Raw genomic sequence first — 72,089 nt, 5'->3', positions numbered from 1 at the left:
ATGCACAGGCTGATGCAACCATATGGAGAATTTATCCTTTTCCAAGGGAACTGTGAGTGATGCTGCTACTATCTTGTGACAGTAAAAAAACAAAGCCTCATGTTATTTAGGCTTTTTACTTGTTGACCTAGCAACTGCATCCATGAAAACATATCAAGATCTGTTTGTTTGTTTGTTTGTTTCTTTTTATGGGAATTTCTCACCTTAAAGGTACTGATGAAACCCGGAAGCAGTGCAAAGGTAAGAAAGAATCAGAATGCAAAGAGGTCCAAAACTTATTATGTATAAATATTTTAATTTTTATGCCAATCCTCTGACTCTGAGGTTCTCATTTTTGAATGCGCTGGATTACCAAGAAGGATTATTCCTCTCTGTTTAACTTTAATAACTGGAGAATATTAAAATGTTATTACAGCTCAGTTTCCAACAATATATTTGATTGAAAGTACTAGCTGCAGTGCTGAAGCTGGAATCATGTGGGAGTGGAAGCTTTCTCTGTGCTCAATGGCATGCTTCCCTTCCTATCGCTGAAATCACAAAGTGGCTTGGATAAACGTGCTGTGCCTTGTGGTGCAGCTGCTCAGCCTCTCATGCCAATTACAGGGTCCACATCAGCAAGCAGAACAAGAGGAAGGAGGATGACAACCAGCACCCTCTCTTGTATAGCCAGACTCAGTATTAATTGTATGTCCAAATATTGGACTGAAAGCAATATCAGCAATAGAGCTGATAATATGAATTTTGGAAGTTTCAAATTCACTTGGAAAGCTAGTGGGATATAGACATGCAAAACTATTTGGGCACATAAAGACCCACAGAAGTGTCCATTTTGGATACAGAATTGGTTACATTTCAAAACCCGCAGAAAGCAAAGTGAAGAAGGTACTCATTCATTTCTGAAATACTTAAGTGCTTCCTCAAGGCTATTATTATTGTTTTCTATAGCACCTTTGAGAACTAACTAAATGCATATCCCTACGCCAAGAAAACATTCCACCTAAATCAACAAAGAATAATTAATTAATTGTGGGTTATTACATGTATTGCATATCACAGTGTAGTTGAACATGTTTCTGGTTTACATCAGATGGCAGAAGATAAAACATAAATAAGTTTAAATTACTGGCAGTTTTTTCCCCCAGTCATTATGCTATTATACTTCCAGTCTTTCAAAAACAGCTTACCTTTTATCAGCTCCTATTAGCTAGCAACCTACATCAAATGGCCATGCAAATATGAGAAGACAGCTGTTTGACTCACAAAAGATAAACATCTCCTGAAACAGCTATTGTTTTCAGTTCCTGAGTCTACTAAATAGTTTCAATGCAAATAAATGACGTAACCCAAAGTGAATCCAACAATACATTGGCAAAGTGACTTGTATGGTTTTCACAGGAGAATATTCAATCTGTGCAAACAGATTGCCATCTGTAAACAGCAACATAAGTGAGGAGTATATATATGACGGGCCTGCCCACCAGGTCTGATCTTTCAGGGTGCTGCATACCCTGATTTTTTGATAGCCCTGTAGGAGGACATTTTCAAAACATCTGCAGTTTCACAATAAGACAGTGGCTTAGGATCATTTCCAAATGGGACATGGCTTTAAGTTAACCTAGATGTTTTTTTAAGGAGAATTAAGCCCCAGAACTCACAAGAAAAAACAAAACAAAAACAAAAACAAAAAAACCCATAAAACAATAAAATAAACCAAGTTACTTGTATGCTGCCAAATGCAGAGAACAGTCAAAAGCAAATGAATCCATGTTCAGAGTTAAAAATAACACTGCTCTTTGACTGAGCAGAACATTTCTTTAAAGGAAAAATCTTAAACAAATGCTATCACTTTAAACTTGCATGAATTAAAAATAAATAAATAATAAAAAAACCCTTGTCAAAATTCTTTTGGTGCAGAAGAAGCTAGAATTACATAAAACCGATAAAAAATAGATTAAAAATTAAACATTTATGACCTAAGGAACTGCTGAGCAGACTTTGCTCTGAAGAACATCTGTAACAATAAAACCCAGACCCTTGAAATTTGAATTTGCCTGTTGTGCTTTCTTAATTACTGTACACAACGACTTTTTAGACTCTGGTAGTGTAATGCTGCAGTTGTAGAAAATATTATTCCCTGAGGGACTTCCTATATAATTTCTAGAGGGGAACATTCTCCTTTTGATATACGCACATGACTGCTGCTACCATTAGTGGAAGTTATGTATTCCTTTCAAAGGGAGAGTACACCCCTGAGTATGTAACTAAATCAACAAAAAACCTGTATTACAGTAATGCAGGACTTAATCTACTGGAGCATAATATTCAGAGGTAAAGAGTGAGCACAATTTCAGCCTTATCATATGTATTAATGGTGATATTATCTTCTGTCAAGGGACTCGGACTACTTTTTATAAATCTAAGTTATAGCACTAAAGCACAGCAGAGTGAACTGGTGGTGCAACTGAGTGTATTAGCACTGTTTCAGTTTTACCTTGTCTTTGATCAGAATCACAACAAAATAATATTAGTGAAATTTTCATCCAGTTTCTAATTTACAGTTTGCTCTGTAGAATTGATTTTACAACCTCTATCAAGCCATTTTAACACTGCTGGAGTAACAAAGTGATATTGAGAATTTGGCTACCTTAGCAACAAGTTTTGCCCGCAGATGCACTGAACTTGAGTATCTGAAAACTTAAATGGAAACATTTAATCTTCTGTATTTTTTAAGAACCACAAATTCAAATCAGGATATGGTCCCTTTCCTAATATTAATTTCAGATATTCTTTTACAATACCACAATTAATTTTTACTTTATAACATAAATCCTGATTTAATGAATTGCTCCTAAATTGGCTTTTAATCCTTTTATTTGAATTAACAGCTCTTATTAAGTCATTACCTTCACTCTTCTGAGATGTGCACAGTTAGTGCATAGAGATGTTTTACATAAAGCTAGAAATCCCTATCTGATGCACTGCTCAGGAGATATTAAATAGCTCCAGTATTTTTTTTCTGCATTGTTTCCTTAAGCTAAGACTAACGAGGATATCTTTCCCCTCCACTGGAAGAAGCATATTTAAAACATTTCCTTCTGAAAGCTGGCAGTGGAGGAAACAAAGGGGAGCCTATATGACAAAAATGCTTATCTTATTCAAGAGTACCGAAGACCAAGAAAATCAGTCTGTAAGCTTCCAGTATTGCACTCCTTGCTAGTACTGAACAGAACATAGACTAAATGTGTTTCTGTTCTATGGCTGAGTATCCTTATACTGGGGAAACTAGTTGTTTTGCTGTAGTTTCCAAATCACGTTCAAAGTTGGATTAAGCAGAAACAGCAGAAGAATATTGGATTAGTTGAACTTTTACTGTCATATCTTCTTGTTCTTGTCTATTGCAGAAGTTTCTGATAGATGTGTCTGAAAAATATATATTGATCGTTACTCTACCTGCGTGATTGCCCTGTGCAGACATCCATTTAGGTAAGTTAAAAGTACCACTGGTAAACAACAAATGATTTTCTGTTTCAGTGTCTCCAGTTTTACTCATCAGTATCATAACAGAGATGTGGCTTAATGTGTCCAAGGACATTGGTGATTCTAGTATTGCCCTCTGAGTTTCAGAATGTGGCAACTGCAGCGAGATACATACATATACAAGACAAACTTAAAAAAATAAAAATAAAACAAACAAACAAACAAACAAAAAAACACAAAAAAACCCTAACAAAACATCTCTGACTTGCAAATACAAGCATACCATAAATTTATGTGAAGCATGCATTCGAGTTTGTTACACACATCTTGTTAGTAGACTAGAAGCTACCATTTTAAGCAATATTTGTAGCAGTGGGCAGTTGAAAGAATATGTGATTTTGAAAACTTCCCAGGAAACTGACATATTCATAAGATATTAGGTAAACATTTTCTAAGTCACTGTTGTCAGAGTAATATATCCTAATAAAATCCTGAATGAGGCACAAATGAAAAGTCATGAAATACGTCTATATGAACAATACTTCTGCATTAAGCCATAGTTAATAAGGTTACAAAGATAACAGTCCTTTTTGTATTTAGTATGGATTTCCTAATTACAAAACACCTTATGATTTATTAGAAAGGCTATGATTAGATTAGGCCAAACAAATCAATATGCCTTTAATTAGTGGCATAGGTGCTGCTTTCCCGATGTTCTATACTAACACCAAAGAGTTTAAGATCCTAGTATTCTTTAACTTTAAAAATTAAACATTATTTCAAATAAAGAAGAGACCACTTTATCAAGAAAATAATAATAATAATAATGAGAACTGTTTCTATGAAATGCATGAGCTGCTGTGTATGTTGAAAGTAAAAGTAATAATCTTTTATGTCCTATCCAATAGCTATGGACCCGCAATCATATTTCAGTAAAGTATTAGCCTGTAGTACAACACTCTGGATAATATTTCAAATTAATTAGTATTGCAGCCTTCTAGCCTTTTTCTGAAGATACCATTATATGAGTGGATACCACGGAGTACCCAATCAATGAAACAAAAATTACTAACAAAGAACAATTAACGGCGACTAATCAGTCATGTTAAATTAGAAAAACAAAATGGTCTCAGTTAAATCTGCTTGTCCAATCATCTACAAATCAACAGGAAGATTATGAACAACTACTTTTCTAGATTATAACTAATCATCACAATATTAAATGCGTTAAAAATTTCATTTTTGCCTACTTAAAATTTTGATATTAAGGAATTCTTGAATAATGGAAAATTTTGATACTAAAATTCCATGCAAATAATAGTAAACAGTGTGTTTGTGTATATTTCTACAAAAAATACCCTTTAAAAATACTTGGCAATTTAAAACTAAGCATGGTAATAGGAAGTTACAGGGAGCCTAGAGGTTGGACTAGGTGATTTTTAATGGTCCCTTCCATCCTCAGCCATTCTATAATTCTTCACATTCATGAGCTCTGGGTTTACTTCAGTGCAGAGGTTCCCCAGAAAGAAATGTGGTGGTTACTTGGCCATTTTTCCTTTAGATTTTCAGAGCATATTTATTTGTTTACTAACAGATAAGAGTCAATCTCTGCTACAGAGATATTCACTATTTCATCCAATAACTATAAAAGTATTTGTTTTTTATTTCCTTCTCTGTGATCTGGAATAGACAGATGATTCTTCTATAAAAAAAAAAAAAATAATCATGAGATTAAAACCAGGCTCAAACCACAGCCATAAAGAACAGTGCCAATGTTTTTAGACGGATGCTTTAAAGAGACAAATAGAGCAGGAATAAGAACTCAGAGAATATTTGGGATCAGCAAACTTTTTTCCTGATATTTTACTCCCCATTCAGGTCAATTCTTCCTCTGCTTTATATCAATTAAAAGAGCATAGAACTCCATTATAATGTAAAAATTGTGGCAATAAGTAGTAGAAACTCATCCTGTAGCTTTTTGCTTATCCTGAGGGATTAAGAGAATTTAAAAATGGCCATAAACCATAACTACAAAAAAATGTTTTCAAAACATTCAAAGTTTTGCTAAATTGTAAGCAATTTGCAGTTTATTTGCTCTTTGGCTACTGCCCAGTTCCTTCTCTGAGGTATCTTTGGCTAGGCTATGAAAAATTATATACCCCTTCCTACCAGGATCTGAATTTGCTGTCTAAAATTACTGGCAGACTCTTTTAAATGCCCTTGCATAAGTTTTTATCTGTCTTCTGCATGTCTTTAGGTTTTCACATTAGATCCAGGAAATTAATTTTTAAAAATAGCTTATAAAGTCTAAATAATGCCTAAATTGTTGCAGCTTGCACGTTTTAGGTCAAATAAGATGTGTTTTTCATAAAATAATCCACAATACAATTTGACCAGTATTAAATGAGCTCTTTTAGCTTTACAGAAACTAGATAAAACTCAAAGCCCTCAAAATCTCATGGAACAAAGTTCAAAATTCTTTTTAAAGCCATCTAATAACTTCCTTATTGTGTGTATCATTTCAAAAAGGAAATTGTTGTGGAGACTGTTGTGGGGACTACTGAAATGTCTTCATTAAAAAAATGTCTATTTTAAAATGATATTTTACTACCATAGAATTTTTATTTTAAATAAATTTATTCTAAATAAAGTTTCTAAATGAAAAGTTTTACAGTTTTCTACTTTGTCTTGATGTCAAAAAATATCAGTCTCTCACATTACCAGTGTCCTCCACTATGAGGACAGGATGAGAGAGTTGGGGCTCTTCAGCCTGGAGAAGAGAAGGCTCCAGGGGGACCTTATATTTGCTTTCCAGTACCTAAAGGGAGCCTACAGGAAAGCTGAGGAGGGACTTTTCATAAGGGCATGTAGCAACAGGACAAGGGAAAATGTTTTTAAACTGAAAGATGCTAGACTTAGACTGGAAATTTGGAAGAAATTCTTTACAGTCAGGGTGATGATACACTGGAGCGGGTTTTCCAGTGAGCTTGTGGGCGCCCCCTCCCTGGAAGCATTCAAAGCCAGGCTGGATGGGGCTTTGAGTAACCTGGTCCAGAAGGAAGTATCCCTGCCTATAGCAGGGGCATTGGAACTAAATGGTCTTCCAACCCAAACCCTTCTATGATATATTGTACTGGTCACAGTATATTAACTACATGGTGTTAATGCATTCTCTCTTCATCTTTATGCTTATATGCATGCATATATGAAGGTTGCTCTGAAAGTAATGTCTCCTATCTTATTATATTGACCAACGATGCCAGAGGCAGATGTTGGTGGTATGGCAGTAGAGGCTGAACTTTCCCACCAATATTCCATTACATTTTGTTGCCATGTGACATATAGTAGCAAAGCGGTGGTCTGACAGAATTGTATCTGAGATGGAAGTGAGTGTGCAGTAAAGGTGTGGAACTGAACTCCTCCATGTGGAAAAGTGGCATCTATTGACATTCATCAATACTCACAGAATGTTTGTGAAGAATAAAGAGTGGATGTGAGCACAGGAAAGGGGTGATGCCTTTCAGCAGTGGCAACAGCAGCATGAAAGACAAGACACATTCCACACAGAGGCATTACTTTCAAAGTGACCTACATTTATGGGTGAGAAAACCAAACAGAAAGCCATGATAATATTTCTCACTTGGTTTGAACACAAAGCTATCTCTTTTGTAGCTAGACCCATTCCAACTTGGGAACATTCCAAGCTATTTATCTTCATTTCCAGACCACAGTATGCTGCATCAATAATGGAAATCAGCAGTGTGTATGGCTCTTATTCAGATAGTATATGCATATATCTAGTTATAATCTCTGAATTAAAAATTTTCAACACTTCCCCCCCCCCCCCCCCCCCAGGTGTGGTGCTTCTGTCTAAGGAGGTTTTGTGTTGGTATCATATAGGCTGTTCCACTTTTCAGGCATTTAGATAACAGAGAGCCACCAGAAAAAATCCAGGAGCCCACCTAAAATCTGATGCAGATCAACATGACAGGTGATTCAATGGAAATATTGTTCACATGATCATAATGGTATTATTTAAGATACTATAGCCAGAGGTAGCATCCTTGGAATATTTTTCTGCAGTGTAGTTACCTTAAATGATCTGCAAGCAAACAGAGGTTTTTTACATACAAATTAGGAAACTACTTGAGCTGGAGAGATCTGTACAATTTCTCTGTTTACAAATTAACTTTACAAGTAACAATTTAACTTACATGCTAACCTATTATTACTAGAGACTCATATGTTCCAGCTCAGAGAAACTCTCCAGCCAGCAGTACTAAAATTACTTTAGAATAGCTTTACCACAATTACTAGGAGAACTCCTTTGGCCTTAAATAATAGCACATGAATAGCAGTAGCCTATGAGGTTTTAAAGGCAACACACTCACGTATTTCTTTCTTCATTGGATGTTTCCATGAGAAAAGGTTTCTGCTTGGATCAAGTGTGAGTTTTTGAAGTAAGCCTTCCTCTTATCCCTAATTTGTATGCTCTGGTTCTGAATGCTGAGCTTTCAGAGCACAATTGGATGTTAAAATGAAACTAAAACATTTCTCTTCTAGGAAGTTGTGCAGTTGAGTAAACACATGGAGTATACATTAGATGCCGAGGTCCTGATGTTAAGACTGTCAAGATCTTTGCTGTGCCTTGTCTCTGCTCCACAGGTTGAATAACCATGAGCAGGTGTTACCAAATGTAATGTAACCAAATGTAATGTAATTCTTTCTTTTTTTTTTTTTTCTTTTTTTCTTTTTTTTCTTTTTTCCTATGAGTTTTCTAAAAGAATCACATTTTAAAATCCCTGAATTCCTTGGAAAGGTTAAATTTGATCACAGGTTTGATATTTTTCCTGTCTTTTTATACCTCATAAAATCATGTACCTTGTTTGCCAGGGAGATGACACGACAAATTACAAATGAAGTGATATTCTTCACAGGACAATGTTTTCCTAAAATGTAAAATGAGAAATTATAAGATTCTTCTTTTTCCCCAGAAAAACCACACTTATGCTGTTGACCAGATAGTTTTAGTTTTCAGCATTAGCTGACAGTTCTCCAAGCATGCTATAAACTGTTTTCCATGGTTCTAGTAGATGCTCATAGCTCAGTGAAGAAAAGGAAAATGTGAAAAGGAATTGCATTCACTCTCAGCAGCTAAAAGCCCTAAATATCAAACCCCACAGGTATTGTCTGTGCTAGTGTTGCTTTATTTAACTTTAGTGTCCTGCTATGTGTTGATAGCTGAGGTTGGCACCTGTACTAACCACAGAAAGTGGCTCAGACTGTGTTTACAGAGATAACACTATTTAGGCACTATCAAAATGGTTCACATTCAAAACAAAATAAAAAAACCTGTAGTTTTTGATTTAAACCTAGATCCTCTGAGAACATTGGGCTTACAGTCAAGGCCAGTGTCCTGACATTCTGTGGCTGCTAGAAGAAATCTAACACTAACTGTAAGTACTTCTCTTGATCATGCTAAATTAGTGCAAAAGCCAGATGAACAAATGCTGCTGCTCCTCTGTTTCTCACAGGCAGAGTTCTGGTGCTTCCAAACAGTACTGCCCACTACCTCCACCCTCTCTGCCATCCAGAACAACAGAAGCAGTGAGTAAAAGGAGTTAAAAAATGTATATATGTAATATTTCTTCCTTGAAAGTGCATTGAGAAGACTGTCAGAATTTTAGTGGGGAGAGAGAAATCAGGGAAGGTGGCTAAGAGGCATTTAGGCTTTCACCTGTGGTCTGATGCACGCAAGGTCTGGGAATGTAATTGTAGCACTGACCCCACATCCAGGCTGTGTTTATGCTTAAGAACATATGTTTGAGTGAGATAACAAATCCCCAAAGCAGCAATTCTTGTCACCCACCAGTATACAGTCAACTGCAACACACACAGCTCCCCATGACTCCTATTCTGTTTGGCTCATGGTTTGACCTTTCTCAGTAGAAAAATCCTAGTATTAGTTAGATTCCAGTTCCTCAGCTCTCAGGTAGTCATTGCACACATCTTCATTTCTTAGCAACTACTCTTACATTACAGAAAACCAGCCTTTGTTCTTTCAAAGTCTTTTTTAAAAAAGTTTGTCCTTCATTTGAAGTTTCAGCTTCATAAAGTGTTTTTGATCATAGTTTATAGACACACTTCTAAGAGAATCTGGGATTTCCTCTTCAATGAAACCTCCATGGCCCAACAATCCTGAAACCTTGTTGTTACTTCAATCCTATTAGAAAACAATACACTATTTCTGCCAGGTTCTGCCAATCCTCATGCATAAGCAAACCTGTGGAATTCTTTTGAGTCTCTTGTACAAGCTGGGTTGTTTACATGCAGAGTAAGAAAATTTTACATAGTAATTCTATTAAAGACATTTAGATTCTTCCATCTATTCACAAGATATATTAGTAATGTCAGTTTTATCCAAACCAAACCAAAACAAAAAAAAATACTACTACAAAATTTTGAAGGTGACATTCTATCATATTTTATGAAATTACTAAAGGCTGTGGAAAGAGTTAAAAAAAATTGCTAGGGCAACACATGCAAATGCATTTCATTACATCAGCTGAGAAATATTTCTGCCTTGCAAGCAGAACAGTAGGAACATGAGCTATTCTGTTTCCTAAAACAAAGCCATTTCCTGCTACCCCCATTCACAACTGTCCCTGAGACCACGTGGCTCTGCACCACTCTTGGTACCTTGTCAACCGCTGTGGGGCACAAGGCTGCCATGGTGCAGGGTAGCTGTCTGTGTGCAGCACAGGCAGAGCCCCCAGACTGCTTACACATGGCACATTTGTACTGTGGTGGACCTAAATCCCACCAAGTCGTAAATATTGACTCAGCAGTGTGGCTGCTGCTTTTGCTTCTTCACTAAACAATGCTATTGGAGATAATTAGGCTTAGCAGCTGATTTTTGCTTGTAGGATGGATCAGTGCTCATTGACAACAGAGTCACTTTTTATATGCTTGTTTTAGTCAACAAACTATTGTGGCATGGCAACCGTAGCTAGTCAGCTGTGCTGTAAATAGATTTTCCTTCCTCATACAAAGAGAATTTTCCTTCCTTTTTGTACTCTATGGGTTACAGTTATTAATTCTAAAATGTAGTTCACATACTTAGTGACACTGGGAAGTGACAGAAGAAAAAGAAATGTTTCCAGTAAAACTTCCTTCCTTGGTATTATTCTATAGCATTTACTTCAGATGCAGTTTTACTCAGAAGTTCCAGATAAGACAGCACTGCAGTGCTTCCTGTTATGGGGATTTAATGAAAGCAAGTGGCCTCCTCTCATCCTTGCTGGAGTTTTCAGTCTAGTCCTAGGCAAACATTTACGAACAGTATTATCTCTCTTGTCCAATGAATAGATTATATTGTTGTAGTGTTTTTGTGCCCACTTTAAAGGATTCAGTTCTTCCTTGGAGCAAGCTGAAATGTTAAGGTATTAGAGTAATCATTAAAAAAAAATAAATAAAAAAAAATAAAAAATCTCCCTTAAAAGCAATATGAAGTGAATAAACATTTTTTTTTTAAAAGCAATATGAAGTGAATAAACATTTGTTTATTTGTTTGTTTGTTTGTTTGTTTGTTTTTCCTTTGCAAAGGAGATATTCTCTAGGAATATACAGGCAGACTTCATGTGTCCTGTTACACATGCCTAAGAAACATCTGAATCGCCAGTCATAGCTGGTCAAAGCTCAGTTTTTGTCAGAAAATATACACAAAAGAAAAAAAAAGTTATTACAAACTGAAAATCAAAGATTTTTATTGTAAGACAAATAAATGTTTTTTTGAGGGAAATACTTGGACTTTTTGATGTTTTACCATGTATTCTCTTGCATAAAAATTTAAACCCTGTTTAGCAGGAAAGAAGTGTAAAAGAAAATTTGACTGATGGTTGCAAAGGGTACTTCAGCATTATTTCTTCTAAAATTATAGATCAAGAAATAATTGCAGCATTTTTTTGATGACTAATTTCCAATAGGCTAATATGTCCATGAAAGCATCATTGACAATTCATTAAAGCTGCAAGAAGAAAAATGAGTTGAATAAATGATTGGCTTTTTATGACTTATTTGCTCAGCCTTGGTTATTAGAGTTAAACGATGTAACCATTAGATATAATAAATATTCAGGCATGAAAGAAAAAAGAATATTCATCACAACTCCATGTGAAAATAATTAAAAACAAAGATGTAGCCACTAATAGCAAGAACTACAGTTTCTATTTAAGGAGCTTCTGTATTACAATTATTAAAAATAAAACAAAAATTTTCAGAATAGAGACACAACACAGAAGTAACTAAATTAAGTGATATCTCGATGCAAATAATCTATATAAAGTAACTTCTGATTGTTTGCAGTCAATTAGTTTAGCCATTAACCTGCTGTTTTCTAATATGGAGGTCAGTTTCCCCATTTCTCATAAAAATAATATAATCACTTCTTTAATGAAGCTAGAAAAATAACTCAAGTATTCTGCAGTGTTTTCGTCCCCCTTAAATTCTTCTGAGATACACACATAAAATGAGCTGCATGAAGACTTCTAATATTGGGAAAGACTACTCTGTTTTTACAGTAACTACTTTTCTGGCTCCTGTATTTTCTACGCAGTTTTCCTTCTGAAAGCTACCTTGGATTTTTTCCAGTGAAGACAGTGTGGGCTCCAATCCACTGCATACTGAATGTAAATAACTAATGGCACCAACCACTGATCATTGAAAGCACACGGTTTCAGCTGCCTGTGATTTCAGCAGCAGAGCTAGAGTGATTGTTAGGAGGGGAAGATTTTGCTGTATTGAACTATCTTCCAAATATTTGTCCTTCACAGGAAATACTGGTGGACTCCATTGGCTTAAAAGATTGTTAATGTGCTTCTCTGCTAATTTAGCTCCTCTTCTTTTTTACTTCCTCTGTTCATTTAGGGGGATATTTATGTTTATTTGGTCTACAGTCTCCTCTGACACCATTTCAACTGGTGCCCTCTGCTCCCACAAGGATGGACACATTCCAGTCTCTCTAAGAAAACTGCTTCACTTCTTGACTTCTTTTTTAAAAATATCTTTTTACCAAAAAAATGGCATTCAAACTCTGGCCAAGGTGTAATGAGCAGCTGTCTCTTGTAGGCTGAGACATAAACCATGCTGGTATGCCTTTATCAATGTCTTCATCTTACTCTCACAATAACAGCCCAAATATTAGCTTTGGGCTAATATTAGCCAAATATATTAAAATATTAGCCAAATATATAGCTTTGGTATTGTGAGCAAGCAACTCAGCTGATATTTTCAAGGAAAAAAATAAAAATAAATATAGAGCAGTTTTAGAAACAAGTGAAGAACCAAACCATTGTAAAATAATGGACAACTATTTGCAGAAGATGAATTAAGTGAATTATTAAGGGAAAAATTGATAACTTGCTCTAAAACTCTGTTCTATGCAAAGCCAGTTTGGCAGAAACAAGTATTTTTTAGCTGATTTGTTGTCATGTCAACAAATCAGGCATAGGTAAAGTACTGATCAGTCTTGGAGGAAATATTCTTTTAATGTCTTATTCTCATCTGTCAGTATTTATCTCACTTCTCTACTTATTTTCTCACCTCCACCTTCCTCTTCTCTCTTCGTTTTGCTAGTTCTTCTATCACGGGAATTCAGACTGAGAAGAGAGACAGATTAAAACTTATTTAAGCTGAAACAAGATAAATTATTAAAGTAATCTCAAAAATAATCATTTCCTCCTAGAAACAGACTTGCCATTTAACCAAGTCTCAGCAAGGACAAGACCCTCAAAAATCCATCCTGAGTTTTCTCAACCTGAAGAAATGACTCTTGTGTGATTTGTATCGTCTGCTGATGAAATTTGGCATCCTAGCTCAGAGCCAGAGGAAAACTTGCCCACTAAATATTCCTGGGCAACTATTTTTCTCCAACATCTACTGTGCATTGAGGATACAGTGAAGTTTACTTTTTAATAATAAAAATGAAAATCTCAAGTCTGAATTCTGAATAAAAGTTGTTGGGAAAAAAAAATAAAAATCAATGCACTAACATTAATAAGATATGTAGTAGTGACACCATGCTATCAGGTGGATCCAAGAGAAAGTCCTCCCTTTGAAGGCTACCAAATCCTAAACTGCATGTGTATAGATAATTAACTACTACTTTCTTTCATTCTTTATGCTTAGTTCTTTATTATGAGCAGTATGCTGCCATTTCAGTGCCTAAACAAAATGGACAAAATTGTTGATGTAAATCCCTAAGAGCAGCAGTGCAGTTTCATTATAGTAGTTATGTGTTATATGGCTTTCCTTTTTAATTTATTTATTTTTTTTCATATAAAACAGTTGTGATTTAATTTAAGTTCAAAAGACAACAAAGCTTTAGGGCAAAGAATTATGAGGGAAACTCTGACAGAGTAAAATAAGAATTGAATTCGGGCACATTGAAACTGGAACATATGATTTGGATCAGACAATTTTACTACAGCAAGTGTTGCTACCTGTGAAGACACATCTACTGACCTCACTGCACAAAGTGAAGAGGCAGATGACAAAAAAAACGGCTTTAAGAGAAACAAACATCCCCCTCACAATACACTTAAACACACCTCTCCAATATGTCTAAATATTTTTCTTTCTGAATCTTAGAGTACCATCACTTGCAGTTTATATTTTTGAAATGTTTCCTTAATTCAGGTGGTACCTACTGTGTATTGCTACAATTGGTCTTTCAGATTTTTGCTGATAAAAAACACCTTGAGATGTTTGTAAGATGCCCTCAAAATTCAATCTGTGTACAAATACAATGAGTATGACCTCAGTGAGTGAGTGGCAGACAATAAAACTGACAGGGACAAATTATGTCTGAAGAGCTGTAGGAGGATTTGAGTGGATAAAAATGAAATGGACTCAAGGTGAGAATGATAAAGTCACAAAATCACAAAATACTTGAGAAGTATTCCAGATATCTTTTTTGTTATCCAGGGCAGATTGATACTTCCAATCAGGTTTCTGTGCTCACATTGCTTAAAAAGAATGTTTCGGATATATATTTAAAGTATATTGAATGATAGGAAGGTTTTCAAAAGAAGAATAGTAAGATAATGGAACTTCCACATTAACAACAAAGTATATTTGAGGCTCATTCATAAATGTATCTGTGGCCTTAAAATTCTTGAGACTGATACACAACAATATTACAGTGAGATCAACCTACTTGCATGTACCAACAGTCTTTAAAATGCTGAATTCCCATGCTGGCAACGATACTTAGTTCATTTACTTTCTCCCTGCTCTTTTTTTTTTTTTCTTTTCTAGTGCTCCGTATAAATAGGCTGTGTTGCTTGATCTGGTCAGGAGAACCATTATCTTCTATTCCTTCAAATTTCCCAAAATTTCTTCTACGCTTCCAAGAGATTAATTAACTAATATTTGATATAGAAAATGAAAATAGTTTGCCTCTGAAAAATATTAAATGAAGGTCTTTTAAAAGAGGTGTCTAGAGAGAAATATCAGAGTAGATGAAGTGGAGAATTAAGATTTTATGTAAAAGATCTCATGTGGGAACTACATAATTAAAGGAAGCAAACAATCTTGACTGAGTTTTCTAATCATTTCAGCCAATATCCATATGATCAGGGAATTTCAATGTTTGTGGAAAGAGATTACATTGATTTTTAAAAACATATTAGTTTATTTCTGTGCATTTTTCTGTTATAATGCAAGAGTACTTAGTGGTCAGTAGCCCCAGAAATCATCTTTTTCACTGACTATTCACATAGAAGTTTTTAACTTTTCATTTTTGTACAGGAATTTTCCCCCTCAAGGTCGAGAGGTTGAGTACCTGAGAAGAAAGCTTCTCTCTGGACTTGAATCTTGATTAGCTTTATCGTATCACTCAACTGCTTGAGTTCATCAAATCCACAATCATGAACGTTGAGTTCATCATACTCATAAAATACACTGATGATCAGAACTGTCCTAGAGTAAGGTCAAGCACAAATTTCTTCCCAGCATATCTGTGAGATGTCCATGGTAAAAAAAAAGGTTTTTATTCTCTGAAAGCCAGACAAATAGCAGTTTTGTGACAATCAAAGAGTAACAGTTCTGTCAGATGGGTGAATATCTTGATTGTTGTTGTTGTTTTTCTTGTTGTTGTTGTTTTTTTTGTTTTTGTTTTGTTTTGTTTTTTGTTTTTTCCCACCAGGAAAAAAAAAAGAACACTGAATGGTAAGTTAATTTATTCAGAAAGCATTGGCTGGATTTTTTCTCACCTGTCTTTCAGCAGTCACAATGCAGATGCTAACATCAAAGTCAGTGACCTAATTCTCTCTCAATAGTTCAAAGAAAGAAATAAAAACCTTAGGAATCTGATTAATCTGACCTTTTTTTGACAATTGTTTGCCTAGGAGATGAGTTGCACCCTGGACTGCAGTGTGTTTATTGACTAGATCTTCACCTACTACATAGGTCACTCTGAAAGTAACACCTCCTTTTTATTTCCACTGAAACTACAACAAATGCAAAAATCACAATAACTATTTAATAACGCAATTCTCAGCTACAAAACTCTGTTTTTCAACATATTCACCACAATTAGCTATGCATTTTCACTAATGATGAGCAAGAATCATTCTCAGAATCATTAGAATCATAAGAATATGGGAAGAATGGGAACATGAACCAGTGGCATGCAGGGAGACAACAGTCTGTGTATCCACTCACCTGATCTTATCATATTGTGTTGTAGCTTACCTAGTCAGCTTGCCAGTAAATTGTCAGCAAAGCTGGACAGGACAAGATACTACATCCTGAGTGACTTAATCACAGCAAAATCCCCTTGACAGAAATTGGGATAGTCAAATGACTAACATGCAATCACTCAGATCTATCACTTTTAAATCCTTTGAGATCCTATAAACACTAATGGTCAATAATTTTAAGTATGAAGAAGTTCAAAACAAGACATAATGATAACTTATTATGAAACTATTGTATGAACTGATTAGCTAGATAGATTTCTGTAGTAAATAGCTAACATAACTTTCTTATTCTTCATTATGTCTTTAGGGTCCAGAAGCTTAGACAAAAACCACAAGATTCAATAACAAACTCTGCTTGATCATAATGATATAAAGCATCCTATTAACTATTACTAAGGTAATTTACAGGAAATGTTGGAAGCAATCTGAATTGAATATTCAGTGATTCTGAACTTCTTATCAGCATTCTTGGTGATCTTCCTTTTACTTTACATAAATAAGGGGTTTGATAAAACGCAATGTGCTCTAGTTTACTATTGTGTAGCATTGTTAATGAGAAAAAAGGGATGTAATCTAGTTATGAATAAATTCATAATGAAAATTAAACAAAGATCTCACTGAAGAGAAAAACTTTGAGTAGCTTCCCAGTAATAGGAACAAAAAGTAAGTACTTCCAAGACATTTCAGTTAATTTATAAAGGTGTCCTCATTTTGACAATGATATAGCTATTTTTCTCCTAGCAGCATGCATCATGCTATATTTTAGGTTTAGTGGTGATTTAATTCATGATTTACTCATAATTCACTTATGATTTAATTATTGCTGAGAAGCACTTACACTAATACAAGGACTTTTCAGTTTCTGATACTGCCTTGCCAGCAAAAGGTGAAGAAGAAGCTGGGAAGGGACACAGCTAGAACAGCTGACCCAAACTAGTCAAAGAGGTATCACACATCACAGAATGCCATGCTCAGCAATAAAACTGGAGGAAGTGGTCTTTGTGGGCTATCATTCCTCAGGGAGTTTCTGAGCATCTGTTGGCTGGCAGCAAACAAATGCATTGTGCATGATTTTTGTGATTTCATTATTATTATTTTCCTTGATGTTTTTTGTTTGTTTGTTTGTTTGTTTTTTGTTTTTTTGTGGTGTTGGGTTTTTTTTGTTTGTTTGTTTGTTTGTTTTCCCTTACCTATTAATTCTTCTTCTCAGACTTTGGTCATGTTATTTAAAACAAGACGGAAAAGGGAGAGGTGGCAGAACATGCTTTGATAAGAATATCTCCATAGAGACTATGTTCCTACATAGATAGTATAAGTAGTTCCAGAAACTTGAATCATTCTTAAAATGAATGTATCTGTCAATGTGAGATACAATAAATGCGTCACTGGACATCTCCCAGATATTCATATACATTCTATATCTGCATTGTGCTCTCCCACCTATGTTTTCTTTTGTCTCCTTTTCTTGATAAATTATAGACGTTCAGTTCCTTTTGGTCCTTAAAGTTTAAAAAAACAAAACAAAACAAAAAACAACAGCAACAAAAAAACAAACAACAAAAAAACATTGAATGTGTAATTTGTGTAATTTACATCTTTTGGTATTTTCATAGAATTATGAAGTGGTTTGGGTTTAGAATTGGTTTTGGGACCTTTAAAATCACTTACTTCAACCCATGTGCTATAAGTAGGGACACCACTTACTAAAGACTCATTGAACCACATCCTTGAGTAAATAATTTCTTCTTAATATATAATCTAAATACATCCATTTTAGTTTAAAATTGCTAACCCTTTTTCTAATACCACTTTCCCTGATAAACAGTCCCTCCTCATCTTTCTTATGTACCCTTTAAGATCCTTCTTTTCCCCCAGCTGTACAAGACCAATTCCTTCAGCCTTTCTTCATAGGAGAGGTGTTCCAGCTCTCTGGTCATCCTCATGTCTTCTCTGGACCCACTCCAGAGGATCCATGTCTTTCTTGTTCTGGGGCCTCCAAATCTGGATTCAGTACTCTAGGTGGGGCCTTAATGAGGGCAAAGAGGGGGACAATCACTTCCCTCATCATGCAGATCTTGCTTCCTTTGATGCAACCCAAGATACATCTGGCTTTCTTGGTTGCAAGTACGCAGCATAGTCTCATATCCAGTTTTCCATTCACCAATATCTCCAAGGCTTTCTCCTCAGGACTGCTCTTACTACATTTATCCTTTAGTCTGAGTTGCTTTGGAAGGTTGTCCTGATCCATGTGCAGGACATTGCAATTAGCCCTGTTGGATTTAATGATTTTCATGAGGGCCCACTTCTCAAGCCTGTCAAGATCCCTCTTGATGGCTGCCCTTCTCTCATAACAATTCCAACACTCAGCTTAATGTCATCTGTAATCTTGCTGAGAATGTACTGAATCCAAATGACTATGCTGTTTATAAAGAAATTAAACAGTTCCAGTTCCAGTACAGACACTTAAGGGACACTACTTACCACTGGTCACTACCTGGTTATCAGATTGTTGACTGCAATTCTCACGATGCAGTTTTATCCACAGAATAGTCCGTCCATCAAATCACCCAAGACATTTGGGTAATGCTTCTAATACTATGCTTTAACATTTAATTATCCCTGAAATGGGCAGGCAATTGGACTAAACAATGTTTGTACTTCCCTTCCACATGAATTTTCTATTCTTCTATCCTATCCTATCCTATCCTATCCTATCCTATCCTATCCTATCCTATCCTATCCTATCCTATCCTATCCTATCCTATCCTATCCTATCCTATCCTATCCTATCCTATTCATAAGCTTTTTTTTTTTTTTTTTTTTTTTTGAGTTATGTGAACTAGTAAAGAGTCATATAAAATTAATCTAAGGAAGAAAAGAAACTTCCTGAATAAAAATGAAAAACAAATTGGTTTTACCTTTTGAAGATGTAAATCTTTCAATATCATTAGAATTTATTCACTTGTATCAGTCAGAAAAGAGAATTCCAGTGAACATTCAGAATCACTAATTTCCTATTAGCATTTTTCACTGTAAAATAGTACAGCTGCACTTTCCCTAGCTGAATTTAATTAAGAATATTAATGTCATTTGAATTTAAAAAGAATTATTGTGAATGCAAGTTATATTTCAATACATCGGGAGTTATGTTGTTAATGTCAGTGAGATACAATTGGTAGGAAAATTTCAGGAACATAAGCAGACGCAAAGCATAAAACAAGTAATTCTTTTATGTTGAGAATATGTAAGAAAAAACAAATCATTTGAGTTGTAAATAAATGTAAACTGTTTGTTTTGTTTTGCATTTTTAGATCTAATATATTTTGATAGTGGCAGCTGCTCTAAATCCATCATTATACTACTATTGAATTTCTTCAGGTAAAACTTAGATAATCAGGTTGTTTCTTGCAACTCACATGAACTATTTCTTTATTTTTTAAACATGTATCTGTCAAATAAAACTGAGGTGTATGCTTGATTTAAACATTATCAACACAACATGTGGAATGCAAACCAAAGATTGAGATAAGGTTGATGTTTTTATTGTTTGTCATAACATAGAATAACTGTAAGAGAAATACAGTCCACATGGACATAAATGCTCTTTACTTGCCACACAAACACACATGCAAACATCTGAAGATCAAGCAATTTAAAACACATGAAAAACTACAATTTATATCATATACATTTCTTAGTATTTATGGCGTTGCATGGGAAATTCTCTAATACCATGGTGACCAGGAGCAATGCAATTCAATTATTTTCAATTTCATTTTTGATGTTCCATTTTTAGAACCTACAGAGTATTGGTCAGAATTTTCCACTGTTACTGTCACTTTATTTTTAACTTGAGTAACTGTATTGAGTTAATTTGCAATCTAATAATATGTTAAACATTTCAAATGATTCCTTCCTGTGTTCATTACATTGTATTTTTCATCAGAGAATTCCATCTGCCATTGCAATGTCCATTTATCTAAGCAGCACTAATGGCATTGAAGAACCAGTTACTTTTGAAGCAGGGGAAAATAAACTGTGAAGTAGATGTCAAAAGCTATTTCACCTGCTTTACATTCAAATCCTTCCTTTGCTTCATTCACTTTGCTACTGAACAGAATCAATAACAGCATTCATGATGGGATACAGACATTCAGTTTATAAGCTTTCAAGGTATTAGCTTTTTTTCACTTATGAAGAGTGGAGGGGGAGCAAATGAAATAGTTGGCATATGAGCTTTTCCTCCTTCTCCAATGCCATTTCTCTTGTATTTATTATAGTTTGTGCAGGTATTAAAGACATTTCCTTCAAAGTAAATTTGCCAGATTTGACAGTAAAGCTAAAAATAAGGGGAAAATTGTAACTCTAAGAGCAGTACTTTTCCTACTTCTTGTTTTCTTCACTGCTGGATTTATAGGCACCAAATTGTCTAGAATGTGTTCTATGCAACATTTAAATGGCAACAAATCTTATAATGATTAGTAACATTTGGCCTCCACAGATTTTGCTGGAAGCCATAGAAATAATGGATGTCCCTCTCTCACTAATGAAATTCCAGTTTGATTTAAGAACCTACACCTATACCAGACCTGACCTGCATTCTTCTTGTCCACCCATCTCAGCAGGTGCAGCAAGTAGAAAATGAGAAGGGCAATAAGTCTATCTTCACTACGGATTCTGCCTGATCCCAACTATATTCCCACAGTATGTTGCAGCTATGGCCTTGCAATAAGTAATGGATTTTGATGGTCTTTGTGGATTGGCTGTGGATTATGAGCCCAGACTACTATATAAAGTACTCAGCCAAGGAAGAGGGCTACATTTCCAACTGATGAAGGAAGTTAAACTCATTAACATCTGAATGGGGAGCTGAAATTATTTGAAACGTGAAAATTTATCATGGACTACATTTAGTGTTCTACAGAATAGTGAGATCAAGTCTGCATAGATCTCTGAGTTAGTGCTAAGTGAAATGACTGAGACCAGAACACTTTAAAATGATAAATTCTTTACTGTTTTATAACGCTTTTCCCTATATTCATAGACTTTAGGTTGCTTATGAAAAGTCTGTGTATTTGCTCTCACACATTAACTACTTTGTTGTTAATTTGCTTTTATTTTATTATTATTTTTTTTCTTCTGAAGCATAGAAAACAACAGCTTAATTCAGTGCTCCATTATACCCAGGAAAAATTTAAAAAAAATAACCTAAACATTAGAATAACTTAGAAATAAATAAATAAATAAATAAAGGTGGTTTTTTTTGGTTTTTTGTTTTTTTTTTTTTAGAAAGCTAAAATTAAATTATAATTATTTTCTCCCTACATTATTTCCTTTACTATTTCAAAATCTATACATCTCTGATAGTCAGAAAAGACTAGGGTTATGTTCAACCATTGCAAAATTCGGTATGTAGTCCACTGTTTTCCTCAGAATGCTTATTTCATGAATGAAGATTTTCAGTCAAATACTTTCAACAAATGATTTGATTATTCAGCAGTTGTCATTTAGCTTAGTTATTAGTGTAATAAGGAAGAAACAAAACACAGATAATAATGATACAGATGGCAGATAGTATATAGAAAGTTTAGCTCATTCTGTTGTCCAAATTTAGAAAATGCCCCTTTATATGTTATTATAAATTCCTTTTGTCATGTATTATATTATCTATTCATTGGTTATTTAATTATTCTATTCATATTCCTGAGTCTATTTTAATATTTTGGGGCTGTTTATAGGCCAGAGAAATGCAGCTACAGTTAAGGAGTTGGAGCTTTGATGGAAGCAGTAATATCATTGTTGTGCTGGACCCACTGGTTCCTGATGCCATGCTGGAATGGTTAACTAAAGATCTGGAGTATTAAGTAGCCATTACACCATAACATCCTTGTTGTAGCTCCTGTGTTTTGGGTTCAGCAGAAAGTTGCACTTGAATTGCTTGTTACTTGCATGCAGCTTGTGAGATGTGGGTGGAAAATGGTCATCATGGGCCTACAAGTTTTTAACTTAAAATATTGTCACACTTATTGCCACATATTGTTGTTTCAGCAACTTGAATTCTTCCTTTATTTGCATATCATCCTTTGTAAAAAAACAGCAAGATACCACACTTTCTGGTTTTCCTTCTATAATGAAGTAGGTCAGACTTTATTAATTAGTTTGTACAAGTTTTTCACCTGTGATTAAATGATATTCTATAAGTAGGCCATAACTACATCTCTCAGAGATGGAACTATTCTTAAATATGAATCTCAAAACAGAAAATGAATAATTTAGATGAAAAGTCATAAAGTCCTCTAAAATTGACATTAACATTTTTCTGTCTCCAACCTCAAAATGAAATGTTTCTTATTCTCTAAAGATGCCTTAAAATCTTCCTGAAATCATCCTAGATGTTATTCTGCATTTGCTTTTGTAGTAGCTACATCTTGTCTTTAACCCATCCTCCTCCTCATCTATATTCAGCATATATGAAGAAACGTAAAATTCTGGCAAGAGTATGAGTCTTCAGGGTTGCCAGGCATGTTCTACATATCAAGTCTCAGTTCTCTCTAATATTAACACTGCTCCTAGTTTGTAACACCACTGTTTTCTCAGAATGCTTTTAATATCTATGAGAAGATAATTAATGAAATCAAAAGCTGATCCTTGAATAACTTGGTTAGTGTTTATCCTTCAACTAAATATTTCTAACAGTCCTAGTTCAACTATCTTTTTAATTGGTTTTCTACCTGTCTTACAGTTCTTCCTAAAATCACATGTTCTCTCTATCAGTTAACAGCATTCTGTGTGACACACCTGAAACATCTACAAAAGGTGAAGTAGAAAAGAACTGTGACATTCCTTGTATGGAACCACAGTAGATATTCTTTTTTAAGAAAAAGCCTGACATAACTGACTGTTGGCAAGCTCTTTTGGATGACATTTTGCTTTTCTTTTAATGTTATGCATAACTATTTTTATCTTAAAGACATGGTATGAAATGTCATATATTTAGAGTATCAGAGTATTTTCATGAGATTTAGTGAAAGAATTACCAAGATCAACCAAAACAACAGCATTGCAAGGACTTAACCCTTCAGGTACTTTGTAAGTAACAGAATAAGAAGAAATTCCCTCTTGATTAACAGAAGGTATTGATAAAGCATAGCTCTTTCTCCTTCCACGGCATGTAAACCTTGAATACACAGTCCTTGGCACTGCTGTCTCTAAGTGAAAGATCAAAATAGTTCAAGCGATGGATTAGACACAGGAAGGCCTATTTGCTTTTGTGGTATTAACGGAATTGACAGGGTACAGTCTGAACTCAAACCTATCTTGGTTTGCCAAGATAGCCTAAGATATACAGCAACATTGTGTCTATATCTTCCAAGAAAAAATCTTGAATGTGGCATTTTATGTTCTGCACTGAATGCAGAGCTACTCAGCATCTTTTTGCCCTCCCACAGCACAGTTCTGTTCTGCAAAGAAAGGACCTGAAGATTTTCCAATTTTGTAATGCAATAATTTTCTGATAAAGTAAGAACATATCAGCTACATTGTTACTAGAGCCAGACATGAAGCTTTATTCAACAGAAAAAGAAAGTGCCATGACCTTTACAGATGAAAAGATTTTCCATTAGTCAGGTATAACATACTGTTGTCTGTCAGTAGTTTATCTGAGACATTCAACAATACTTCAGAAAGAATGACCAATATTAAAGTTGCCTGTGAAAGACTAAATGTTCCATAGAATGTTTATTACTCTTCAACTTTAACATTAAACTCAGAGAAAGAAGGGGTAAGATAAACCACTGAAAACAACAGCTACAATAGTGAAGAGAGACTCTGAGCTGAAGCTTGGGAAAATCTCTTTCATGCTACCACTCTGTTAAGCTTCTTAGGGGGAATATTTCAAATCATTTTTTTCTGCTTAAACTTCCTCTGCAACTCCATGACCTTGGTATCAGTCATGGCCTTTCTTAAAAACAAATATAGCTGAAGAAGAACACATGAACAATTATAAGTATTCTTACATCTATATATATATATGTGTATATATATATACAGCCGGAGTTATCCATCAAAAAATGCAACAGAAATAAACTAACTAATCATATAGCAGCACGATAGAGTGGTAGTGTGTGTTTCCATTGTTCAGATGAACATGCTCAGCCAAAGACAACTGCTAACTGAACTGAATTTCATTCAAAGACTTGTGATTAGCTGAAACAAGGTAAAACATGCAATACTGAAATTAGCTGAGCTGCACAGTAATAAATCATGCAGAATTCCACAATAAAATTGTGAATAAAGAAACATTTCAGTAATGCAGAAGGCACAGTTCATATTATTACCCTACTTAATGTACTTTAATAGCTCTAATGGCTCAGCATAAACCACATACTGTGTTAGAGCTACATCTGTAGGCTGGTGTCATTTGAGTTAACCTCAAATTTGTATTAAAAAGGGCAATAAAGATAAAAGTATTTTTATTTTCTATGCCACTCCTTTGTTAAAATTGAGAAGTATGACTGCTATTTATCATTTATCATACTATACATGTTTCTATATATCTACCAGCTTTAAGGATTCTATATCTACTACAAATGCAGATTACTATAGAATTGTAACCATCTTGCATACAAATGCAAAGAAACAGATCAGTTTATTGAGTAGTACAGAATTGAGTATTTTGTTCAAGGATAGGATTAAAAAAATTCAAGGTTTGAGCCAACAAAAACAGATATGTATACACAGATGGTGAGATTATCATTTCAAAATTCTTTAGTGAATTTATTTCTGTTTTATAACAGAAGGAGAGATTTAAAGAATTAAAAGGAGCGTCAGATTTTCAATCTTTTCTGACACCTCTACCCATTGGGACAGAATTTAACTGCTTGAATAGAAGAAAGGACTCTGCCATCCTTAAAAAGAGAGGCAACTAAGAGCTTAGTCTATCTTTTTATTTCCTTCCGCAACTGTTAGAAATGTCCACTGGGACAGAGAGTTAAGAACTGTGACAAATAAAGACAGACGTTGTGGATGTGCCTGTGATCAGTAACCAGGACATCATTAACTAAAAAGATATTTGCTTCTACAATGTAATAGCAAAAACCTTTCTCATAAATGAACTGAGAGGCTAAATTATGTTGTCAAAGTCAATGCACTGATATACTATCTCATATTATTTACTTAATCCCACTCACTTCAAACTTGCATAAATCACAACTTTAAATTGTTTGTAAGGAAAAGAAACTCTTCTGAGCACAAATGCACAAATCTTTTTCCAGCCTTACCTGAAAGTTTTGTATCCTGAGCCAGAATTTCTTCTTTGCAATATTCATAGCAGAAGCTATATTATAATGGATATCAACAGTTCATGTTCAGGTTCTATTTGCTTCAAATAATACAAAGATTAGAAAGATTATATACAACATGAAGTTAAGGTATACAGATACATTTATAGTGAATTTCCATACTAGCATGTGTGTTATTTTCTCCAGATTTGATTCTGCAAGGTAAACACAAAAAGAAAAGAGTACTTTTTCATTCTTCACGGTGGAACTTGTTGTTACTGATCATAATAGAGATAACATATTCAAAAATAGATATATTTAAACAGTGAACACATCTGTTAATGGATACTAATGCAAGAAGGTAGGCAAAGTCTTTGGAGCAGGAAGGCATTTAGTTGCTGAGTCCCATGAACTGTAAGAGTATAGCAAAAAGAGAATTACCTCATGCTCACCTTTTCCTTAAATCCTGTCTTAAGTCTCTGTAATAGACTTCTTAGTCTAGACAATGATGAAGTTCTCACCCTCATGCTGCAAGCACTTCTCATATCTGTACTTTCTTGCTCAGATCTCCCTTTCCCACATTTAATGCTTTTGGAATCTTGAAAACAGGTACTGCACTTTTTCACTTCAAAGAAGATATTGACAGACGTAGGTAGGAACAGTTGTAAATATATAAAGAGCATGTGTTACTTTGAGATCCTTAAAGATGAAAGAATCCACATTATTTTTATTAGAATAATGTAGATCCTCACTGACATTACTACTCAATTTATAATTCCCTTTCCAGTAATTTCAACTCTGTTAACTTCAATGCAGGCAAAGGAAAAGGTAAACATTTTCAAAGTATCCTGGTAAAGATAAAGTATCACTCTTTTATTGTATCAATTGGTCAATGAAACTGATTTTAACAAGACTAGAGAAATATATCCATTAAATAAGGCCCTAGATCTATAAAGCAATTTCAGTGGTGGGAAAATAATCTGAGGTGTTTTTTTTTAATTCATATAAATTGCAGTACATTTAACATTTATGTGTAATAAGATTGATATATAAACCATATCCTGAATCACATTATTTTATAAGAAACTCACAATGCATAATAAATGAAAATATTTATTGATTCTTACTCTGTAGCAACAGTATTATTAGCAGTTTAGTTTGAGACTTGAAATGAGATTTTTGGCTCCTGTCAATATCTCAAGAAAATATAATAATTATCCTATAATTTTCAAACATTTTGTAGGAGTAAAAAGATCAGTAGGTTAATGTCTAAAATGTTAAAGAATATGTATCAGTTATCTGTTAAGCTGTTTATTGAATGAAAAAAAAAAAAAAATCAAACAGAAAAACTATTTAGGAACTCAGTTCCTTGTGACTTCATGTTTATTCCCTGTCCACAGTTGGAAGTACACTACAAGTGAAATATGCTACTCCTGCTTTTGATTAGCTAGAAATCAAAAAGGTAAAAGCAAAGGCATCATGTACATTTGAAAACTTGAATTGATTGATGTTCAAGGCTGGATGTGGCTCTGGGCAACCTTATCTAGTGGTTGGTGGTTGGTGCTGAAACTAGATGATATTTGATGTTCTTTTCAATCCAGACTGTTTTATGATTCTATGATTCTATGATTTTATGTTTGCTCTGAAAAGGTACAGACCGTTTTCATTGGAATTCCTATTTATTTCTGAAACAGATTGATTGCTCTTAATCAAAACTTCTCCTCTCCTCTCCTCTCCTCTCCTCTCCTCTCCTCTCCTCTCCTCTCCTCTCCTCTCCTCTCCTCTCCTCTCCTCTCCTCTCCTCTCCTCTCCTCTCCTCTCCTCTCCTCTCCTCTCCTCTCCTCTCCTCTCCTCTCCTCTCCTCTCCTCTCCTCTCCTCTCCTCTCCTCTCCTCTCCTCTCCTCTCCTCTCCTCTCCTCTCCTCTCCCTCCTCTTCTCTCCTTGCTATTTCTCTTTTCCTCTTTTGTTTCATTTCACTTTTCCTCATTATTTCAAACTAAAACTTGATTAAAAAAAAAAAAAAAAAAGATGCTATCCAATATATAGCTTAGATCTTCAGAAACTGTGATCTGTTACCTATCTGTTGACCTACATCACAAAGGTGATATATGACTTTCAGTTAACTTAGATACTCTGCTAACATATATATATACATCATAACTGACTGTAATCAGTTCCATGTTACAAATTTACAAGATAATTTAGAAAATAGAAGAACTTGCTTCCTGCTACCTCTTGATTATTATCTGAGGTATGCCCTGAAGCATAGTTAGATGTTCTTTAATCTAATCTTATATCTTTTATGGATGTTCCTGTTATTGGTGTTAATAACTAATTGTTAGTTACAATAACTGTGCCACTAACATCTTTCCCTTTTGTTGAGTTCTTCTTTAAATTAAGCAATCTGTCCTTCCATTCTTCATCATGTGTTTAATAATGTCACCTGTTCCTGAGTTTTTAAGAAAGACTGCAAATAAAAATAATGCAGTATTCCAGATGTGTATCTCTTATTGATTTAGTCTGGCATTAAAAGTGTTAAACTTTATCCTGTTCTTTAATTGACATTGAATTTTACTTCTATTTTTAAAACAAAATTTTTGATGAATAAATCATTTTATTAAATTCCCCACAATACATCTATTACTTTAATTTATTTATTTATTATTTATTTATTTCCCCTTGTATGGCTGTCATAAGCATTTACAATGTACTTTAAAATATTCCTCAGCATCAGGTAGCTTTTTGGGGCCTTCTCAAACCTATCCAGGAGCGGGCACCCCATTTCAGTCTAATTTCCATTTCCCAATGGTGCTGCAGAATGACTGGTCTCCAGTCCTCCTTCACTCTGCCCGGCCATTCTTCAGTACTGGACAGCCAGGCTCAACTGCAGGACCACATCGTGCCCAAACTCAGACCATCCTTGTCTCCAGGAGGACAGTGATAACTGGAACTGGAGCTTCCCCTTATGCCCCAAGATCCTTGTCTTCTTTTTGGGGATCCAGGCTGTCAAGCTGTGTCCTGACAGGCCATGTCTTCCTTACTCAGGGCAGGTGTCCCCTACAGACCTCAGCTCTGCAGACACCCTGATCCGCACAGTGTCCTAAACTGCCCTGACAAAAGTAAGACCATGGAAGAACTGCTCTTGAACTAGTGGTATGATGACGGCCAGTATAGGTGACAATGCATGAGGGCAGTATTAAACAGGAATATCAGCAAACTCCCATAAGAGAAGGCAACATGGAAGTGCTGTAATGTTTGAGGCCCTGCTTCTTCTGTTTCCTCCACATATATATTTAATCTACATGTTTCTGAACATGAAACTTCTGCTTCTAAAGTGATACAGATATTGAACATTTAATGAAGACAGACCTGTCTAGACTATGATTTGAAAGTGCCGTCAGATGAATTTTGCTTTAGCAAAATAGACCATGACTTCATAATTGCTTACCCAAAGTGTAATTAGTAAATATTTACCACTTAAATTTGAATTAAAACAAAAACAAGATTACAAGTTAAGAAGCCAGTCTTGGAGGCCATTCCAGTGCTTTTTGGTATGAAACATTTATGGGAAAGCCTTGGAGGTAAAAAGATCTGAATTTGGACTATAGCAGACTTTTTTATTAGTGCATGTAAAGTATTTAACACTAAATTTGTTACTTGGCTTTGATCAAGCTTTTGTTGTTTATTTTCTTTTTGGAGAAAGTTTCAGTGTTAGAATACATCAAGACTATTCAGCATTTTTTGGTTTAGTCATAGAGGATTGAGAAACCAATGCTGACATACTGATTTAATATGCCAATTGCAGTTAGCACACTGTTTATATACTCAGTAGACCATAAATTTCAATATAGATAAAATACTTATAAGGGTTTTCTCAGATGCAGAGAAAATCAAATATCAAATCAGAACTTGAATCTACAGTAAAAAGACATCAGCAATATGAATATCATACATATACACATACATACAATTTCAATCAAACTCTTAATGTCCCTGTACATTGAAGAATTAATTTATGGGAATCTTTTATAAGACTTTGCAGATAATATTAAAGTCTCTAGTCCTTAAAGTGAATATCAGAATACTGGAATAAAATTATGCCTGCACAAGTTTATACATACTCTAAAAAAAATGGTTTGGGTAATGATATTTGTTCACCTAATGAACGTTTAGGAGAATATAAGCTAATAAATTGATTTTCAGCTTTCTGGATTTTGTATTGGTTCACTCTGGTGTTTTGCAATTCAGTGTGACCATAAATCTTGATACTCAGGCTACACTATATGGAGCATTTGCAAGCTTGAATAATTGCTTGTTCTCAAAACAAAACTTAATGAAAGAACAGAAATGCACATGTTTCTACTTCATTTAGAAATAAATTAAAAAAAAACCAACCCTTTGTTCATCTGAATAAAAATGTTTTAATTGCTTGCTCAAAATGTAGGAGTTTAATTTAATAACAAGGGCATGACACTTCTTTGGTAAAAAAGCCATATACCACAGCAGCAGCATTTTGCTTTACTATAACGAACCATTCTATGGGCTATAAAACTGACTATTCAATAAATTGCACTGGCACAGGACAGATTTATGAAGAAAATTAAATAGTTTGGATTATCTTAATAGTAATAAATTTTTTGTCAGCTCAAGATTTGTAAAAACAAATTTGGTTATTCCCATTAATGAAACACAATAGAAAAACTAGAAAAAAGGGGAAAAAATATATGTATGGTGACAATGGAAGAAGTTGAATGAACAGAAATGTGAACAGGCATGTCTAAATCATTAACATAGAACTTGACAAGCCTTTGTCACATATCACTGTATTAATATATAGTTGGATCTTAAAAAAAAAAAAAAAAAAAAGAAAAGAAAAAAGAAAAGAAAAGAAAAAAGAAATGAAAAGGGAAAAAAAAAATAAAAGGTGAAAAAACTAGCATTCTCTTGACCACTTTCATTGTTTCACAGACATGCCCAGTCTTCTGGTAGTATGTGCAAAGCAAATGATAGTTGAATATGGCCCAAACGAAAGCAGTGAAGGTTAGCTGCCACCTTATGTTTTTTCCCCTTCTTTTGACTCAAATAGATTCATAGATTCTGTGATGAATACAACAGGACATGGAGTTCCATGGAGCTTTGTTTCTCACTTGGAATGTAATGTACCATGTTACAGCAAGCACAGGTGCCATTTCAGTACAGCAGCACTTAAAATAACAATAGCCCATTTCCATATTTCAAGAGGGGGAGGAACTATTGTTTATCAGAAGAATTCTACGTAATTGGCAACAATCACCATTTCTCCAGCTGGCTAAGTGCTAATGTGTTATTAGCTGGATCTCTGAACATTTTGCAAGCCTTATAAATAGGCATAGCATAAGCTTTTGTTTATAATGGAAATAATAATACATATATAAGTACATAAGTACACACGTGTACTCCAGTAAATATTCTCTGCATTTTAATACAACATTTCTCTTGTTGATTTAAGCTTTGAACTATGCAACTGGGCATTTAATATGAAAATTAATTTCAGAACAATAATGGATTAGACGTTCTGCAACTCTGACTTTATCAGTGACGTTTACTAGGTAAAAGGGGGAACTCAGTATTGCAATATGTTTTCTTCCTAGAAGCCTAAAAAGTTTTGTATTCTGGTCTTTGGCGGACAGTTAACAACAGTCTATTTATAATGGCCACAAAAACAGCAGTTATTGTTTTGATGGAACAGTCAGACTACTAGTTAAGAAAAGAAAATAGGCTTTCAATTCAAAGTAAGTAATTTTAGGTTTGATGTTTGAACTTCCTTGAAACAGAAGACTAAACTAACTGTAGCATGTTAGAAATTGACATGAAAAGTGTCAGTCAACTTAGATAAGGTGAATAGTTATAGTTCTATTGTTTAAGCCTAACATATGGAACACCAATAACTTATTAATAGGACAAGATAGGCTTCCCTATCAAGTCAATTTACTATGTTCTCTAGCAGGGCAATAAAAATAGACTCATAATTTCAATGCATCATCAAATGTGTTCTTCTAAGAAATTTTGAATAAATTAAATTATGGAATTGAATATTGTAGTTCAGTTCATTCTCTTGGGACCTATATAATGCTGGAAAGCTTATTCAGATCAGAAGAGAATTTTAAATATTTTCACCATTCGTATATTTTACGTGTAACTGCACAGTAATTATTAGATCATTTAATCATTACTGAATTTAAACAAGATTGCAGCTGAAAAGTGCAACTGCACATTTTTCCCCTAAACACACACTTTTAGCCTTATGAACTGTTTTCCTTGCAGATTTTGATGACGATAGTCATAGCCATTCTTTTGGACTGTTCAAACTTTTTCATCGCCTTTAATATGTTCAAGATCCAGTAACCGATTCTCCAGCCACAGGATGGCAAGCACTATCACTTCAAGCTGACTGCTAAAGAAGTAGTAGTTTTCATAGAATGTATATCATTCCCATTCTCAAAGTTAAATATTGAATCTGTGGCAGAAAAACTGAAATTTGGGGTAAGATGCTTCTTATTAACATTGGCTTATGTAAGATTTAAATTTTACTTTGTTAATAATCTGAACTCTCAAAACCAGAATTTTACAGTGTAATCTATTCAGTTTGTTTTAGGCACCTGTCTTAAACTGGGAAGCAAAATCAACAAGCGTTTACTCAAATACTAAAACAAAAAAAATTTCTGGCTGCCACATAACTTTAAGACGGCTAAAATTAAGCAGGCGTATTTATAATATGCAACCCACAAACTACAAACCTCATAAAACATCTGAAATGTGGATTCATTAAGATATCTTGGTTCACATTAGTATCAATAGCAGTAATTTCTTTAGATGAAGAATGTATGATAGTAATACCCTAATATGTATAGCCTAGACTACATGCTGCCCCTTAAACCTGGCATTGCAACATCAAATTTCAGGTGTTTGGACACCAGCTGAAATTCACAGCCCTTAGTAACACACATAGTATTCACTCAATTTATGTAAATGAGTAATTCAAGAATTAAGAAGACAAAGGTAAAGGATTAAACTTCTTCTACAGTCGCTGGGGAGAGGGAAAAGCCTCTTTTGTCAAAATCTGCTTCCTTTTGTGTAGAGTAATTAAATATTTATTGGACTGAGGGAGAACCTTAATGGCTTAGAATCTAGAGAGACTTCAGCTTCAGGCAGAAGGGTTTCAAACAAAATGGAGCATTTTCAATAGCAGAGAAAGTACTATCCTGAAAACACTTAACCTTGCTGTTACAAAGCAATATGCTGTTTAAATTCAGTCTTCCAAGGCAGAAAACAAACTGTAGATCCGATGTCATCTGACTAACCAGAGGTGTTTTCTTTTTGTTTTTTTGTTGTTTTTTTTTTTTCTTTTTTCTTTTTCAGTCATGGGGGCTCAAAAAGCATTTTAGCTAGTAAATGCTTGATCAGAATAAGTAACTCTCTTAATGGCAAGCAAAGAGAAAGAATGTAATAATGTTCAGAATTTTCTTATCAAAGAAGGACTGCAAACTTTACTATGACTTGGGATACATGCCAATATTTGCTTTCAGAAACAAAGGCTGTGCTTTTTTCAAAAACAAAAAACATGGGGCCCTTTCTGGAAGTAGTAGGTATACCATTTCAAGCAGTTCTATGAATTAATAATTTTAGATGCATAAATTGAAAATTACATGCCTAAATAAAAATGATTCTTCTTTCAGTAGTTCCACAGTAAACAAAAGTTGTATTCTTATAGATTTAACACGATGAGTCATTTCTTTCAGGGAACACCCCTTCCCTAGCTTTCCCACATTGCTAAGTATACAAAGAAACTCCCCTTTAAAATATTTCTCACCACCTAGGAGGGATAAAACATTCTACTAGAGAGGGGAGGAGAAAATCAGTAGATGTTTCAACACAGTGCAGAAGCACTCTCAACCTTTTCCCTATCCTCTTAAAGATTTCTTACATTTTACAAGAAGCACTCCCTTTTTGCAGTATTATCCAATTTATGATCATCACTCTTCTATGTAGCATATTATCTGAGAAGCTCAAGGAACTAATGCTGATGAGGATAAGATCAACATCTCAAAATGTGCTGTTCTTTCCTTATATGACACAAAACCGAATCCTGCAATAGTTAGCTTAATGCATTAGACAAGCATTTGCAATACCTATACCAATAAAACAGCATTGGAGTTTTATATCAAATATTGACTTGTGCCTTCCAGAAACCAACATATTCAGAAATTAAAGTGGTCACATACAGAACTGAAAAAATTGACTCATAATAAAACTTTCATTTCTAGATTACTTGTGCTTAAGATAGAATATCATCAGCTTTCTGCAAATGATATTTTTTCTCCCACTTTGTAAGAGTGTTTTTGCTTCAAATAAATGTTTTCATCTAAGCTTCTCCTCTCACATTAGAACAAAAAATGTGAGTTCTCAGGGTTTATTACAAACGTCTTAATCTCAGATAAACCTCCAGCTATCATTACCTGAATAGCATTTAGGTATCAAGAGCATTTTGGTCAAATTATCCACTTGAACTGGTGGGTTATGATCAGGGAAATGTGTATGGAGCTGAATATTGGCTTCACTGAATTGGAAACAATAGTGGCAACTTTGGAATATCAAAAAGTTTGTGTTAGGTTGATTCCATGAATGCTCACACAGGAACATTATGTGAAAGTAATGCCTCCTACTTCTGCAGGTTTGTCAGGACCTTTTAAATCAATATGAGGTTGAAGGTGACAGTTTATTGGATTGCATTATTAGCTGTGACAAGGCGTTGTGTCACTACTACGAGCTGGGGTCAAGAAGTCCATGGAGTGGTGACGTGAATTCCCCATTGAAGAAAGAGTTTAAGACTCAGTCCTCAGTGGATAAAGTGAAATGTACTATCCTTTGGTTTAGGAAAGGGATGATTCTTCAGGATTTCCTGGTACCAGAACAAATGGTCAACTCTGACCACTGTACTGTAATGCTAATAAAGCTGGAGGCTTGTACTGTCATAGTTATGCTGGAGAAGAAGACAACTTTTATCTTGCAGCACAATGACATCAGGCCCCATATCAGCTTGAGGACAATGCAGCACACTGGCAGTCTTGGCTGCACTATCCTACCACACCCACGGTGTAATCTGATGAAAGATGGACTGTGTTCACAGCATTTTCCTAGCAACGATGTTATCATAGCAGCTGTGAAACAGTGGGTTACTGGCACAAGTTTTTACAAGCATGACATACAGGCCCTTGTTCATGGCTGTCAAAAACATATAGCTAATGGTGGGGACTATGTTGAAAAATCGTGAAAAATAGAATTTGTTGCTGGAGTAATTTATGCAAATGTGGTAAGAGCTACTTAGATTTATGAAAATAAATGTTATTCAGACTCTTTCTGATTGCATTTTGTAAACGTCAACCTGAAAGAGAAACTGAAGTGCAAAAAACCACAACATAATAAAACTAGATCCTGTATGCCTAAACGAAAATAATGACTCAAGAATGTAGGAATGGGATGCAACGCTTGCAAAATGGAAATTAACTCAGTGATAATGAGAATTCAAAGTCCATGACAATGTACTGAGAGTCATTTCCCAGAACAGGACAACATTGGTGTTGGTAACAATAAAGAGTTAAATATAATACTATTTTCAGTGTGCTTCTCCAATGTATCTAGATCATATGGGGAGCCAAGTAGGTGAATTTATTTGTAGCCAGCAACTAAGTTATGTGAGGGCTGGAATTGTGAAAGGGCAGGAGATGCTAACTTTGATCAAGGAAAGTCTTTGTGGGAATTATAAAATAATTAAATAAATATCTCTAGTACAAGCATTAGGATAGTTGTTCATAAGTACAATTATTTTTTGTGAGGAATTTGATTTTAAGCCAATCATATCAGATTGTTAAAGATTTAGCAAACATCAAAGTGATTTCATGGCTCATCAAAAGTATAGACCTTATGGAACTTTTACATTTCTTGACAGCCCATACTTTCTTGGCATTAAACCTTTGTGTAGACCAAAGACAGGACTAATCCATTGCTTACATGAGTCATCTTGTATTTTTTTTTTTCTTCTGTTGAATTTATGAGTACACTGAGTGCCCTAACTGGTTAGCAATTAACTAGAAGTTAAATGCATAATTAACTTCAACCTCTATTAGTGCTTATTTCTGAAGAGATCACATTCCAATAAATAACTGTTAATCTTTTATTTTTGCAGAGTAGACAACTCTACTTCCTGTAAGTCTGGTTGATACCTGAAGTAGGAAAGAGAACACAGGAGATGCCGCACTATGTCAACCCAGCAAACTATTTGTTTATTTACCATGGTGACTAGATCCAATTGCTTTATGGGAAAGTTAATATGAAGAAAACTGCACCCAGGCACCCAATATGTAGCCTGTTCTGTGGCAGTTGGTTTATTTCCTCACAAACTTAAATATGAAAGGGTGGTATAGAAGTACATAAATGTTTTGTACAGTAAACTTTTTAAAAACAGTTTTTAATAAACACTACTATTACCACTGTATATATTATTAGCCTCCATAACCATTACTTTGAAGTCCAAGTTCTCCAATCTGAATTTTAAGACATGCCATATCCAAAACACGGGTAGTCTCATTCTAAAGATTCACTTGCTCCTATGAGGACTTCAGATGGAGAAGTGTGAAAAGTGTCATCCACCAAAGCTTCACCAGTTTCATCTGAAGTAATTGTATGGATACTGCCTCTAAGAAAAGAAAATTACAGCTGGTTTATTTCTCAGTTAAGAATATAATTCCCTGTTTTAGGAAGAATTTGACTGATATTCAGAAGAATTTGAAAAAACAAAATGTTTTGGAAGAACTGGACTTGTTTAGGAAGACATTAGACTGATTATTCCTCTTAATGTCTTTCAATGGACAAAATACTTCAATCCTTGGGCAATGGAACAGCTGCATGTAGAATATGTGGCATGAGGCTTACTGAAATGATTGCTGCAGCAGAGCCTCCTTTTATCTCTTGTGCAGTGCTACTCTAAAACCCAAATATTATAAAGGGACATGGTATGATCTGTAACACACACTGAGAACTAAAATTATGAAGAAGAAGAGATTCCACTGTTGTGACTGCATCTCATTTAAGACGTTACCTCAGAACTGTGGCAGCTTAGTACTATGGGCTTCACTGTCCCATAAGAGAACTTCCTGCTATGACATCTGTCTCAATGTGGGCAGTGTCCTTATGGCATGAGGCAATGCTGCAGTCATCCTTGTGGAAGAGGAGAATAAAGGTATCTAATAAATTCCCTTTGTAGTCTCTCACAAAACTGTGAATAAAGCCACAATACACCAAGCAAACTCTACTTTACTGCAATTATCTTAATACATAATCTAGTCATATTACTCAGCATGACCAAAAGTTTAAGTCCTTCAAAAGCATTCATACTCATTATTTGTAGAGATAAGTTTAGATGGAGAAAACTATATATTGTTGTGTTATTTGCAATTCTCCATAGGATATATAATTCTTATCACTTATTCTCAAAATAATACATTGCCTGACTAGTAGCCAACAGGAAGAAGTTTGAAATAATATTTTTTCTGGCAAAAGGAAGTTAATTATACAATTTAAAAAATAGCTGACGTTTAGTCACTGAAATAAGCTCAAAAGTTCATGATTTACTGAATACAACTAAAGGAAGTATCCTTAGAATTAACTGTGGTCAATTAGATGAGTTTAAAGTACTACCTAAATTTCAGGAACAAGAAATACAGATGTAAAGCCCAGATAAAGCAGGAATGAAAGATACAAAACACTGTTGCAATCTGATAAGTTTCAAACATTTCTCCTTTTCAACATAAATATAATCACTAAAATTAAGGTGAATTATGAAACAAGGAGAAAACATTATTCTTTCATATATTTTTTTTTTTCTTTCATTTCCATCAAAAAATGATTGGAGGGAAAGCATCTTAAGTTTTTCTTTTTAATTATTATTTTCTTCTTACAGCAAAGTTTGCTCTTCTATGGAGTTTTAAATGAAAATTTAAAAGTGCAGCAAATATAAAATCTGTGGTATATTAAGATCAAAACAGAAAAAAAAAAAAATCTAAAAATTTGAACCAGAAATACTGCATGCACACTACTCTCAAACACTAAAATGTTATTAACCGGGTGTCTCTAAGAACATCACATATCTCTTTAAAATCTGTACTCTTTAGAGTAAAATAAAACACATTATAAAATACATTTTCTCCTTCTCTTCAGTTGTAATTAACCTAATTTCTTCAAGTTTTGTTCCAAAAATCTCAGTAAAAATTATTTAAACAGACAAACAAAAAATAAACAAACAAAACCTTTTTGTGTGTGTGTGTGAAATTGTTAAAGAGAACCTAAAATAGTTTCATGTCATTGTCATGAGAATTTCAATATTTTTGAACGTGCCTTTTTCCTGCCTTTGGACAGAAAGTTAGAATACCAAAGGTCATCAAACATCAAATTGTTCCAAGTCTGCTAGAAATGGGGAAATGCTGTTTTGAGGGAGACAGTGATTCTTCAGCCTGTGGATCTTGATCTTATACTATATTTTGATTATCGTAGACAATTACTATTTTTTCATATGTTCTGATGAGAACATATGTTCTTCTGATGTTCTTCTATGTGACTTTTGCCACAGAAACTGCATCTTTGAGCTATTCAAAGTGAAGGATATTTCTGTTAGTTCTAAAATTTCCTAAATCAAAAAGTAAGCTATCTGGTGCTAATTGCCCCCTATAGGCAACAAATCCTTTGAGAATAACTCATTTTTTCTTATCATAGAATCATTAAGATTGGAAAAGACCGCTAAGATCCAAACATCCAACTATCAAATAAAGGGAAAGGTAAATGGTCTGAATGATTGTCTGTCTTCCTCTTTAACTATATACAAGGCCTGAATGTCTAGTTCAGATAAAATACCTTGCTTTAAGATATATAATAGGATATAAATGTACACAGTGTATTAGTTAATAGAATCATGATCTGAGAATACCGTATATACTAAATTCTCAATTTTTAGACATGAAACTGTGTAAACAAAAGGATGTGAACTATGTGTTTTTATGCCATTTATTGTTTCTAACATTATTCTCGATACACTCACTTTTTAAGAATTTCAGTTATCATTCATGGACATAAATATGTCTGTTTATTTTATTCTTAACCACCTGAGTTAGACAATATTCTAAACTCTACTGCTTTTCTTAAAAATTGGAGTTAGAATTTAATCCAAATATGATTGTTAAAATGGAAATTGTCACCTGTCTGGCATAGGCAGCAAAATACACATCTAACAGCACAGGCACACAAAGGGATTTAAAAAAAAATAAAAAAATAGAAAGAATCATTTAGAAGAAGTGTCATGTATTAATAAATGCTTTTAGTCTTAGAAAAAAAGAGTGTCTAATAGGCCGAGAAGTTGCTCAATACTTTCAATTGTCCTTGACTTTCCAATGGAAACGCAACATTTTGATGTCTTTGAGCTCATGGAAAAGTCCTCTCACTGCACAGTGAAATGCTGTTTAGTGTTTGGGACAGCAACTGGTGGAGCAGGAACTACTGAAACTGGGACTGCGCTAACCAACCACACACAACAGGTTTTAATGCACACAGAAGTTTGCCCATATCTTCCAAATAATGTTTTCTGAGCAACGCACAAACAATGTGATATTTATTCTCTGAATCACTAAGAGTAGTGAGCATAACCTGCTGGTACTATTTATACAGCAGACTCATAAACTATGTACCTTGTTGCCTCATTTTCCAGTTTCTTCAGTAGCTGGGGTGTGACTATGGTCAGATGGTTGAAGTTGAGTGTGTGCACAAGTGAGTCACTGCTACAGCATATAGGAAGACATTTATCACAATAGCAATAAGGTTAGGAAGTTAGTATATCTGACTCTGCTGTGCAGTTCCCACAGTGATTCATGGGATCCTATCTATAAGCCAGCACTCCCTCTTACCCCCAAACTAAACAAAGGAGACAAAAGTGGGTGTGCTAGTAATTCCTCATGCATTAAATACTTTGAGAAATGACAGACAGATGCTCCCCTCTAGTGAAATGTGTGGAGGACTAATTGCATCAGCTAAATGAGCAAGTCAGCAAATAAGTACATATATGTGTTCACGTCCCTGTGCATGGGGTGAAAAATATAATTATATAGACCATATTAAGGAAAGTAGACTCCAACTTATATATATACTCAACTAAAACACTCATTTAATTTTTTTCTTAAACTGGATTTGTACTTGAGAGAAATACTTTACTAAGCAGCAATAGAAAATGCTTGAGTACTGTTAATACAAAAATATTCTTACAAAGTGTCTTGAAGATGCATTTCTCATCAATTTATTTTCTTCTGCTTATGTTAATGCTGTTTTTCTTAAGCCTAATTAGAAAAATATAGAGCTGCCTGAGAAAAGAAAATCAACATTTATATTGTAATCATAGTGATAAATCATTGTGAATAAGAGCTTATGTGCTTTTCTACTAAACAAAGCAATAGACATGCTTAAATGCTACAAGATTCCATAAGCATTTCAAAATTACCACAAAAAAATTCAAGTGGAAAAAATTACATAGAAACTCTGACTAGGCTAAAATATTTGGCTGGTGAAATTTTGGTGTGCTGAGCCTGCAGGAATTAATATACACATATATTAACTTTTACAAAAGCAGAATGGAAAATAAATTATCTTTTTTTTTAAAGCTTGGAAAATAATTTTGTGGTTGAGATAGGGGATATGAAAGTGGAAGGCAACATTTTAAAGCATATTCAGAGTGACCTGTTGTGTACTATTAACTTCAAATAAGACTTGACAAAGTTGTCTTTTGCTTATGGAGTGAAGTCAAGCAGCTTACAGAGTTCTTTAATTACCTTTGGTTTTGTAATTTATCTTTGTAAATTATATTTGTAATTTAGATCGGAATGATATCCTATTAATTCCTCATGAATGTGTTCTTTGTTGATGGAACAGTGCATATTAGAACTTTCTGGAATTAAGTGGTCATACAAATCATGACATCATTTTTATTCCGTGACTGAATATACTAAACTCTTAGCATCAGGTTAGATTACTTGAAAAAGCCTTTGGGGACATGAAATTTCTCAGGAAGGATAAGGAGATGATAAGGAGAACTGAAAATTTTTGAAATATGTTAAACCTTCTTTCTAGGCAACATAAGCCTTGCCTTAGGATAGTTCCTAGAAAAAATTAGAGTACTCCAAAATCTCATGGCTGAAAGCATATCAGTTTAAATTAAGTCTCCATTGTCACTTCCACATAATGTAATTATGTGTGCTTGTGTGGTCTCAGCCATATAAGATGCAGACTTTTGCATTTTGCTTGAAGTACTGAAAAATATGGACCTCTCCTTGTCTGAGACATTTTCGTCACCAAATGAATCCCTTTCCTTTTGAGGTCACCGTTTGAAGAGATAAATCCAGGAAATGTAAGAGAAATTCAAGGGAATATCTGAAAAGGTATGACAATTGTCAAAATAATACAACACAATAGCCATTACATGGCTTAGCTTATGAGTGCACTGAGTAACATGCTCACACTCATACCTTATTGAATATTATAGGGTAAGTGTGAAGGTGGTTAAAACTAACATTGCATAGACAGACTTAATAAACACTTCTCACTGGTAAGGAGTTGAAGATGTTAATTCTCAGTTATCTGTGATTGTCTTCTAATACCTTTTAGCAGCTAAGGGAATAGATTTTCAAAGAACTACCCAACTGCCAGAGGAAATCTGGGAGAAAATATATGAAAAATAATTTCTTTTTCTTCAGCCATCTTAAATATAAAATTATACATTAGTAGAAGAAAAGATCTGTGTTTGTGGTTTAAGCCTTCTGTTCTGACAATTTTTGAACTTGTGGGTTTAAATGTTCACTCTTACTGCATGACCCACAAAGGGAAAGAAGTATAATTCATACCTTGGCAAAAATTTACAAGATTCAGGAAAGTAGTCATAAACTTATTTTCCTAAATCAATGATGACTAAGAGTGGAGGTTTGTGCTGCTTTTACTGATGCTAAATATTTGGCTAAATAATTTATAGTCAATTTAAGTTTAAAATCTTAGTCAGTAATATAGGGGACGGTTCTGCAGTGTTCTGAATTTGCTGTTCATTTTTCAGTTTGTACTGAAGGTGTAGAACAAGGTTGTTATCTGTATCAGCATTCCTTGATAAAATAAATTCTGTTCATATTAAAAAATGGCTAATATTTTAAGCTCTAATATTTTAACCTCATCGCACTCTACAACTTCCTGAAGGGAGGTTGTGATGAGGAGGGGTTTGGCCTCTTCTCCCAGGCAACAAACAGGACCCAAGGAAATGGCTGCAAGTTGTATCAGAAGAGATTTAGGTTAAACATAAGAAAGAACTTTTTCTCTCAGAGAGTGGTCAGGTGCTGGAATGGCTGCCCAGGGAGGTGTTGGAGTCTCCATCTCTGGCAGTGTTCATGAGGCGTCTGGATGAGGAGCTCCAAAATATGGTTTTGTGGTTTGCTGTTGCTATGGTAATGGGAGGACAATTGGACTAGATGAACTTGTAGGTCATTTCCAAACTTGTGATTCTATGGTTCTATGATTCGATGATTCTGTGAAGCTGAATCTGAGGTTTCAAAGATCAGGCATTTGGGCACACATTAATCATTATGGGTTACACCTGTTAATAAAGCAAAACATGAGATTTTTCACTGAAGATGGAAAAATAGCAATTTATCAGAAGGAATGATTTGATTTATTCTAATTTTCAAACAGATTTCCAGAACAAATTTTTAAGAGAACTTGTCAAATAATTCATCTAGTCTCAGTAACTTCAAAAAAGGCTTCTATCTTTCTCACAGAAAAATTGGGGTTTTTTTGAGTGCGGTCACAATTACATAAGATCAGTGTTCTTCAGTGTAGTGTAATACGTTCTAATGGTTTTTGAAATCATCTCATAGAAACAGAACATGAAATGTGATTAAATACAAGAATCCCTGTAAACAGGCTGCAGTGCAGCAAGTCTGATTCTCTTGTGATGGTGTATTTTGGCAGTTGGTGAACTTGTACCAGGATTCCTCCTTGAGGAATTCTATTTTTAGCAATCTTTTCTGCCCACAGTTAGATTACAGGCAGAAAAATTGTATTGCAATCAGAATTAAAAATATGTATATATTGGGGTGACTCTTATTATTTTTTTTTTAACTTCTGAAATTCTCTGAAAATCTTAAGAAAAATGAACTTTAGCAATCATATACTATGAAACTCATGTTCCAAACTAAAAAAATGAAACCAATTTAATCTTAAAGCCACATACACTTAGAAACTGTTCATGCTAATCCTGGAAAAAATAGGAACCATTGCTAACCTACCTTAACAGCCACATCTCACACTGACAAATAATATCAACACACTGCCCACGCAACAAACTCCCATCTGTCTGGTTCTGTAAGCATAGTATATACCGCAGACTTTGGTTCCTTGCAAGCACAAACCACATTCTTTCTGAGCCAGCAACATTATCCTCAGTTTTACTAGGTAATTCTATCATGGAAGGGTTTGTTTTAGGATACAGCTTTCTGAATCCAATGTTTTATGCACATATATATTCAGTTACCCATAAGTATTACTTTGTTCGCTGTAGGGCTATAACATGGTTTTAAGAGCAATTGACCTTCAAGAAGTTATTATCCCATAACAATATCAAGGGATCCTCAACTGATTTCACTTTATTAATGTTTCCACACTCTCTCCTTGCACAAACACTGTAAAATAAGATTCTGACATTCATTCTCTATTTGTAGACTGGAAGTAACATTCTCACCCAGCCCACACTTCTATTTTAAGAGAATCAGTAAACTTAGATTAAATATTTTTAATAAGTCATCACCACAAGTAAAACTCTTGAGAAATTTCCACACTGGAAGAATATGATAGTTCCTAAACAGTGTGACAAGGTGAGAAGTTGCCAATAAATATACAGTTTTACTGGCATGGTAAATGGTAACCATTGGACTGAGACTGTACTTTTGTCAGTATTCATGAATAGCAGCACCTGTGATTATTCTCTATTACTGCAAACAAACACAATTAAAGTTTTCTTGAATATATTTGCACACACACAAAAAAATTAATAGATTTCTTAATTACTGCAAGGTATAGGATTTTTTTATTATTATGATTATTATTTTTTCTCTATATAATGGAGAAGTTGAAGTCTTCCAAAATATTCATATCTCTCTGAACCTACGAGGAAGGTTGTCCCTGGCTTCACTGAGGGACGGGATGCTTTGACTGCCTTTGACTATGCTGCTCTGAGTTCAGCACAGGATGAATCCTAAAAGTCATGCCGTGTTTCCAGGTACTTTAAAGCCATAAATCCATACTTAATTAGAAGCGCATGAAATGCTGTTGAAGATAAGATCTCTGTTCTAAAAATGAAATAAAAAACTGTGCTTTTGGCTTTGTTCTCTGACTCTAGGCCATAATTTAATTAAAAGTACATATCAAATGCTAAAAATCTCATTGACAAGTCTTACTTGAGGAATTCAGATTACTTGTGGTTCCTCAATCTGTGCTTTCTGTTTTACTGTCATATTGTTCCATATTCTTATCCTCTCCCCGACCCCCTTGCATCTCACACTCCTTCCTCCCTTGTTTCTTATGAACAAAGTGAATTCCTTTGAGATTTAATGCTGTAATGTTGAAGCTTGAACACTGGCATCTTCCTATCTTAATGGATATCTTACCTGACAGCTCTGTGAATTTTAGCTCTCTTCTTTAACAGCATACATTTGTGGGAAAAGGCTGACATTGAATTTAAGTGCAAGGAGCTCAGGCAGGCTTGAAATGGAAACCTAGCTAAAGTAACTGTGATTTCTTCCTATTGCATTAGAAATCAGAGTAGGCTTGAGACGTTAAAAAGAAAATGGAATATAAATGATGCAACTGGAAAGCCCATCACCTACATCAAACTTCAGAGTGTGATATTCATGTTTTATTATACCAGTTTGTTATTTCCTTTTACAGCCAAGTTATGGAAAACAACTCTTAGTTCTTGCTTCTATCCCTGGGGATTTCTGTGTACATGTAGGGAGATTTCTGTTCCTGAATCCATGAAATACCTTTCATATTTTGGCAGTGAGAGTCTGGGAAATAGAGACAAGCACAAAAGCAGTTTTTGGTGATCACCGTTATAATCTTACAATTTACAAACAAATGAAGATACAACACCATTTTATATTTCTAGGATATTTCAGATCTTTCTCACTTCAGAGAGATCACATTTACTTATTATGAAACAGTAGGAACTTGAGGCTGCAAACTATTTAAAATAAAGTGTGCTTATTTTCAGTGAGTATATCTCTACGTGTTTGCCGTTGGATGGGAATATGGATATGATATAAGACCGATAATGGACAGAATACAACAGAGAAACCCGCAGTGCATACATCTATATTGTATAAGCCAACTTATTAATCTACATGGAGCAGTAAAATACCACTTCTCATATTAAGGAAAACTATTCACTTTCAAAAATGCTGTTGTCATAGTCTGAATTTATATGGCTTTTGCTGATCATTCATTATTTCTTAGCAAGAAGTCAATTCACGTGGATTTTCCACATTATTAGAACTATAGTGACTTTCAGACACTGGGCCCATGTGTATCATTTGCATGTGGTATCTTATAAGCCTTTTACGCTGCTAATTTCCTACTCATTTCCTACTCACAGTAATAGTAATAGTAATAGTAATAGTAATAGTAATAGTAATAGTAATAGTAATAGTAATAGTAATAGTAATAATAGTAATAGTAATAGTAATAGTAATAGTAATAGTAATAGTAATAGTAATAGTAATAGTCTCATGCGGGTTGGAAGGGACCTTAGAGATCATCGAGTCCAACCCCCGGGATTCGAGCCTCTGTGCTGCAGAGCGGCACTTCTACCACTTGCGCCACAGGGGGATTCAAACACCCGGGCCCCGGTGTTGCAACACAGCATTCCTACCACTTGCTCCACCAGGGCACACAGCTGTAAGACTGAAACAGCACCCAAACCTGTTCTTGAAAAATTGCAATTTCTTTGTAACAGCTGAATTCTGAAAGTGGGAATATTAATCTGTCCACTCCATCTTCTTCTCCCCATATATTATCAGGCAGAATCCAAAATCCACCAGTTTTATCAGAAATACTTTAATTTATTTAAGATGTCTAATCTCTACAAAATCTTATATGAGGGCTGTTCTGAAAGTAATGTCTCTTATTTTCACAAGTTTTTCAGGACCTATGGAATCAATACGAGGTGGAAGGTGACAACTTCCAGTGTCACATCATTACCAGTGATGAGATATGGTGTAAACTCTATGGGCTGGAGTCAAAGTAGCAGTCCATGGACATGTGAATTCCCCACTGAATAAAAAATTCAGTCCTCAGTGGGTAAAGTGACATTCACTGTCCTTTGGGTTAAGAAAGTGATGATCCTTCTGGATCAAGCTACTCTGACCACTACACTAGGATGCTGACTAAGCTGAAGGCCTGACCTTCCAGGCCAGAGAAGACAGCCTTTTGCTTGCAATACAATAATGCTAGGGCCCTTACCTTTGAAGTCAGTGGAGCACGCTGTCAGTCTCTACCACACTCACTGTATAGTCCATACTTGATGCCTTCTGACTTCCATCTGCTCAGACTGAAGAGAGATGGACTGCATGGACAACATTTTCCAAGCAATGTTGCCATCATAGCAGCTGTGCTACTCCACTGGTGTAGATTTTTCTGAGAGCAGCATGCAGGCTCTTGTTCATCACTGATGAAAATCCACAGGTAATGGTGGTGGCTATGTTGAAAAATAGTGTTTTGTAGCTGAGAATTTGCTGTATAAAATAGTGTTATTGTGTTCATCATGTCTGTTGTAGTTCCCATGCAAATAAATGGGATAAAAAGCACTGTGTTCAGAGTGCCCAAGTTGATGTGTCACTGTGCTCTTCACGAAGGGGACAGGCTAAGTTAGATCTTAAGGATGCAGTGGAAAGTAACCCGATGATTAAATCAGGAGACAGATCCCATTTTTCTTTTATGTGCTTCCAGCACCTGTCACAGACTTCCATGGTTGCATATACATGTCTACACATAGGAATGAAGCTTTAGTGAAATCTGTGAAAAAATCTGAAAAGTGTTTTCTTCTCCCTTTTCCAAGCATTATCATACCAAAACTACTGATGTAAAGATTGGAGACAGCAAGAGTAGTATCCATTTCTGATAGATAATATCAATGTAAAATCCAAGCAGAAGAGAAACAGGGAAGATAAGGATTTTATTTTCTTTACTATAGTGATCTCTGGAAGGTTTGCAACAACTATAGTTTGGATTTCATGTAAGCATTTAGGTGTTTAATGGTAAAAACAGGTATCAAACAATATTATTATTATTGTTGTTATTATTATTATTATTATTTGTGAAAGTTATAGGAGCAAAGAAGAGGCAAGAGAGTATGAAATGCAACTTGAAAACCTTGAATGAAGCTAAGCCAATTTACGTTGTCAGGGGGACAGGGCTTTAGCTTCTATATGACAGTTTTCATCTGCTTAGTAATTTGCTTTCTGCTGATGATTGTAACATTATTTGGAAATTGAGGGCTTTTTGCAATAAAATCCATCAAGTGGCAAATAAAAGCATTTTTGATTAGGATTAATTATAAAACAGGAAAGCTCTCACAATCTTTCTGCTACAATAGCTTCAATAATTCTATTTTCAAAACAAATAGAGAAAAAAAATAATTCCCACTCTTATTATTATGCATTATATGATTCTCATGTTTTGGCACTGCTGTCAGTGCACTTTAGCACAATGATATATTTCCCTCTTGAAGGGAGCTCTAGAGATCATCAAGTCTAAACCCCACCCTGGCAAAGCAGTCTCCCTAGACCAGGTTGCATAGGTAGGCGTCCAGGTGGGTCTTGAATGTTCCCTCTCTGGGCAGCCTGTTCCAGTGTTCCATCACCCTTATGCACATTTGTGCAGAACTTCCTGTGCTTCAGTTTGTGGCCATTTCCCCTTGTCTTATTACCATACAAAAGAGTCTGGCCTTGCCTGTTTGCCTCCTGCATCTTAGATATTTATAGATATTGATCAGATCCCCTCTGAGTCTTCTTTTCTCAAGGCTGAACAGACCCAGGTCACTCAGCCTTTCCTCATAAGAGAGGTGTTCTAGGCCCTTTATCATCATAGAACATCACAGAATTACAGAATCACAGAATTATCAAGGTTGGAAAAGACCTAGAAGATCATCCAGTCCAACCATCACTTCCCAGCTAAATCATATCCCTATGATATGATTTATATAACATGACACAATACTACATGTGAGTCCTTTCCAGGGCAGAGTTGAAGGGAAAGATCACCTCCCTTGATCTGCTGGCCACACTCTTTTTAATGCACCCCATGATGCATCTGGCTTTCTTGGCCACCAGGCACACTGCTGGCTCATGGTCAACCTGTTGACCACCAGGACCCCCAAGTCTCTCTCTGCAGAGCTCCTCTCTGATAGGTCATCCCCCAACTTGTACTGGTGCATGCAGTTATTCCTCCCTGGGTGCATGATTCTACATTTGTTATGGTTAAACTGCATCTGGTTCCTCTCTGCCCAACTCTCCAGTCTGCTCAGATCTCTCTGAATTGCAGTACAGCCTTCTGGTCTGTGAGCCACCACTCTCAGCTTTGTATCATCAGTGTATTTGCTGAGGGTGTACACTATGCCCTCATCAAGATATTGAATGAGACCAGACCCAGCACTAACCATAGAGAAACCACTAAATAGAGGCCACCAATTGGACTCTATGCCACAGACCACAACACCCTGAGCTCTGCCAGTCAGACACTTCTCAACCCACCTCACCTATCCCACACTTACTCAGCTTTGTTATAAGGATATTGTGGGAGACTGTGTCAAATGCCGTGCTGAAATTAAGGTAGACTACATCCACTGCTCTCCCCTGTTCCACCTAGCCAGTGATGACATCATAGAAGGCTACCAGGATGGTTGAGCATGACCTCCCCCTTGGTGAACCAATGCTGACTACTTGTGATACCCTTGTTCTCTTCCAATTGCCTGGAGATGGCATTCAGAACAAGCTGTTCCATCAACTTTCCAGGGATAGAAGTAAGACAGACTGGCCTTCAGTTTCCCAGATCCAGCTTCCTGCCCTTTTTTTTTTTGAAGACCAGAGTGACATTGGCTATCCCCCAAAGATATAGATAATTCCCTATAGGTTTACATTTATTTTAATTTTAATTTTTTTTTTTTTTTGAGCTCATATCTTTCACTTAATATTTGTGTCTGTCATTTGCCTTTTCAGTAACTGTTGCAGAATGAGGGGTTTTCTGTTCTTGTATTCACAGCTCATAACTTTTATTACTAAGATCAACTTTCCTTCCTTCTCACCACAATTTTAAGAAACTGATTTTTATGATGTGGTAAGTATCACTAAGCAAAATACAAGTGAATTCTTGCCAGAAATTTCATTACTACTTCCTCAAGTTTTCATCCCACATTTGTAGTACTATTCTGCCTTTTAAGTTTTCAAGTTTTCTAGACATTTATGGACAGAAGTCCATTATTATACCAAAATTGTTCAGAACATGTTCTCCTCTGCTAAATTTCTGTACTCTCCTTACTCATAAAGCATACTTTATATTTTTCATTTTGATGGAGAGAAAATTCTTTCTCCATTTACAAACCTGTATGCAAGAACTGAGCAAAGTCAAGAGGGATTTTGTTTCCTTATTCCTTTTTCTGGGTTATAATATAGAGAAACTGTGCTAAGGAATTATTATTTCATCTGGTATATATATGTTATCCTCTAAACTAAGAGCCTTAACAGTTAAAATGAATCAAATACATCATCAAAAGATGGATAGTTTTGTGGTTAAGACTGCGGACTAAAACTCAAAAACCCTATATTTGTCTTTATAGCTCTTTTGCAGGCTTCCTGTGGGCTTGCCTATATTGCAGAAAATGTTGTGTAATGAAAAAATCCTTGGGTTAATGCCAAACCAAGGCTGAAAGTCCACAATGAATAGTGCAGTACTGGAGAGATATATTAGCTCAAGACTCAAAAGCAATACAGTCATATTGGTCTGAAGATAATGAGCTTCTCAGCAAGGCGTATTAGCTGTAATGCAGCACTGGTGGAAATACCAGCTCCCAGTTCTGAAACTAGCCTGGCAGTGGGTCTATCCAGCTCTGTCTGTTTTGAATATTCCTGATTCTGGAAGACAGATATGCTTTCTGTGACTTTCAGCAAGCAATTTAATCTCACTCTGTTTCTATTATTGTGCTATTATTCTTCCAAAATTTTGTTTCAGAAAATTATGCAAGTTTATTTCTCCTGACTGCTCAAGTTGAAGTTGATTTATCTAGAAACCCCCATATTTTATACACTGGAATAAAGCCTTGTGCTATGGTTTGTAAATGCCACTATGAGAGAAATAATAAACAATAATCAGAGTAGCTACAGGCTGTGGCTAATATGCTGTGAAACATTCTGTCGGTGTTGCTCAGTTTCTGGTCCATGTAGAACTGGTAGTAAAACATGTATTTTTTTTAAGTAGATGTTTTTCCATTCTTCCATACAAAACAAGCAAACAAAAACAATGCAATGGAAAATATAAACAATAAGAGCACATTACAGTTTAACTTAATATACACTTGGTTACCAACAGAAAAAAACAATGCTAGTACTTAAGTTATCTGTGAATCATTACTTTAAATAATCCTTCCACTATAGCAGAGTGAGAATGTCTGCTCAGGCACTGCTCTAGCTTAAAAAGGCACCACATAATACCTTCTGGCAGAAAAGTGGATACAATCCACATATTTCCTTTGCAATCTTCATCAACTTCCAGACAAACCATTTTATAAAAACATAAGCTGCTTGCAAACTTAAGTGAACTTAGCATATTCTGAGCTATAAGAGACCCATGAAGATCACTGAATGCAACTCCCGACTCTAGACAGGGAAAAATAACATTTAAACCATATATCTAAGAGCACCATCCAAATATTTTACAAATATTTTACATCCAAATATATTACAAGAATTTCTTGTATGGAAATTTAATTATTAAAATTAAAATATCTTAAAAATAAACAAACAAAAACAAAAAAATAAATGTATTACTGAGAGATTGGTACAATACACCTTGCTCACCTTAAGAAAGATTTCTTTGCTATTACCTAGCCTTTTTCCCAACATTTTCACACTTGTGCATTGAGAAGCACATTCAGATGTAACTCAAATAAACATTCAAGGCTACTTTTCAAAGAATGGTTACAGCCTCAGTGAAGTATAACCAATTCTGCTAAACACTTTTCCTTTTTACCCCCAGCGTAGCCTGTTTGGAATGAATTACTGTAGGCTTTTAGATTTTACACAACAGACCACTCTGCTACTTTGAACTATGAATATCATCATCCAACCAACTCAGCTGCTTCTTTACATACACCCTCTATGATCTGTCTCATTTGCCCAGGTGGAATAAATTGGGAGGGCTTGAGTGAGATCAATGTAAGCCACTAGAAGAGTCATGGCTGTGTATTCAATGTTTTTGTCTCCAGCAGTGTAATAACTCATAATAATTATATTATGTTCTGGGGCTCTGAAACAGTAATAGCTCAGAAGGAAACATGCCATAGGGTGAGTCACTCACACTACTTCTTTCCGTACATGGTATTTGGGCACTGACTTTTTCACTACAAATCTCCCTTATAAGTATAATACAAGGCAAACCATTTTTAATTTATGAGATTTGAGAGCAGTCTTACTTTGCCTAATCCAAATGTGATTGTAATTCTCTGAGTTTTATCTGAGGTATTTTTGTTCATACAATGAAAGCATATCTTAAGTTATCTTGTTGAAATAAACACTGAAATTTATTAATCCACTCTATGTGGTTAAAGAAAAACATACTCCTTCCTACTACAGGTAGAATTTTAAATAGGGAAATTAATTTCATTTCATTAGAACTGCTCCTATAGTGTGGTCTGATGGACAATTACACACAAACCATGCCATTATCATCTCAGCATTTGGACTTGTCACAGCAGAATGGCAACAGTAATTGATTGCAGGTGTTTCAGGCAGTGAAAGGCACAGGGAGAATTCCCTCCTTCAGCCTGCCTCAAATCATGCTGTGCCGGCAGGAGGATGCATGGGGCCAGTCAGTTTGGCAGATAGCAACTACAAAAATTGTTTGGAAGCTAGCTTAAAACTTGCTTGTAGAGCTTGTTTTCCCTAAGATTTCTTCAGAACTTCATCCAGTTTGTAACTTTCTTTTCCTTTCTCAGTGAGAATCTCCTGCATTTAAGAAGATGAAAATCAAGATTTAGATTTATAAAATGCAGAAAGCATAAGGGAGTCCTCAGCATCTAGACTGAAGAAAAGGGGAGAGCTATTGTGAGAGGTACTGGGCCAAATCTGGCACAGGTGACTAAAGGGAATATTAACCCTGACCAGATGAAAGGTGTGTAAAGCCCTCCTAAGTCTCTCCTTGTATGCTTATTCCTCCGTGATATAAGACTTAATGCATAAGATTGTCTAAGAACCATTAATAACCCTTAACAGGGATCAAGGCACTGAGAAGTATCTCATTCGGTGTAATCCAAGACTTTGCTTTATCTTAAGGAATCTTATTTCGCCTTTAAAATAGCCAAGCAGTATAACCTATTGAAATAAAGGCTGAAAATCTTGCTATAGAAAATGACAGAAAACAGTTAAATTTTGAAGAAGAGTAGATGAAGATTTGGATTTGTTGTTTACTCTTATTTGGGTAGGCTGACAGCTGGAACCCATTGAAGAAAACATGGTGAATTAATTCTAGGGCTGGCAGAACTGCTCTTTTCAGACAAAAATATTTTCTGAATTTGATTAAAATTTACAATTGAACTTTTTGCCCAGATAATTAGCATATATTAAAAACAAACAAAAAAACAAAAAAGCCACCACAAACAACAACAACAAAAACCCAACAGCTTAATTTTCTTTAGTCTACCAGCCAGGTCTGAGCAGCTAGTGTCACCTCATCTCCTCTGAGAGTTATTTCTCATTCTGAGAACCTCTGACGGTGAGACTCTCCATAACACCTGCAATGCACATGATTTAACATCATTCCACATTTGCAGCAGAGGAGGACAGAAAGGGTGGCTTGTCTGTCTCATAACATAGATTTGTATTCAGTTTTATTAGGATTAGCTGAGCACTTTATGGAAGAGTGAAAAATGAATTAACCTGGATTAGAGAATGATTTTTTGGATTAAGGAAAATGGTTGAGATGAAGTACGCAAACAAGAGTGAGGCGGAGATCAAAGGGACGATTGCTTTGCCAGGACCTGATGAGTTTCTGCTAAAATGAAAAGGGTTTTCTTTTGCTGATTTTGATGGAATTTGAAGAGGACTCTGAGGACTGAAGGGTCACAAAAGTAGAAGTGAAGAAATGGAATGCAGTCACTCTAATGCTTGATGTTGACAATGAGAACTGATGAACGAGACAATACAGGGAGAAGCATTTGGAAAGTGACACATTCTTGTATGACCAAACTAGAATTTTAAAGTATATTTGATTTATCTCAGTCAAAATGATGGCATTTAAATCACTGCATCACTTACGGAAGCTGCAGTCAGTTAGTAAATTGTTATCATTTCGTGAGAACAAAGAAAAAACAACAACAAAAAACAAAAACAACAACAAAAAAACACAGAAAAATGAGGAAATGAGACTTGAAAACCCTAATTTTTTGAGCATACTTTTGCCGTAGTTTATTTTACTTGGACAGTAGGCCTGCTGTACCTTCGATGGAATGGTTATTCATTATTTGCATGATGACCTCACCAAGACCTGAGATTCTTCAGCTTGTACTGGAAAAACTCTATTCCAAACTATACCTATGTTATGGCATATGGCTGTGCTGTTTCACAGTTTGCATAGACCCAGAAGGTACACGAGCTCTTGCAGTCATCCTGGTTCTTTGCTTTCATTGTCTATTTCTGAGAAGATCAAGCACATAGGTCCATTCTGATTCATCCTGACCCTCAGCTCCAGGCTTGACACAAAAACAAGGCTTTACTCACCAAAATATAATGTCGAGCTCTTGGTTTCAAGACTTAAAGCAACACATTGGAAATAAGATAAATATAGAACAAAAATCTAGTTTCTACTTAAAGAGAAGCTTCTCTTAGCTGGTTCAGTGCCACTTATCAGCTTGTTTGTGGACACAAATCGAGAGACCTGGGTTAAGCGATGCCTACCATGTGGCTCCCTGTCTCTAGAGAAAATGTTGTTGCAAAAATTCTTATTTATATTTCCTTGCAGTTAGGCTTAGAATACAAATGGCAATGACTTTTTCTTCTAAGTTTCAAAACTGTTCAGCAATGTAAGGGATAAAATATGGAAATGTCATTCAGAGATGCTTTATGGGTTAGATACTGAAGATACTCATAATTCTACTTATGAATTTTCCTAAACCCAACTAAGGCCACTGATTAACATTGATTACCCATTATAGATGATAATAGTTATGCATGGTTTATGGTGCTACAGATTGCAGGTGTGCTTTCAGCTTCCTGCAGAGACTACACAAATATCTAATGGAGTAAAAGGTGGAAGGAGATGAATTGATATGCAGAGTTGTACTGGATCAGACTTTAGACACATGACAGAATGTAGCTGTGATTGGGATTACTCACTGGACAAATGCTTAATGTTTAAATTCTCACGGAGAAACCTCTGGCAGAGTTAAAAAGCTTCCACTCCTCAGAATTCTGAGAACTTTCACACTTTCCCTACTGAGGTCTGATGATGTCACTGCCATGACTTTCATGTGGCAAAACTGCTTTCAGCAAATATTAAACTTTTTGGTCTTTTATATTAAAGATTGTTTTTAAGTTTAATTTTACTGGAAGATTGAGCCGATGTTTGTCACATTTATCTTTGTTGCTGTTGTGCAAGAGATTATGATTATGGAAAGAAACAATTTTGGTCAAAAAAAATTCAAAATCTGATTATATAAAACTAATAACCAGGTTATTTCATTTTGTCAGATACTTTTTATAATGTACTTATAGTTTTTGTCTGATTTACTGAAATTAAACAGAGTACTTTCTAAAGTCTTTGATAATTTAATTGCCACAGCTGCAAAAGCATTACAAATTAAAAACAAACAGACTAACAAACAAAACCCAGCCAATAACCACTACAGATATGTGGATGTCAAGATCAAAGGAAATGAAGAAAACCTGCAAGACTTACGGTCTGCAGTTAATAAACAGCTCAACTATTTGCAGAAAGAAGGGACAAGTTGTTAAAAACAAATCATTGATATAACTTTCACAATATCAGTACATACACTTCTGAAATCCATGACATATAATGTTTTGACTTTGTTGTATTCCTATATCCCATACATATTTCACTCTTTTCATTATTAGTTATATAAAGAAATAAGTTGTGTCACTGAAAATTTTCCTTATCTACAGTAAAGTCTCGTAGTCAGAAATTCAGTACACAGTAAGTTGTTTTAAGTAAGGAGACAAAAACTGAAGATCAAAACTCTGGGACAACATTACATAAATTTATTGATCTCCTTAAATAAAATCATTTCAAACACCAGAAATTTTTCAGTTCATCATTTTCCTCATATGTTTGAAAACTGAAAAAGCAGATATTGCTGTCTAAGAGTTCCTGGACCATGCCTAATGAAACAAAAATGTGCTATTAACTCTGCTAAATTAGTTGAAGTCAGTAAAACTGGAGCTTGCTTCAATTCAGTTGATCTGTGCTTTCCCTTGTTTTTTATTTCTTCCACTTTTACTGGTGGAGAAGCCATATGAACACTTTTTTAGTTTTTCTTGGGACTATACAGAATAACTTGCTTGTGGCTCAGCAGGTATTACAATACATAAAGAAAAAGTAAATATTGTCTAATTTCACAGACGTGAAATATATACGTGACGTGATATAAAAGGCTATTTTCTTTTTTTTCCCCCTTATATTCATTTCTTTTCTTTTCTTCTTTTTTTCAGCACATTAGCAAGAATTTAATGTAAAGAGCAGACAATCTATGGTCTCAGTTCAACAGAGGAAGTACTTCCAGAGCTTCAATTACATTAGAATTCCCCTTGACTTGTAAACGGACTATCAGAGACAATGGAAGAAGGAAATCAGTAGCAGGTCTGGAAACTTAATCCAGTTTCCATACATCATGCTGTTGACAAGACTATAAATGCTTAAAGGATGCCTTAATTTGGCATCAACTCTAAAGTCACACCCACAACTTTCTTTGTACTCTGCAGAATGGACTCCTTCAAGGTATTTATATATGTTCATTTTTATTGTGCGTCTGTTAACATTTAGTCCAGGTTAGAAACACACTTTTGAAATGAATCTGCTGATCCTTCCCATTCAGCACACTTTCATCTGCAATAGTATGTGAATAGGTTTGTTTTCAGGTGCTATGATACAAAGGGCACGTACTGTACTGCAACCACTAATCTGTTGGATTCAGATCCATGGCAAAGTCAGAAGCGTGTGGCATGGAATACCTACATACTATTCCCAAGCCTATTGCCCTGCACTGCTTGTGATGACTTAACCTTCATCTCTGTTTTTGAGGTTGTCCTTAAGCACCAGTAGTTGACAGAATAAGGGGTATATGGAATAGAATACACACTACGTTTTTTTCTCAGAATTTATTGCCAAAAATTCTGATCACAGGTGTGCAGCTGATCTTCAATAATACTTAAACTAATTAGGTCAAGAGATTGTTCTCATACTTGGAACTTTACAGTGCAAGCCAGATTGGACAAGTCAGAAGAGTTGGACGGCAAGACTGGCTATAAAGTGACTTGATTTTACACAGTGACAAACATTTTGCTGGTCCGTTCTCATAGAAAAATTCACTGCTTTTAAAATACTAAGCCAAACATGAATAATATCTGAAGCTGGTATTATAGAATATGCAGTGTTTTCTGGATGATAAAATGTTAATTGTGTGGACCTTAATAAAAAATCTTGTGTTACAGCCATTCTCATTAAAGCTGTACCAAAGTCAGAGACAGAGCATGTGGCACATAAATAATTGTAGAATAAGACCCTAAGTCTTTTCCTTTCCATTTGGTAAACAAGACAGTTATTACTGTTTGTGTGTAGTGAAATTAAATGTTGAACTTTGTTAGTAAAGAATAACAGTATTTATAATAATTTAGTCAGTTGTTTGTCAGAGAAATCTGTATTTATTCTTCCCCCCCCCGACCCCACCTCCCGTTCTTTTATTCATTTACAGGGTAGCATAAAGACTTGATCTATTTTCTAAGAACATCTACGAGAATGAAAACTAGAAAATCATTAAGAACCGAACTCTGCTTCCTTTGTGAACAGGGGTGCTAAGTTCTTTCAGAGGATATGTCCACATAAAATCTATGTTTCTAGAAAATGTGATATGAACAATTAGATCAACAAATATATGAGAAAGGTTTCTCATGCTGGCACAAATTTTCTAGGATTTTGAGGGTGTAAGGATCATTGGCATCTTTGTAAGAACAGATTGCTGCAGTGCACTCTATGCCATGTGATAGGGACTTGTTTCATGGCTAGGTTAACTCTATTTTAGATGATATGATAACAAATCTTTTAGGTTTAGTGGAAGAGGCTTCTTAGGATTGTATTTTTCCTGCAGGTGTAGAAGCAAGAAAGCCTCAAGTTGCACTATTTGGTCTCCAGCAGTGCAGTTTTAGTTAGACCAGCAACTTGCAGTAAAACACACATTGATTTGAGTTTGCAGCTATTAAAGCTTGCTGAGTTGCTTAAGATGTTGCATAAACACTAGATTGTTTTTAAAGGACAGATTTGATTTGTTTTTGTCTATGTTTTGCTGAGTTCTGAATTAATCTACTAAAAGTTTTCCTTTCTACAGAGAAAAGCAGGCAATCACAGGAACTGTCAAGTGTTACTTATTTTAAGACTCATTCTGATGCCATTCTGGAGGCAAAGTATCTCAGATGATTTCAGTTTTACAGACCTATAATTGATTAGGAGATTGAGAGACAGTCTATGCTACTTGTGGTCACTGAAGTTAAAAGCACATCCAGTTTTTCCTAAATATTTAGACTGAAATTATTTAAATTTAAATTCTGAAATTTTAAAATTGACTTAAAAGTGGATCTTACTCCTTAGATTATTTTTCTCTGTACTTGTGGAAGTGATTTAGAATATTTAGTATTAAACAACATCTTATTCTATTAAGCTGTCATTTTTGCGTGTTATAATAAAATTCAGAATATCCCAGGATACCTTTGAACAAAGGGCCAGGCATTTCTAAGAAAAGACAGAAGGTCATATGAAACATATTCTGTGGGAAGCTGACAGACAGCCAGGAGAAAATATTGCAAAACAGAGTCAGAAAGCTGTCAAATAAAGAAAAGCGAAAATGAAACAAATCTTATTTTAAAAGTTCTTGCTAATAATTTTTTTTGGATCCATGAGCATTTACATATATGTTTATATCTGTATATACATATGTTTATATGTAGATATATGTATGTTTCAGAAGCACACTCTTTTCTTTTTTTTTTTTTTTTCAAAAAAACTCATGCTCTACATTCAACCTGTCAGTTCTTCTCCCAAGTACTACCACTTACCAAGGGATTCATCAATTTTATGACCCATAATTACAAAGTGAAGATATTTCATGATTTTTTGTTTGTTTGTTTGTTAGAGACTTATTAAAGAGGATTGTATTGGGTAAGTGACATATATTCACTCTCTAAAACTAAAGTAGCTTCCAAACCATTCAAACACATATAAATAAAAATATATGCATTCAAGACATCAGCCGAGCTTCCTTTTTATTTATTACAAAACCATGACAACCCCTAAAGTATCTGGTAGGATTGATGGGGTGATAAAGTGAGAACATTTGAGGTTTTGAAGTGATTTTGATTATATTTAAAATCTATACGTTAAAAACTCAAACATACAATTACACAATCATACAGTGGTTTGGATTAGAAGATGCTTTTAAGATGACACAATTCCAACCCCCCTGCAATAGGCAGGGATACCTCCCACTAGACCAGGTTGCTCAAAGCCCCATTCAGACAGGCCTTGGAAATACCACATTTTGAAATACTTGTATGAATGCCATTAGATATAATACACATGGTGTTTAGCATAAAGTCATAGAATCATTAAGGTTGGAAAAGGCCACTAAGATCATTTAGCCTAGTCATCATCCGTGCCCAGTAAACTCACTCCCATTCATCCAATGTTCAGTCATCTAAGCATTACGATGATACTTCAGCACCTAACAATCTTATTTTCCTCCTTGACGTTTCTTCCAGTATTCATGTAGACAGTGGCCATTTTGATTTATACTTCTGATAAGTTATTTCTCTGGTTACAGTATTGCCAAAAATATTAATGTCTGTATAAGTAAGGGTTTAGAGCTATAGAGTTGTCAGAAACTTATATAGTAGAACTCTTTTTTATTTGTATTGGAAAATGCTATAAGAATCATTAGTTAAAAATTTAATTTAATGGCACCTTATTTCAAAAGATTCTCAATCAGATTTCCTAAACTAATTTTATCTGAGGTTAACTTATGTAATTAACAACCACATCAAAACAAATACATAAAAAGGCTAAAACAAAGTGTTAATTTTGACAGAAACTGCAGACTGAATTTCTAATTCTTCAGGAATTATGAAGTTACCATGGGAAAACATAATAAATTTTGAAAACACAGTTGAAATGCACAATATATGTTCCCCAAAGCTCTGCAAATAAGAACTAAAACAAAACAGCAAAAGCAATTGAAAACCAACAACATAAAAAAATTTAAATCAGCTGTATTTTGGGAAACAAAGTGGGATACAGATGTGAAGCATCCCTCTGCCATCTGTTGCCACATCATGTTTTGCTCTAGCAGACCAAGATGCTGTCAGTGTCAACATATTTTGACTTATTCCTTATGCCAAGATTCTAACAATAACCAGTCTTTTGGCTGCCGTGTCCAGGTCTTTATTAAAGCCCTCAAGCAGTTTCCTGAGATGAAAACAGAGTGTCCTCATCTTTGTCCACTCTTGTCCCTCCAAAAAAAGTCATTAATTGTTAGATGAATGACAGGATAAAATGATTTTCTGGAGGAGGTCAAACATTTGATACATTAAGTGCAGCACTGCTTCAATGTGAAAGTTCTGTTGCAAAAAATGCTGTACCTTAAACGTGCTTCAGTAACACTACAAATGGTGTGAATGTTGATAGTGCCTTCTTGTAACATACAGATGAGATGTTGAGAATGCATTTGTGGTTTATCTCCTGTGTTTTCTTTCACAGTTTAGTTTGTTCTTCAAGATAACTCTTATATGTTATTAAATAAAATGGAAAAATCACAGAATTTATTATTTTTAAATTGTTTGTTTGGAGACAAATAAAACCATATAAATATACTTTAAAGTGGGTTAGGAAAATGATGACCATTTGTTTTGTTCTGAGTACCCTTCTTTCTCTTGACAATAAGGAGTTTTACTATCATAAATTGGGTTATATTTTGCATTTACCATATATTTCAATCCTTTTTTTTTTTTTTTTTTTTTTTTTTTAATACAGATATCCCATATTTGGAACATAACGTGGAAAGTAGAGCCAATTGCCAGAGTTTGAGGTCGTACATCTCCAGGTCATGAATCAGTATCTTGGTCTTCTCCAGCTGCTGATGATTACAACCATGATGTTTATAATCCTTGTACTTGGTGATAAAACTGCTAATCCAATGCAGTCTAGTTCGGTATAGTACAGTTCAATCAGTGCTCCTGAATGAGTACGAGCATTCAGGATAGCTTTCATGATAACAGACCCTGGGCTTTGTGTGAAAGCATTTTACCCACAAATTATTTTACCCACAAATTGGATCTATAGATTCTTATGCCCATGATTCCAGAAACTCTTATAACCACAAGCAAAATGAATAGCATACTGATTTCACAAAATAACAGCTCTCCATGTGTTTACATTGATTCCAGTGAAATCTGTCATTTTTTATTTTGTTTCCCCACCCTCCCCCTCCCCCCTTTCCCTAAGAGATTGTTAGAAAACTGTTAGAAAACTAAATATTCAGGTCATTCATCACAAACTACTAAGTTACCAAAAAAATGCTGGCTTTTTAAAAGCTTTGAACTAGGCCTGCTACTTGATCCATTTTAGCAGTTTTATTGAACTAGTAACATCATTCTCCCTGGATTATGATTCTGAGGGAGACTATGATTCAAAATGTTTAATAGAAGTTGAATGAAATCATTCACATGATCAAAGTGACTCATCTGTATATGCTTTTGCAAGCTTAATCCTTAAAAACAGATGCTGTTAGTTTACCAGTCACACACAATAGCTAACCAGCTCCCAGCAGGAGAATGGAAAACAATTCTAGGAAACAATCTTATTAGCTTTCATTCTAACAGAGGCAAACAAGACTAAATAAATTTTTAAAACATTAAAAAAAAAAGTAAACAAACAAACAAAACAGTTAAAAAACAAGAATACATTGTCCTTTAAATATTCTGGTATCTGAAGGCTGCTCACTAGACCAAATCCAATAAAATGAACTAGGTAGATTAGCTCTATTTATTGCTTTTAATTAAATACATCCTGAGCTATGCTCTCAATGAATGAGCAAGGAACATTTACAGCTTCTCATTTATACCCTTGCTAAAGTAGCATTTGGAATAACTTTATTCTGACTAATAATTGGGATGTGGTGGTGTAGGAGCTAGGTGAGTGCTCTGCAAATCCAAAGCGTTAATCCTAAGAAGAGGGAAGGGATGATACAGGTGAAGTTTACCTTGGAAGTACCCTATTTCCAAAGCATGTAATCCACAATGTAATCCTGAATCCTCCTTTAGGGGAAGCTTTCCTTCAGAAATATTATCCTGACCTTTCTCTTACTGTTGCTATGGGAGGAAATGCTTCCTGGCTTCTGGCAAAGGGCCAGTAATTGTATTTAAATGGAGTGTTGAACAGCCGTAATATGTGCAACGTGCTATTATTTCTTTGCGGGAGGTTTATTATAGGCTTCTGGTATATAATCTAAATTAGATGTCTGAGGAAAAATAATGCTTTTAAGTTTGGAAATTGTATCCTCTCTTTAAAATTCCCTGATTTCCCTGATAGTCTTTTGAAGTTCTTCTGAAGCTGTAAATGCTATCTAAATTCCTTAATCAAACCATCCTTTCAAACAGCTGTAACATAATGTCTCTCTTTTATGTTTATGGGAACTTGGATGCAATTATTTTACAGAGATGAACTTGCTATAAACAACCCTATCATTTCTAGACTTTCAAATTTCATTATCTTAAGCACAAATCAACATCAACATTGCTCTGGACTGGCTCTGATATGCTGCTCAGAATTAATAAGGGTGGGTGATATTTTATTCGATTTCATTTTATTAGGGAGTAAATTCAGAAAGTAACTTAACACAGGTTGGAAACTAAAGTTTTTCAGACTATTCATGATACTTCTGTCTTAACAATTGGTGGACAAAATAAAATGACCACATTATCCTTTTCTGACACAGGTGCCTGCAAGTGAATAAATTTTAGACTGTGGTACTGGCTACTGAGTGATTATTGGTACTGGGGATTTTATCATTCTCACATGGATTAACAAGAATTAATTAATGTTCTCTCCATTTTATTTCTTTCTTTTTTTTTTTTCTTTCTTTTTTTTTTCTTTTAAATATGTGCACATACTTACTCAAATGTATATAAAAGGTGTTCTTGCCAGTTTATAAACTTGTCCACAGAAGTCAATTAGGCAGACATTAATGGTTCTGGTGTTGGCTTCTCAACCCACTGAAAACAAATGATTTCATCAGATGCCAGATAATTCCAGACAGTAATGCTTTCTCTAGTGTATCATAAAGAGAGTCATATGTCCATAAAGTGCCATAGAAAAGAAATTCAGCTTCTAATAACATTATGTGTGATGTAAACATCTTGTTCTTCTATCTCTGCCTTTTTGCTTGTGGTGACTTTTCAGCAAAGGTTATATTTCTTGACTTTATCTTGACTTTCTCCTGCAGTTTCCATCCTTAGTACCTCTGAAAAAGCCACATCTGCTACAGTCTGCTGTGAATCAGCTGCATAACTATATTCAGCAAAAGGTAAAATGTACACCTGTTATTATCTATTTTCCCTAACTGTGCTGTACTTAGTGATGCTTTACTATCCTCCACTGTCAGTTTTCTAAGAATTGTATTCTACCAGGGCTGCTTAATGCATATCTAAAATAAATTAGAACAATGTTGTTCTCCATAATCAGGAAATAATTTCTTACACCTCTCCCCACCTTTTAAAAGTGGGCAGTTTAGCCTTATAATTACAGACAGGATAAATAGAATAGGCTAACCATTACAAATTTCGTAAAGTTCACACACGCCTAGCAATGCCATTACAACTTCTACTGGTCAAGAAAATGATAATTATGAGTTTATTAATAAAGTACGTAGGCATATAAAGGGCAAAAAGACTGCTCTATTGAGTACTGAATTTTCATCTAGTTCAGGATTCATTCTTTGACAGTTACAAATAATAGATGCACAGGGGAAGATTTAAGAACCTGCCAGCATGTTGTGACACACTTCCCAGGAATGCTGAATTCTGACTGCTTCAAGACTTTCTTAAAATGGATCTTTATATTTAATAGCCTTCGTTGCTTTGTAACTCTAACCTGTAAAATTATGTAAAGTATGGGATTCCATATCTTAATTACATGTGACCTGGAAATGACTTATTTTTTCATTTTGCAACAATGCACAATTTTCATTTGAAGCACGCAAGCGCATGCCTTGAAGAGGAAATTAAAAATCATTTCTATTCATATTCTTCATACATTATGATTCCAGAGATCTTCAGAATTTTATTCATCAGCCATTTTCAATGACAAAGAATAGCACCCTATTGAATTGCTTGAAATACTCCATTCCTTTGACCGCAAATGTTATTTTTATTGCCTTCTTTTAGTTAGATAAACTAAGCTGTCTAACCATTACTAAATATGAATTTTACGTAAATTATGATAAATAAAAAAAAAGTAAATCAAGAACATAAAAAAAGTTGAAATTATGGGAAAAACATCTCATCTCCTGAAACAAATTACTGTCTATCCAATTTAAAAGTACATGTCCAACACAATTATTTTCATGGATGTTTAAGCTAATGATATTTTGTAATTGGTCTAGGTCAACACATAATATTGGGTCACCTTTCAAAAGTAGCTGCCAGGAATTTTGTCTTATACTGTAATTTGATGGCTTGTGATTACCTAATGCACAGTGTTTTGGCACTAAATGTAGATGAGGAATTAATCTGCTAAATAAGAAGACACAGTTCCTTACATTCATGTCAACATTATTCTTCATAAGGATTTATATTGTTCCTGAAGTTCATAGAGCTTCTGACATCCTTAGATAAGCAAGCATTTTATTGCAGGCACTCTAAAATTCAAATCGTGGTTAATTTAACAATATTATCTTTGACAAGATAGGGCATGGATAAAACTCAGAGAATGTTGTTGAGTTGTATTTCACAGGATTTTTTTTACAAAGTTTCTGTGCATGAAGTATGCCATTGACACCACTCACTCACAATGTACAGTCTGAAGCAATCCGACTAAGAAAATCTGAGATAAAAGTAGGAAGCAGCAGGGAGACTAGAGTGAATGAAGTAAAACGTATCAATCTGTGGAAGATGCCTGACTGCTTCCAATTGTACTGTCATGATCTTCTGATTTATCCTCTAGGGAGGAAGGATTGCAATTATAATGTACCAATAGGTAAGAAAATGGAAGTAAAAATACATCTTGAGCATAGTTTAAGGTTTGTCAGTTTTATATGAAATCTCCATTGCGGCCTTCTTAAACCTTTGTTAGAATCAAAACAAAATTCAACCAAGCTTGCTTATGTGATTCACAAAGACTAAAAAGGCACTAAGTTGTTATGAACTAAAAAGCTTGAATATAAATGAATGAATATGCTCTGGGCTCAGATTTTATGACACAAAACAATAATTGTTACTGGGAGGTCTAGGAGTAAATTAAATATTAAATATTGTTGTATTTATCACTGTAAAAGTCTGATTCGTCTCCGTTGTAGTAAAAGTATATCAAGAATAATCAGAAGAAAAATAAAATTGCATAAATTTTATGCTAGTGTTGTAAAACCCATGTTCTCTGAGTTCTAAGTACCTAATAAATATTCTTCACAATTTTTTTCTGACTTAGGAGATTACTGCTATATTACTAAGAAGATAATAAAGTAGAATCAAGCTAAATGATTTGCATGAGTAATAATAGCATGTCAATAGGAAGAGCTGGTATAAAGACACCAGGAATCGCAGTGCTGTAAGTGGCAGTCAGAATCTGCTGTCAGAAGAAAAAGAAATCCTGCCCAAATTAGTCTGTGATGATTCTTAGAGGAAACTGTAATTCCAATCAAACATAACTGCCTGTAGTGAAAAGGAAAAAAAAAATAATAAAATAATAAAACAACGACAACAACAAAAAAAAAAGAGAATAGTTTGTAAGGAATTTTAAAACACATGAAAATTTATAATTGTTAAATCTTAACAATTTATTCAGTTCTTTCTGAGTGAACAAGATAACACTGAAAAAAATATTCAGTTCAGAGCCAAGGTAAAGGAAACCTCTGTGTTAGAAATATCAAATGAAAACACCAATTGTAATTTCAAATAGTTGAAAGCTGGTAGCCAAAGGAATTGTTTTCAATCCAGAATTTCTGAATATGTTTATTTATTCAAAAACTATGGAAATTTTCTATGCAGTTCTACCATTCAAAATTCACTAATTCAATCCACTTCCTCTACAGTTATCCAAAAGATGCCTTTGTGCCTTCCAACAAGAGACTTTCTATTATACCATTTTCAGCATTTCTATATGGTCTACTCCTGTGCATGCTTTGAGTCATACCTTCATCAGCCTCAGGTCTCTTATCTACTCTGAAACAAAGATATTATATAAAACCAAGTGTCCCTGTGCTAAATCCCACTGCATGACATTTCTGCTCATTGAGTAAGTGGCCATACTGGTGAGACTGATCTCAAATCAGCCCTATTATGTGCTTGAGAAACCACAACCTGTATTTCTACTGTTTCTTTTGGCTGCACCTTGCCTGCTTTTATCTGCAGCTTGATTTTCTGGACCACAATATCGAGGATATTGTACTCTGATTACTTCTATCTTATGTGTAGACTCTCCTGCCAGCCCTCAGGCTTGCAGAGATGGCTGCAGGTTTCACGGTGACAGACAGGTGAGTGTGGTTTGGTAGTTGGATTGAACCCCCACTTCTCTGACTACTCTCTGATGTCACCCTATCAAAATGCCTCTCAGAGGTGGATGGCTTTTGAACTACTTTGCTTTTCCTCAATCATTTTGCTTGTTTCAATTTTGTGAATCAGAGAAGGTATTGAAATACAGATAAGTCTGAAGATTTAAGGGGGAGAAAAGTGTGTCAGATTCTGATTCTTTCAAAAATAAATTCTACTGGATCTGAAACTGCTACACATAACAGCTAGGATAATGGATGAAGAAACAGAGTACCATCCTTTTCAAAAGAAGACCCATAAGAAAATGGGTATACAAAGAATGAATCTGAGGGGAAAATTTTGCTGAAAACAGTTCTTGTCACAGCTACTGAGAATCTGTCTTTACATTTTCTGTGGAAGCTTGTGCTGCCATTAATTGGGCACACAGAGATATTTCTCAGAATGAGCTGTTTAAAGCACAGCTCCCTTCTCTCACTGTAGTACAGTCAAAATAAAACCTTCCAAACAGCCCTTTCAACTTTCACTGTCATCACCTGCCAATGTGACTCTTTGAAAGAGTTTTTGTTTTAGTAGCTGCTTGAGATGAAAGAAGCATAGTCATATTCACAGATAAAAATTGTGTGATGAATCTCTGTTGCCATTTGGGCAAGAAGGAGTGCTTTTCTTCCCAAGATTTTATTGACTGTTTGTGAACTCATTGATAAAACAGGCTGTGTGCCTTGCTGCAAAATGCTGCCAGCTCTGCATGCCGTCTGGTTTAATAACGAATCCAATACTAAATGTCCTATTTATGACAGGAGCCTTATGAAAAGCCATGCTTTTAAAATAACAAATGGTACTTTGTACATCGTTTTACTGAGGAGAAATTACTCAAAGGAAACAGGAATTAGAGTTGTAATTATATTTATTTTTTAAAAAAAAAAGATAAAAAAAAGCAGTAATGTTCTATAAGTTTATCAGTAGGAAGTTAAAATTTATATATATATATATGAATTTAAGCCTAAAATTGTGGAAAAGAGGCAATCCAAGTTACACAGTGCTGCCTGGAAAGAGAATTATGTATTCTTTTATCTGATATCAAAGCAGAGAAATTAAATTTTGAAGCTTCATAAGATCCTGGCTGGAATTAATCAATAGGATTCCAAACATTCAAAGTATCACCTTGTATTAGCAAGGATTAGCTACATGCATTGAACTATAGTTAATCTGGAAATGCCAGCTAGGTTCAGTTTAACCCTTAGCTGCATGCAGGAAATTGCAGTGGTTTGTGATCAGTGTTTTTCCTCATGTTTGCTGTGAGTGATGGAGGGAAGTCAGAGTAAGCGTACATACTCAGATAATCAGTTACCTGACAGGGCTTTGGATGATGAAAAGTCTTTTCTCTGTCTCCGGAGAGCACAATTCTTATTTCAGACACTTCCTAGAAGACAATGGGATGGAAGAAGAAACTCTAGATTACACTGGGATGACAGTGATCCGCTAATAAAAATGTAAAGGTCAAAAGGCTTGATCCTTCTCTGGTGTAAACCAGCATTACTTCTGCTATGACACCTGCCTACCCCTGCTGAGGATCTTGATTACTATGGTAGTTTCTGTATCTTTTTTGCTTCAGTTGTCACACAGCACAAAGGCCAGGCAGAAGCCAGCTAAGCACAGTTAGGTTCCAGACAGAAGCAATTGCTGTTAACATACTAAGTATAGGTCTCAAAGTATAATTAATAGGCAGCCTTCAGGTAGAATCCAGAAAACAAAAGCATACAAATGAGAAACAAAAACACCAAAAACCACACAACCCTCAAGTTGGGTTCAACAGCAAGGACCATTGTGGGGCCTTCATTTGATTGGAAGGGCCATAATAGGCAGTCTGAGGCTCACATACTTGGCTTTTAATAATTAGGACCACTCCACTCCTAAGGACAGATGCAGGGATGACCTAAAGGTAGAACTGACATGTGCATGAAATATCTAGAAGGAAAAAGCAACAACATTGTGAGTTTTATCTTTTTTTGTACTTGATTCTATACTTTCCAAGTAAATCACACTTCCTTCAAGTATGTACCTTCTATATTGAAGTGATTACAAAGCCCCGTTTAAGCTGCATATAGCTGTGCATTTCTTGGATTTCCACTAATTCGTTGCTATCTCTTTTTATAATTTCATATTTATTTTTCTAATTATTGGAATGGAGAAAACTGATCAACAGTCATGATATAAGAAAAACACAAACAATATAACATGGGAGATATTCAAATGTATTTTGTCAAATCCTGACATGTTACTTTCTTTCCAAATAATTGAAATTTGTTCCAAAATGGACAGAAAGTCAATTGACCTGGCTTACATCTGTCTGAAATTGAATTGCTTTTGATTGATATGTGACATTCCTACAGAGGGCTGATTACCCTATGCTTACATTGTGATGGACTGGAACTTAAAACTTGCCTTGTTAAGGTTTCTACTGTTGCTTCAAGGTTTTATTATTATTATTATTATTATTATTAATTGAAAGGCACAGTAAATGTAAATTAGCTGCAGCTGATTGGAGATCATTATTCCTACTTTCATTAGAAGTAGATCTGATTTGTGCAGGGCTTTTTGTGTTGGCCTTCCTGTCACTATGTGCACTCTCCAACAGCTTGGAATTCTCTGGACAGAATAAAATTGCTGATTGTATCACTCCTGCTCTGCTGTCCTCGCAGTGCTTCTCTGTTTGACAGTAACTAGTTGCCATGGAAATAATTGTGGTGTCACAAATTCAGTGCTATGATTTCAATAGAGGATCATGTAAAGTGGAAGAAATGGTCTGCGAGAACAGCTAGCACAAATGGCAAAGAAACAATAAAAATATATCCAAGAGGACAACACTGTCTGGTAACCGTCTCTAAGGCTTTTCTGACTTGTCCTTCAGGTAGATTTTCAGGTCGGATTCCTTTTCTTCAATATTTCTGTTGATGGGAACTCCTCGCTCTCTGCCACATTTTCTATTAATCTTTAGGCAGTTACATACTCAGTGAAGTGACAGCAGCATTCCACAACAGCAGGTATCTAGGGCCAGACAAAGTACACCAGACAGTGTCTCATTTGTATTCTGCCCCATTTATGGCTTAGAGATTGCTTACATGAAGCACTGGTACACAGCCACAGCCCTTCTGGCATTCAACACATGCAAAAAAAGTCATGTGCATCGGACATGGAGGGAGGTGAGAAGGTTTCTTTTTTCTGCCAGCTGCTGCACCTGGAACTACTTGTTGGATCAGAGAGATCTCTTTTTCTTTTACCTTTTCCTTTTTTTTTTTTTTTTTTTTTTCCTTGTGTCATAGTTATTGGAATATTTCTCATTTGGGATTTACTCAGCAAAAAGCTGTTCAGACAGTGATGGCTACATATGGAAAAAGTTCTTGTCTACTAAAAGACTCAAAATACATGTTAATTCTGATGATCAGTAAATGAAAATCTCCATGTATTGCAGCAAGGATTTGTGCATGCTTGAGCTTTCTCACCGAGCTTGAGCATATTTAGTTTCCGAGGGCACTATCAGAGGTTTAACTGCAATAGAAAGGAACTTGGACTCTCTGTTGGTTCACACTTAGCTCTGCAAATTCATTTTACCTGCCTGGCTCTAGCTAGGAGTTATTTCATTTCCTTCTTTCCAAAATGCCTCAGTGAAATTCCAACAATAGGATGAATACTTCCTGCATGAGCCTCTTCTAATAGAATATTTGGAGTCAAGTTAGAGCCATAACATGCATGAAGGAATAAAGGCATAAAATATATTGTATATACAGTAGATATATTATAGATTATTAGCCAGAAATTCTATTAAAAGATACAAAATCAGTCACTCTACGCTTTATTTAATAATCTGCAGAACAAAGGTATTAATTTCTCCCTACTTCATAGGCATATTGTGTGGGTTAATATACTCATGACTATAAGGAACTTACACTGGTGTCCTGTGACAACACAGTATCCAGACAGGATTTTGGAGGGTGAGTTTCTTTCATTTCTACCAAACTCATTAATTCCTAGCATAATGGCAGTGACTTTAAAGAAGCAAACTTTTTCATTGAATTTTAAATTTCAAAATAAAGATATGAAGGTTTCCTCTGTGTGGCCCACAGCTTCTAAAAGTTATGGGTTAAGCTGCATTTGAAATGTGTCCAGGGTGTCTGCAACACATACTGGCATACTTAATTCTTCATTTTTGGGCAAAAGTTATTCCCTTCTGATTTCTGGACCTGTTTGAAATAATCAACTTTCTCCTCACAAGCATTTGCATGCATGAATTAGTTTTCTCATGCATGGAGAGTTTTTTATTTCAGAGAGAAATTTAAGAAAAGAATGAAAGATGTTTTGATTTATGTAAAGCTGTGGATATTTTTGGAATTAATTTTTAAATCTAAGTACAGGAAGCTTAAGCTGATATAATTTGTTCTAGGCCTTCTGTATTCTGAAATGTTTAATAAGTTTAGAAAAATGCCTGAACAATATTAGGATTCTATTCCTAATATAAATAGGTCTTGCTAGACCAGCTAGATATTGAGCTTTTTTTTTTTTAAAAAAAAGTAAAAGCCTAAATTAAATATTCAAGGAAAAGGCAAATTTATAGCTCGTATAGAAAGAAAGAGCTAAATCCTTACCAGTTGCAGTCCTGACCTCCACAAGTAAATTTTTAAAATGTTATAGAAAATTACGTTGAAAAGGAAACACCGGAAACATGAAAGGAGAGAAGGAAAAGTTAAGACTTACTGTAGTTTTCTGATGGCATATGCTCTAATTCTGCCTCCCAAAGAGGTGGTAGGCTTCACAGAAGTGAATCAGGACAGGAATTTCTCTTGCTTTGGAAGAGCTTCCTCAACCTTACAATTAGGTAAAGGAAGATCATCCTTTGACTTTCATTCCTAAGTGAGTTTTCTCATGTTTTCAGGGCTCTTTTAGGTGTTGTGAACTTGAGCCTCTCTCCTTTTTCATTCATATGTTTTGCAAAAAAATAATTTTACTACTGAAACTTGGCACAATCCATAAAAGTACTGGATTTTCTGCATGTAATCTACAGTTTTAAAACAAGAAGGAAGTAAAGATTTTCCTGCTTTTCCACACACCCTTTGCATAGGGCAAGTGCCTTTCAGGACTGATGAGTGCTTGGCTGTGAGCTCCCTCTGGGCCACAACTGGATCCTTCTGAGCTCAAGAGAAAATCAAAACTACTTCTGAGGTTTTTTTTGTTTGAAATGTCTGTTATATCAGAAATTGTGCAATTTCACAGACTCCCATTTTTTATAGAATGAGGCACATTGTGTGCTTCAGGCTGTGGCAAAGGACAGTTGAGGCTGTTTAATGTTCAAAGCCAGCTAGGACATTGCTGGAGCGCTGTGTGTGATGAAATGAGCCCAAGGGAAGGAGGTAGTTCATTCACACAGCCTTTGGAGAGCATGCTCCAGTGGGAATTATCACCAGCACTGCATATGACAGAGAGCTAAGTGGAATGGTCCAAAAGCAGTGAGGAGAGAAATAATATATATGCAGTTTAGGTTGATGATTAAAGGTTCTTCATCTCCCTTCACTTCTTTAATTTGTTTAACATGTGTATTTTTATAAACTAACTGCAGTGATGCCTGAATAGATGCAGAAGCGATGTTATTTTTTTCTCTCCTGACCACATTCATGACAAAAGCAATTGCTTAGACTCCATCCAAGAAGCTCTGCATGAGATATATGTTCTCATTCTTTTTGATATGAAATCAATGCAGTCCAAGCACGTTAGTTACTGTCTGAATAGCAAACACTTTTTTTTCTTTTTTTTTTCTTTTTTTTCCAATTGTAGGAGTTGTGCAAGGTGTGCCTTTCAGATGATCCGGGAGGCCTTGGCATAGTAGGCTGAATTCCAAAGTATTCCCTGACTGCAGGTTATAAATGACACATTAGATATCTGATCAGTTCACTGAACTTCTGTCTTCCTAGTGTCTCTCAGACAGTTGATGTAGTCCTGCATTACATTCAGATTGCAAAATTATCACTCTACAAAATCGGTGACGATCTCTTATATGGACTAAAACTAGCTCAGTTTGGCAAGTGACAGCTTGCCAAAACAGCAGCCTTTGTGTGGGGGAAGAGTTGCTTTTGATCAGTTATTCTTAGGCTTTGATGTTCTCTCTGTTTTATCATGTA

The 72,089-nt window shown here is 35.0% G+C and overlaps 2 long non-coding RNA genes across 2 annotated transcripts; one reads left to right on the top strand and one right to left on the bottom strand.

Moving 5' to 3' along the window:
- Window positions 1-44,526: 44,526 nt before the first annotated feature.
- On the bottom strand, window positions 44,527-48,906 carry LOC146762158 (uncharacterized). The gene is made up of 3 exons (XR_014943734.1): window positions 48,447-48,906; window positions 46,139-46,373; window positions 44,527-44,685 (listed from the first exon to the last, which is right to left on the bottom strand). It is a non-coding gene; the product is annotated as an uncharacterized LOC146762158 (long non-coding RNA).
- LOC107308888 (uncharacterized) lies at window positions 48,605-60,449 on the top strand. The gene is made up of 5 exons (XR_014943733.1): window positions 48,605-48,695; window positions 48,935-49,009; window positions 51,882-52,057; window positions 55,612-55,897; window positions 60,194-60,449. It is a non-coding gene; the product is annotated as an uncharacterized LOC107308888 (long non-coding RNA).
- Window positions 60,450-72,089: the final 11,640 nt, after the last annotated feature.

Source organism: Coturnix japonica, chromosome 2 (genome assembly GCF_054131305.1).
Source record: "Coturnix japonica strain WE chromosome 2, WE-NBRP24, whole genome shotgun sequence".
Classification (NCBI taxonomy): domain Eukaryota; kingdom Metazoa; phylum Chordata; class Aves; order Galliformes; family Phasianidae; genus Coturnix; species Coturnix japonica.
The sequence above is the reverse complement of the archived record's forward strand: the minus strand, read 5'-3'. Positions and strand labels throughout refer to the sequence as shown.